General features: G+C 41.0%; 1 protein-coding gene and 1 long non-coding RNA gene across 2 annotated transcripts; one reads left to right on the top strand and one right to left on the bottom strand.

Annotated features, from left to right (window-relative positions):
- Window positions 1-14,480: 14,480 nt before the first annotated feature.
- Window positions 14,481-52,413, bottom strand: LOC112571230. Its single transcript, XM_025250098.1, has 4 exons — window positions 51,750-52,413; window positions 16,232-16,481; window positions 15,728-15,974; window positions 14,481-15,244 (listed from the first exon to the last, which is right to left on the bottom strand). Exons 1-4 carry the CDS (start codon window positions 51,753-51,755, stop codon window positions 14,788-14,790), a joined length of 960 nt encoding a protein of 319 aa, XP_025105883.1. The 5' UTR covers window positions 51,756-52,413; the 3' UTR covers window positions 14,481-14,787.
- Window positions 52,414-56,240: 3,827 nt separating this feature from the next.
- LOC112569863 lies at window positions 56,241-57,360 on the top strand. Its single transcript, XR_003100542.1, has 3 exons — window positions 56,241-56,298; window positions 56,515-56,767; window positions 57,153-57,360. It is a non-coding gene; the product is annotated as an uncharacterized LOC112569863 (long non-coding RNA).
- The last annotated feature ends 4,017 nt before the right edge of the window (window positions 57,361-61,377 follow it).

Here is a 61,377-nt window from a genome sequence, read left to right as displayed (position 1 = left end):
CAAAACACAGATAAGAGATCAGAATGTTAGTAGAAACAGCTCTCAATGATTTCACCAAGACAAAAATAAGAGCTCAGAATTTATTTGTCAGCATAACATACACCAACAACAAGCCTTAATGTCCATCTCTCTTCGTACATGTCGGTAACCGTTACACAGTTACCATAACATCATCAGGATTGTCTGGATTGTCTTTCGAGAGGACAGCACGGCAACAGCAAAGCCTTCTTGAGGTCGTGGGCGTGTTATCAGCTGAAGCTTTACGACCCCAAAAGCAGAAGTTCTAGGAAGTAACCTCATAAACTTTTTATTACAAATGGAGATTAGTTTGAAAGGGCCGACACCACTCGATGTTAACCGCAGGAGTGCTTCTCATCATGGTTGTAGACATGCTTTGGGAGGTCAATCAAAGGTCAGACCGAAAGCATGCATCCCTCGTTCTCTTTTGTCGGTGGCAGGTGCCACTCACCACCGTTCAACAGCTTGATAACTGTTAATTTCCCTTCCAGGACTGACGAGAGGAGTTGGGAGTGGGGGGATAGGGGTCTGGTGTACCCGGGACCGCGGCTGTGAAGTTGCCCTGCTTGGTCAGTGGAGTTTTTCCTTCTTTTCTTTTTCATTTAGAGAAGGTTGACGTAACACTCCTCGCTCTGGAGTTTTTTTTTCCCGTGGAGCGGAGTTCTACAAGTTTGATCTTTATCGTCAATTTTTCTAATTTGCTTACCACTCACGTGTAAACATCTCTATGTTTGAGTACGACGAGTAGTGATGTTCATCCTAGTGCACTTGTCAATGTTTACAGTCAATATTACGTTACTGAATGCAATGTAGACATTGAATATCGAATTGTAAGCATGCTATGGTATGCTGGAAAAATAATTTACGATTACATTTACAAGGGGTCAGGAGAGATCGTCTACCCCGGGGCCCGTGTTTGGTCTCGGCAGCCCTGCATGTACAAGAGATTACCGAGTGGAGAGGCGACACGAAGCTGTCCACCATCTCGAACCCCAACCGCCGCCATTCGCTGCTCCCTGGGGATGATTCGGCGTCAAGAACACGTCCACCCTGCTCTACCAACTCTTGACACATGGGTACAAACTCTTCCGGTTCGCAATAGTTTACAATAACAACAGACACATTGCAATCCGATACAAAAGACAGACTACATCAGATTCAAAAGAAACATATATTAGATAAATGAACAATATACAGCCTGCATCTCAAACCGCCATAGTAGACAAGTTACAATAGAATCAGGTAGATAACTTCCAAGACTTTTAGATAATTGCACGAAAGCTTTATTTTCTCTCTCATTTCCGTGTGCCAGTTTAATAATAATAATAATAAATAAATGCAGCGAGCTATTAACGTGACCGGTGCTTGTCCGTGTCACCTCCCTTACCGAGGTAAAGAAAAGGTCATCACTTGACCTTTTCAGGTCATCACTGACCTTTTCAGGTCGTTGCGGATTAAAGCTGGCCCCGAATAAACTGAGGGCTCTAACACTTTAAGGACTAATTTATTCGCTGGAAGTTTTATATTTAATCGAGGTTTGTTACCTCGTAGCTGACAGGATCTTCATTGTCCTCCTCTTGGTGAAACGGTGTTACCTCCTTTGACTTCTTGATCCATTCCTAATGCTGTAGGATTAAAGTATTAAATCCCCCATGCATTAAAGTATTGCTACAGCAACGTGTATCCAGTCTAGCTTATGAAATGTTACAGAATGTGCACCATGACAGTAAGGGGGACATGGTTTGGAAGGTCAATGGGTTGGAAATTGCAAGGTTTTATTGAAAGCTTCGAAATTAACATATATTTTCAAAAATATTGGCAGAATAAACTCAGTTTGAGCTCCATATCTACACATGCAGCTCCTTGAAACCTACCGTATCACAGACTAACGTTTTCATGCACATAAAACATAGGTTAGACAGACACATTCTTAAAATTCAGGTATGGGATATCTAATCTGAACTTCCACTAGTTTAAGCCATGAAATTAGTGAAAACACTAAGTGTCCACTTTTTTATGGAAGAGAAATTCCGTTTTACAAAAAAAGATAAGTAAGAGTGTAATGTCACATTTAGATTCTGCCTTTTAATGTCAGATAATTGCACCAAAGCTAACCCCCAGTTTACCTTGTAATATTTATAGAGCCTTCAACCTGAGAGAAATATTTTTAAATATTTTATTTCTGTGAGACACTCCTCATCTTCTTTGGAGTGTCATGTATGAACAATTATATGTAAGAGGCACAAAAATATTGAAAGATTTAAAATGCAGATTTTTAAATGGTTGAAATAAATTTATTTGCATGACTTTGTGTGTATAGGAATTTTAATCTTTATTATTTCTTTGTGTGAATTGCTATAGACCTCTGTAACTGCCCTTCTGCAAGTGTAGTTGAGAAGATGGTATATTTGTATAAAAACTAGGTGTATGTACATATGTACACATGATGTAGTCACACAAATTTTACGAGGTATTTCACAGTGTCAGGTGTGTAGCCACTCTCGCATCTTCACTGACAGCTACCTTAGCAACAAAGGTCATGTGATTACTCGTCAGAAGTAAGCTGCTGAATTATGATCAGTGCAGCAAAAACATGCACTGATTCTTTACGTAACATTTCTGTACAGAATTTTGAAAATATTCAGATATTTAACAAAGCATTAATCGTCTGTAGGAAGGAACTAATATGAATTTTTGAAAATATGTAAAATATAACAAGTTAAATAAACAAACAAGAGCCGTGATATTTGATGGTCGTATCGTTGATACCGTTGTTAAAGTACAATGTTTATTTTCTGTTTGTATGTAGTTTTCAGTGTGTAGTCTACATTATCTCTGCCAGACTAGTGGAGACTGAGTTCTTTCCTTTCACATTGCAGTATGCATGACTACTTGTAGAGAGGACAACTGGCTTCCGTGTGCGTTTGTAAATTAATTTATGCAACTTCCTTCCTCTACAGTATATAACAATGTTAATAAAGCAGCAATGATAATAAACTTTTATAATAAACTTTCTGTAGCCAGATCCTCTAAGTAAAAAAATCAGATTATTTGTCAACATGCCATCGTTACTAATTGTTATCCCGGGAGATGTTTTCATGAAGTTAATTATCTTGCGTTTTGCTGTCGCCTGGCAACCACACAAGCGTGAAGATAGTAGGCACGCTCACCAACAGCCTGTTGGATGGACAGCTGTCATCGTGAGAAGCAGCAAGCTTATTGTTTAGTTGGACAGTTGTTACAGTTAGAAGCAAAGTTAGTGTCTGGACGGGCAGCAGCTGTTCTTGTTAGAAGTATCAAGAAGTGCACATCACCCTCCTTAAGACACTAAAAACTTGCTGTTGCATCCTACTGCTACATGTTGTCCTGTTCATTGTCTGAGGACATTATTTGCCATTTTCTTTGCGAACCCTGAGTTATCACGGTCTTTCTCTACACTTTGGTAGTTATTTGACCTTTTTTCATCACAGTTGCTAAACGCTCACACATTTTTGTCCATATTTAACAATCCATGGTGATTAAAAATAAAACATCTGCTCTGTACTTTGGAATATGAATCTGCTTGTAATGCCTCGTCTTTCAACCTACATTTACATAGCAAATACTATGAAGAAGCCGTTTCTAACAAAACACAACCCGAGAAACATAGACATATATCTTTATATAAATCCCTGAATCCATAACAAAGTTACCTCATGTCACATTTGCAGAGACCTTTTTCAGCTTCAAAATTCTGAGATAAAATCATCCTGCGCGTATAATTTAAAAAAAAATTCAACTGACTGCTGACTTTGGTTGGCAAGAGAAGGGTGTGTTTTGCATCATCCCCCATACAACGTCAGCTACAGCCCCACCTTCTGTCTCCTTGTCGACTCTGTCACGTGGTCTTTAGACGAAGGTGTCACTAACGTGAGTACTGGACTGCTGAGTCATGTCACGTGATCCACCACAAGCGTCAAAGACCGTTTTATTTGGCTATGGCCAACCTAAATTTTAGGACAAATTTTAATATGCCCACCTTCTTTCAGATCCATTGTATTTTGTTCAAAACAAGACAAGTAGCTGACTTTTATATTCAGGGGCATTGGCTTAAACAGTTATCCCCCATGAGCACCCGTGATAGTGAGAGTCCGGTACATCTGCGTTCATTCAGCGATAATAGTCCACACAGGACTTCGACATCGACATTTGGAGTAGTTTAGTATCTTCCATTTAATATATTTGCTCCATTAAGATCGTTGAAATCTTATGTAAGTTTTAAACTACTTATATTAATAATAAAAATCACTTAATGTAAAGAATACCTTTTCTTGTCTCAGTGATCTCAATTCACTCAAACAGTTTATGTCAAACCAGTCTACAATTTATATCCAAGACCACATCGTGGCAGGTCTTGGCAAACTTCGAAGAGTAAATATGTAATATAATAAATATATTTGCAGAAATAATCGAGACTGTAGGTAGAGATTGTGAAAACGTGAAAGAATGCTAAAAATAAGATCAGACTACTTGAGGCGTCTCGATGGACATGGAGAGAAGAGTTCTTTCAGACTACTTCTAAAGCGTGACCCCATGATGTAATAAACAACGAAGTTAAACGAGCAGCTAGCCATGCGGAACTGGATGATGATGTCCCAAGACACGGCCACCAGGTTGTGGTAGCGGCCGTCGTAGCTAAAGCCAGGCACCACGAGATAAGTCATCTGGTACAGGACAAGGGCATCAGGCAAACAATGAAGAAAATAGAAGTGGCGACTAGCATCTTCGTTATCCCCATCTCCTTGCTGGACATGTCCGGAGAGGTGGGCGACGAGGTTTTGGTGGACGAGACCACGGACTGGCGCCATTTCACGGTGACATGGATTTTATATATAGTGACGATAGTTGAGAAAACGATGACAATAAACACTGTCAGCGGAAAGGCAGTTGCATAAACGAAGATGTCGATCTGGTCAAAGATATATCGGTATCTGAGATAAAATCTGAAAACAAGAAAATTAATTTATAAAAACCGAGGAACGGGAAATCCAGTTTGGCTTCAGTGGTTATTAGAAGGCTTTCTTGGTGACAGTGTTTGCTATAACAATGGTATAAGAGTGTTTTCTTCTCTCTCTCCTTCTTTCTTTGCTTTTTAAAAAAAACAATTACAACTCTTTTGTTTTACAGATAATACACATTGTTGCAGAAGGCCAGCACATACAGATCGTTACGTAATAGAACTTCTCGGTAGAATGAGAGGACAAAATGGAGCCTTGTGGTCCTGCTGGACCTATTCACATATCTGAAGAGATATCGCACGTAGACCCGTAGTCTTTTACAGAGAACTGTTGACCTTGGTCAGAAATGTGTTAACAGAAGCCACAACACATAGATCGTCCTAAAGGAAATCTCCAGAGAGAAGTACAGAGAAGGAATAGGATTTTTTTTTAATTTTGCAAAGAAAATTACTTACTGTGTGTACCCATGGACCGTGATAAGTTGTGCAGTAAATGGATCAAACTCGCACACCATGGTATGTTTATGCCGGCAATGACACACACCCCGCCTATCAGAATTACACAGGAGACGGTAATGATGGCCGCCATGGTGGACGTCTTGAGGTACTTCTGAGCCTTGAAGGGGCTGACCACACAGAAACACCGCTCACACGCGATCACACAGGACAGGAACTGGGAAGCGAACACGAAGCCTGTTGCACCTGTGACATAGTGACAGTGTCCAGGGTTGACATGACCTTTTCTTGTGCAAGAAATAACGCACACGTGACACGAGATACAAGCATTTAGACATCAACAAATACATGAGTTCATGGAACAAATGTTCACGAATGTCGCTAGGATACAGGATACAGTAAGTGGGAGAGGTGGATGCCTAGATTGTAAGACAAGTGTCTTGTAAACGGACTACTGGCTGAGATATGTAGACACCAGCATCTTAAAATATTTATACGGGTGAGCCTTTGACTTACCAACGAGATAGAAGAACAACAACACTGGAATATATGTAGAAAAATCTACCGAATCCGTATTCCACTGCCATCAAGCCCTGCACTGTAATAAATCCAAGGTCCATTAGTGCAAGGGCAAAGAGGCACATGTTGATTCTCTCCCTTAGCCCCTGTTTGTAGAAAATGGCGGCGTTGAGGACGTTGAAAGGAGCGCCAAACAGGAAGAGGATGGGTGTGAGAATTCCGAGTAAAAATGTTGTACTCCAGTACTGGTCCTGCATGACAAACAGCACGCTGAACATTTATCACATCTTGTAATGGGCTCTTGTGCTGTTCGTTTTATTCTTTTAATCTTTATTCTTTCATCTCTTCACAATCTCTGACTAAAGGATTCCTAGCATCGATACTCAGAAATTTCTGTATCGTGTATATGTTTTTTTTCAACTTTCATCGACTCAGAAACATTTTTCTCCATTGACTGTTTAATCATTGTTTAGAAAGGTTATTGTCTGATAAGGTCAAAATGATGTACCTTTGTTTTTTTAAAGGAAGACACCCATCTTAAACTCATAAATGCAACAATTTTACCGAATAAGTGAGGATATCTTCGGCGTTGTCCCAAGGCTTAAAACTATTTTGAATCGTGCAGCCTTCAGGAACTTTGAAAGTCGAACTCTCCACCGCCGTTTCATTGGTTTGGTTGACCTTTGAACTGAGTGGAATTAATGGTTCCATTTAGGAAGGTCAACCCTGTCAAGCTTGTTGTTTTCCTCTTGTATTATCACAGACGAAAATTATGTGCTTCTGGGAGCGTCCTTGAAGAAAGAGAAACAATCCGCTGATTAGTTTTTCAAAAGTCTGATTTCAATCACCTCAATTACTTCGGAGGACTCCTTATTTTAAGCTCCTGGCCTACTGTCAATATGCGCGATTTAACTTTATAAATCAATGTACAAAAAGACTTATTATTTCTGCATTGTCATTATTCTAAAGATCCTTCAATACTATATTTAAGAAACTATTTACGCTTCTCCGTTGTGGTTTGTCACTATCGCCATTCCTGTTTTATCATTTTCTGTTTTGGTGTTAATGGCCATCTAATGTCATATTCCTGTTTCACCACCTGACTTTCGAATACTTCTAAATTAGTTACAATGTGGTCACAATGTTTATATTGCTCATGACTACTCGTCTCACACGGAAAACTCATGAAACGCGCCAACCAGGAAATCAGAAATTAAAAGTAATGCTATTTATTAAAATGTAAATTGAAAGTTACGAGGAGAAAAATTAGTTAGATGAGCTGATAATTAATGTCTTCTATCCTGCAATGCACTCCAAGTATCCTCACGAAGGTCAGAGCTATGTCGGCACAGTGAGCAAAATATTCCATGTAACTTCCCAGAGAATGGTTTGTGACTATGGGATGTAGCATCACTTATCGTGGAATATAGCAGGATGCTTCGAAAGTCATAGTAACCACGCAGAATGCTTCTGTAAGTGCGATTCAGAACTATTCTGCGTGGTTCGTATTTCTTTATGGTCAACATTTGTCGTTTTTCATATGCCCAAGCAGATTCTTGAGGTTTTTACTGAAAAGGTTGCCCTAATGTCTTATGGTAACAATAGCTGACCGAAATAATGTCGAGCTGGTCACTCCTTTAACCATAGAAACCGTATCCTATCTCCGAAAAAAAGGGCCTCACATGGCAAACACGACAGGTTCTCAGCATCCAGAAGACAGATTACACAAGTATTTTATCTTTGTTCCTCCGTTCTCCTGGCTATCTGTAGGTCGGTCGGTCGGTCGGTCGGTCGGTCTGTATTTCTTTTCTTAATTGTCTATCAACAAGCATAGGGTTAATCACCATAATGCTCACATTACAATGCGGTATACAGTAAAGTGCAGCCAAAGTCTATCAGCTAAACATACTCTCAGGAACGTAGCCATGGTAACTCTCTAACAAGTGAGGCATTAACTGCTTCCACTCATCCTCCGCCAGCGAAGACTGAAGTAGTCAAAGAGTGAACTACCTACAAGAAGGTCCCGCTGGCTAACATCCTTTGTGAAGTATTCTAACTGCAAACATTCAGAGGACACAATAAAACTCTTAAACACACTTGTATACACACACTCTATCAATATGATGAGCAACAAACCCTTTGTCTGGTGAGACAGCAAGATGGTGATCACACAAACTTCTACACTGTTCCATCAAGACGGAGGACAGTGTTCCTGCCCAAAGCCAAGTCAGGGAGTATTTATAAAGACATTTCCTCACAAAAGTCTATAGTGAGTGTTGACATTTCAGTTTGATGAAAATGGATTTTTTGTCACCTAACCTTCAAATGTTTGTTAACAGAAATACTGGTGTTTGCGTCAGAAAACTACAATTTGAAGGAGTGTAGATGAAGTTTGGTGCAAACATGACAGCCTTCTATTTATTTTATATATATATATATCTATTTCATTAAAAGTTTTATAGAAGGTAAAAGTTGTACAAATACACATTGCTTAAGTGCGTATTGTGTATCTTTTATTGTCTATAGTCTTACCGTTTAACAGTTTCTAAGCTCACTTTGCTCCTCAAATGTTCATTACGAGATAAATGTTGAAAAAATAGATATATGTTGAGTGTGTGTGTGTGGTGTGTGTGTTAGAGAGCGCACACTTGCACATTTGCATGTCTGTGTGTGGGCGGGTAGAATGAAGCGGGCGTGGCTGCATTTCACAAGGAAGAAAAAATCAGATAAATGCAGTAGACGACTACAAATATCTTTTTGGTTTGTTTGGTTTTAGTTTGAAGTGTTATTGAAATGATTGTCTTTACTTTAGGATTATTTTACAAGAGCATTATAATTGAGCGCGTGCGATAGTCGAGTAAAAAGTCAACAAAAAGTTTAGTCAGAAAGATTGATTGAGAACAGTTAAATGTCACGGCTATGTGTATGTGTGTGTGTGTCTGTACTTGTGACATCGCTATGCTCCAAGCTTTTAGAACCAGGACAGAGAGGAGAAAGTCGCAACGCCTGGGCTGGAGATGGAGAGCCTTGAGGCAAGGGGACAGTCAGAGGCCGAGGCGGACAGGAGTTGTTCTCAAGGGACAAAGACAGCATCTGTGTATATTCGTCCGTCCTTCACTCCCAGGAGTCGGTGGTGTTCGTTCCTCGGCTGTACGTGGCATTGTTCACCCCGGGCGCGTGCCACTACGTGCTAACGACGTAGTCGGGTGAACACACGGTCGTCGCAGCCACGTATCATCCCTGGATTAGAACAGAGCTCGACAACAATGTCGCCGGGAGATCCGTCGTCGTCACTGGCGTCGTCGGCGGACTGAGTGGAGGGAAGTGACGACAGACAGTTCTAGAATCCTCACTTAGGTTAGCTGAACCTAAAGGTATTCAGGATTGTTGTATTACACACTCCGCATGATTTGCATGCTAATGAATTCTTTCTTGTTGCACCTTAAGTCATCAGACGTCGTTAAGTCTCGTGAGCCGTGTGGTGACTGCAAGTGACTGACGGGTGAGCATGGCGCGTAACGTTCCCCTCAGGTTTATGGTAACGTCGGTGACGTCATAACTGTCACCCACGTGCCAAGTTCCCCGGGATCAAGGTTTGCTTTGATGAGAAAGCAAAGATTGTAAGAGCTTTACGCGTAATAGCTGCTTTTGTCATAAGTATATATTAACAAAGATATTCAGGGTTTCTCGACACCTTAATCATCAGATGTTTGTCGACAGTCACGAGAAACCCTAAGCTTCCGACACAAAGATTTTTCCTAATGTTTAAATTATAAAATTGTTGATTGCAGGAAGCCAGCAGGAGTTTCTGTGAAAATATTTGTGCAATAAGTTTATTTTCTGCTGTCGCTTATTTTTAAACTTTAAACAGAAAACGGAAGATTTGCAAACACACTTTGTTTAACTCCTTCTCGGATAACTTTCTCAGTTTATGGTTCTGTGTTCTGAAGTTTCAACGCTAAGTTTGTTCGTGAAAGTAACGTTTACTTTGTTCAAGATATAAAATAGAGATATAACAACTCAAGCCAAGTTGGTGCTTCTATCATGACTGTGTGTGTGTGCGCACGCGCGCGTACGTGCTTATATATATATATGTGTGTGTGTGAGAGTGAGAGAGTGTATCACATAAATGTAGAAAAGACTTCAACTACTGTCTGCATTTCAGAGGTTTTAACAGTGAAATTTTAAATAGAATAATTTAAGTAGTTGTACACTAGAGAAAAACGACTTTCTAAGCTCTATGAATTGACTTATGTAGGATTAATGAGGTAATTGGTTGATTCATTGTCTGCTGGCAATATTCCCAACACCGAATTAACCAAACCAACTGCAGATCAATATCTGCGAATCAGAGCAATCGGTTCCTTGTGGATTTGGCACCAGTAGTGACGTAAGCACTGTATCATCCTCAGCCCTTGCAGCCATCAAGCATCTGCTGATTTTGAATGAGCTTGACGCAGAGCTGACGGTATGTTAACAGCATGGCTTATGGTAAACCCCAGACAATGCGGGATTCCCCAGATCCAACCAATCATTGTAAGAGTACCCTATAGCCTCCGCATCACCAGTTCTTACCCAGTGTTGGTGAGAAGAATTTCGTACAGCAAAATAGATGGCACAAAGATTATTGCCATCTTAAAGAACAATAGCGCTCGGGGAGACTAACAAGTACAGGGGACATTTTCCTCTTAACAAGAACCACACACGCGCCAGACAAGAAAAAAAAATACTCAACACCTTTCATCTGCAAAACATCTGTCTAGTTTTAGGCATGCTGGCGGGACAGAGATTCCAATACTGAGGCCATGTCTAGTGTCCCCCTCTACATCATGCTTACACTCCTTGGACAGGGCAGTCTACAATCATGGATGTGTATACGTGGACTGCTGTCTGTCTGCCGAGACCAACGAAGTTCTCCGCTGTTAGTCTCTGCGAGCCTTAACAATTAATTTGAATAAGCTTTGTATACACCTGCCTCGTTTTAGTAGTTAACTGGAAAAAATCATCTGCCAGCAGTTCAGTAATGCAAGTTCGTGCTACGATGGCTAGGACATGTCCACCGCATGAAGAATGGCCGCACTCCAAAAGACATTCTGTATGGAGAACTGGTGTCTGAGAATAAAACCACTGGTCGCCGGAAGTTGAGGTATAAAGATGTCGGTGAGAGCGATATACAAGCACTTGATCTTCACTGAGAGCTGGCAGTGTTCAGTCTGCAAGGCTGGATTAGCATCAAGTGCGCCTTGAGCTATCTCTCTGTTTTATCTCTCTGATCTTTGGTTTTGTGTATTCTAGACATACAATAATTACCATAACATCATGGGCTATGCTCTGCAATATTTCTGTCAGACTACACTCCCAAAACTGAAGGCCATTCTTCACTCTTTTGTGAGCTAGAGTCTAGCATTTCCATCTTGTCTCCACTTTCCCCAATTTAATGGAGAGAGAAAGGTGAGTCAGTGAGGTCAGCGTGTCTTGGACAATAACTGATGTTAATTACAATCTTCCTGAACCTGGATTCAGGGACTTAGAAGGAACATCCGTAAGGCTGATACTGGTTAAACTACTGAAAAGGAAAGCTGTAAGTGCTGATGCTAGATTGTAACCAAACAAATAAAGCTTTCGTCACGTTCGCTTTCTCAGATTCTGTTAGAAATCTGGAGGACAGCATGCACATCGTGTTTTAGCAGCATGGCAGCCATATTTGTAGAAGCTTGCTGACAGATGAGATAAAAAGGTCGCCATTACTCTCTCTTTCTCATTGTTTGCAAAACATAATAACTAGCGACCATAATGCAGGATGAGAAGCGCTCATACTCATACTTCAGGTTGAATTTACTTTATTGTTTCAATAATTTTTCTTCTTTCAGTGCAGAATTACAGCCATAACCTATAATGATTATCAGGGACAATGTCCACTACATTAACATTCCCGACACTTCTAAGATGACATTCCAAGTACACACTGCACTGCATGCCCCTTCTCCTTTCTCTCTCTCTCGCAGACACAAAGGAATGCAGAATGAGTCATGAACAGCAAGGTGGTTAGAGGACACGACGATCCTAGTACACTGTGTAGCAGCAAAGGATGTCAAGAAATCTTTATCGTTGGAATAAGTTTTATTTTTTAAATAAAGTAGTCTTTGCTAAACTAACATTTTCTAATGCTTGGTCGCATTTCTTTTAACTTATTGTCTGTGGTCCTGACCGCGATCCTTGTTTCCGCAAGCTGGGTCACTCCTTCATTTTAACATTTTAACTTCAGGTTAATTGAAGAGCTGAGCAGATCACATCTGCTGGAAGAAATTCTTTCCTCGACTTCCTTTCAGCAAGACAACGAAAACATGTGAGAACTCGTTCCAGCAAGCGCAGGTAATCCCATGAGAGCAAATGAGGAGATTTGCGGCGTGTTTACCACCAAACCCTTTGGTGATGGACAACTGCCATTGATTGTAACTGCATAAGGATCAGAGGGACGACAGGAAACAGCACGATCTGGTTGTTGTCATGGAAAAACTAATGGTGGAAACTGCTCATCGATTTATTGATGGAACAGCGGCTTCATTCAAGGACAGATTACGCAGGTGCTCTTTCTCCCAAAATTGTTTTCTGGAAAAAATCATCACGACCACATCGATTTTTGTTTAACGCAGATGAAACGCGAGTTCAAAAATTCGGACACGCACATCATTGTTAGTAACCCTGACACTTCTCTGACCTTTCTTATCCTGCTGCATACAAATAAAGAAGAAATAAGTAAAAGAGGATGTTATTCATTTCCTTTCATTTCCCCCTCTCTCTCTCTTTACAAGTTCTCAGACTTCTAGTTCCCTCCTTCCTCCTTCTTTGTCCTACTTTTTCTCTTTCCCACCCTTATCTTTCATTACCCCCTCCTGTTACGGTTGCTGTGAGATTCAAGTGAACATCATCAGCAGACGACTCTGACGAACACACCTCATCGTGCATCGCTCCCATGGTGTCGTTATCTTGTGATTTGCGCAACATTCTCCCCAAGAGTCGTCAATAGAGAAAACTCGGTGAGTCACCGAAAACTCGCTGAGCCTCCATACGACATGGACTGCTTAGTGGACACCATCCTCCCGGTGCTATGTGACCATCCTTCAAGTGTGCATGATGCACGCTCACAGCTGTGCCCAAGGGTCGCACAAAACTCAAGTTGTTCTTTCTACAGTTGGTCAGTAGTCTGTACAATGACGAGCTTTAGAAACGACTGGGATTGAAATGCTGCCTTCAATTATTTAGTTATGGAAGGAAAAGTCAGCTATAAAGGAATTTACAACATTACTGTTGATTGTGTAATCTCAACATGAGATGAAGTTTCACTTCTGTAACTACTGACAGTTATATCTCCAAGCATTGACCATCGGCAATTTAACCGACAAAATTGTTAAGCTTTCAGAAATTTGTTTTTCAGCTTTGTACTTTGGCTATAATGTGTTAACAGTTGTGAAATATCAGTTAGCATTTGCATGAATCCAGGCCTCAGACCCTGCTTGTTGTAAATAACAAGGGAATACATCTATGTGCGCTCAACACATAAGCACTCACACACACCAACGCACGCACGCGCGTGCACACGTCAGATATCTGCGCCGTCTGCTGTCACGTGTATTCAGTGACCTGTGGTAGTGTCTACATCTCCAATGTGCGATTACTGTCACATCCAAGAACAATCGGATCCTTTGTAAATTTATTTTGCAGAAGGGAAAGTTGTTGAAACCTAGAGTAAAACCAATCTGTAGTTTATTTCTCCGACTATCTTGTTCCAGGAGTTCATGCCTCACACACTGTCTCAGAATTACTTGCACAAACTTTTACAAACATTATAACTCCTGCTAACTCACCCCAAAATTTTAACTAATAGTCTTGATATCTTTCTTACTTTGCAACCCCCTAAAATACTACTGTGTTCAATAAAATATCATTTGCCTTGTCGAAATCGCAGGTTTAGTCGATAAACTGAACAGGGCGAGTGCCCAAACGCAGATCACCTGTACAAAGGTCAGAAGTAAGGTTTATTGACTGCTTTAAATTTTAAACATTTCAACCAAGTACAGTCAGATACAAGTACAAATACAGATAATAGTGACATTACAGGCTCAGGCACACATCACCTGTAGGTGCACCACCACACACCACCACACAGGTGCAGCAGATACAGACAGAAACACAGATACAGACACAATCCAGATGCACAAACACAGAGACAGACATACAGACACAAACATATATTCAGATAGAGACAGACACGGGAAGAAAAATATACATATATACAGATAGTGACACAAATACCGATCCCGACACAGAGACATGGTCAGTCCATTGTCCCTTGACCGGTACCTGTCGTTTGGGCATCACATGGATAGACGGGGCAGCTGGCAGACCGCCATATTGTCTACTGTGGCGACATGGTCAGCAGGTCGTGTACAGGACCTGTGGTGTTCGTAAGTCAGTTCTTACTGTCTTCGATGGCTGAGATCTTGTGCTGATCTGTCTTAGCGAGGGTCTTTAGCAGTTGATAGGCTTTCTTGCTGTCCCTCGTGTCATTCCATCCTCTCTGTCCCGGCATTGGCTCTCCATCCAGTTCTCCCTAGCTGCCTTCATCCCTTTCATAATGGCACAGAGTCAAGGTGCATAGAGAGCGACTCAGAAAGAGAGAGACAAGTATATCACGGTACAGAAAAACAAAAGCAGAGATAGGCACAGTTACAAATGTATACAAAGACAGTTTATTGCAGTTTAACTAGGTTTGTCCTGAACCTCGGCACGGAATCAGCTTATACACTGTCTCCCTGAACCTGGAGCCCATCTTGAGGTACACAAAGAAGTTGAGCGAGGAGTTGATCATGCGCAGGAAGGAAATGGCGGTCCACAGGACGGAGGTCATGTTGGCGTACTTGCCGTCGTAGCTGAGGTCTTTGACGAGGAAGATGGCGATCTGCACCATGACGTTGGGAGTCAGACAGACGATGAAGAGGAGGGAAGTGACGATGAGCATCTTGGTGAGGGCCACTTCCTTGACAGAGTGGCCTGACTTGACCTGCGCCTGTGGGGCCGTGCGGCGGCGTGAGGTTGTTGTTGGCGCTGTGCAGCCGCCACGCCGCTGCATGCCGCACCTTGACCGTCGTCACTGCCGTGGCAATCACGTTGATGACGAGGATGATGATTGGGAAAGCCGTAGCGTAGATGAAGATGTCGATGATATCCAAGATTCTCTTGTTGTCCAGGTAGTATCTGGTTATGAACGGACAGTTGGAGAGAACGCTTTTAAATCCCGGATTCGTTGGGAAAAGAAAGGACAGGTGGACTAGTGTAAAAGCTCGGATAAACAAAATCTTAGTGATAGTTTGCAAGTGTCTTAGTGATTTTTCCAACCTGTCTTAAAGCATCTAACATTAATGAAATGAGCGTACACAACAACAGGATAATCTTGTCAGTCTTTATGACTGAAGCAATGAATGACTTCTAGCAATGTAAACCTTAGCCGGGTGGAACTTGTCTACCTTTCATTATAGCATGTGGATGGATGATCCTACAAGTAAGACCTGATCCTAGTGCATTTCTTAAATCCATTTGTTTAAGTTATTTCTCGCTACTTTTTTTTTCATTTAACCCACGCGACTTTTACAGAAATATCTCTCTCCGGAATGAGTACAAGAGAAAATAGTTCTTATGGTGGCTGGAATCTTATTGTATGCTCATATGATTGTTACTCACTCAGTGAAGTATGTCGACTTCCCGCTGTCACTGATTGCTGGTCCCTTCGTGCAAAGACTGACATACTTGTGACCAGCCACAGCGCACATTCCGCCCACGAGGATGAAGCAGACGACAGCGATGATGGCGGCCATGGTGGAGGTCTTGAGGTATCTTTGTGCCTTGAAGGGGCTGACCACGCAGAAACACCGCTCACACGTGATCACGGTCGACACGAACTGCGAGGCCCATGTGAATCCTGTCAGACCTGTGATGGTGAAAAGGTAGGTGATGTGGAGGAGGAGGTAGATAAATTCTCGATGTGTTACCAGACGATTCGTATGCTGAGCGCGTTTTCTGGGGAGGGGGTGTTTCTAAGATTCTTGTTCTTTTGTTCGAATGGCACATGCTTGTCATGTTTATATTTAGCCAAAGAAAATGTATCAAAGAACATATTTTAATGTGGGCCCTCATTTTGACACTTGATAAGCCATAAGCCTTAGAACAAACAAGTGTGTGTCTTACCCACAAGATATCGAATGATAAAGTTGGTGCAGGCGATGAGTTTTCTGTACCCTTCTTCCACGGACTGGAGAAAGATGATTGTGATGGTGAGGAGGTCGACCAAGGCCAGGGCGAAGAGACAGACGTTGATTCGGTCGCGCAGTCCCAGTCGGTAGAAGACCGCGATGCACAGAATGTTGCAGGGGGCGCCCACGATATACAGCAGAGGAATGAGGCCGACAGAGTTGACAGTCACGATCCAGAACTCCATCTGCATCCAAAATGAGAGAGGACAAGATTGTAACGATTGTACAAAATGTTACACGGTGGTGACATGTTTCAAGTGCCAAGTATCAAATGTTGATCTTAATATAAAACTGTCACATCACATGCATCTTAGTTTTTGGTTTATTGTACAATTTTTTCTGGTTAGAGCTGTTGTCGTCGGCCGTTAATTATGTAAGCAGTATCCTGAGCTATACCAGGGCCTTATTATTTTGTCGTAGAACAAATGTTGATGATATGATTATGTGTTCTCTCAATCAGGTTTGCAAAGTATTAGACATAATTTGGTTTTCTCCGTCTACATACTTGATCATACAGTATACATCGAGTTAAAATCTTTAAACAACTAAGACCTAAACTCCTTCATAATGTTAAATATGAAAAGTATGATAACTGGAATAAATGTGAAAATGCTCTTGGGTCTGCGTTGTGTCATCAGTCTGATGACTCTTTAGAAATGACTGGCAGTTGTGTTCTGATGCTGTGAAGTAAAGACAAAGCTTTTGTGCAAATTTCTAGTACAAACTTCTCCGCTTTTTTTCCTCCTTTGTTATTCTCTTGTTTTTTTCTTTTTTTGTTTTTTTTCTTTTGTTCTTTCCTTTATTTATTTACTTCATCTTTCTGACTGTCGTCTTTCTTCGTCTAATACACACATACATAGAGTTTACCGTGGGACTTATAATGTTATCTGGATTATCCCAAGGATTGAAGTCCTTCGTCTGCAACACTTGACAAGCTCCCTGCACGGTCGTGTCCTCACACAACAGGTTGAGAGAATCGTTCACCACGGAAGTCGTGACGATGACGTCAGCACTTCCTGTGGTGCTCGTCACCAGGTGTGCTCCTGTCTCCATACTCAAGGAGTGATGTAAGTTCACGTTCGTCCATGTATTTCTTTCTAGAATCTGTGCCATGATGACGAACCCTGATGTAGACGTCGTTGTGGTGCAACCTGAGATCACTGGCGACACCTGGCGGCGAAGACAGACCTGCCCATGTCCTGCGCAGGCGTCGTTGTCGGCCTTTTATCTGACGTCTACAGCACTTGTGATTGGCTGTTTTATCCACAGCTAATCAGGGATACACTGATCGATTCACTCCCTTCCTCCCTCCCTCTCTACTGTTTACTCCCTTTGTCCCGCTTGTCCTTGGTTTCTTAAAAACGATTGCTTGACCCCGATACTTTGTACCCTTCTTTGAGTACTTGTTTGATACTCTGTACCCTTATTCTTTGATACTTGGTTTGGATAAACGAGAAAAACATGAATAGAGCAGGTGACTGATTTAAAGATCTACCCGATCTGTGACGCACATCAAGCTCAAGGACTTCTTTCATATCACATTAATGCCTCGAACACGAATCTCGAGAAATTAAACAAAAACGATTTCCTCGCCTGTTCAAATCTCCACTTTGTTCCGACCCCGTGTGTGACGTCAGTAACGGTGGAGTCATGGCTGACCACAGCATGGCTGATTTCAGTTGCCCGCAAAATACCGAAACTCGAAAGTCCGAGCGCAGATATGCAACTAATGAGCCGAGGTTAAATACAGCACAACACAGTGATGGAATAAGTGTTCACATGTTCCTACAGGATTCACAGTTGAGAAGACAATGGATCAAACTGAAAGTGCGTGTGTGTGTGAGAGAGAAAGAGTAGGGGGGGGGAATTTATATGATGTGAAAGACTAAAGGCTAAATATCTCAATATCATGAAAGACTGAAAAATACCGAATCTTGAATCTTTATTGAACCCTTGTTGTTTCTCAGATCATCATCAAGACCATCTTCCGGTTTGTTTCACGCTTTTCAGGTTTTACTTGGAACATAGACACTTGTCTATCGACATCTTCTATTCAGACGCCTTCCCCGTCCTGATTTTGATCGTCGTCATCTGCACAACATCCTTGACCGTGCACCGGATCTTCATCGCCGCCTCTTGGCGCATGACAGCCAGGAAGGCTGCAGGTGCCGAAAGGTCAGCGAGTGCAAAAGCGAGAGTCCGCTGACTTGCCCAGTAGGGAAATCACTGACTAAAATGTTGATAGCAACATCTGTTTACTTTATTGTCTGCCTGCTGCCCAACATCGTGTACCAGTTGGTCGTCTTTGTGGTCCCAGGCTTCAGTTACAGCGGCAAGTACTACTGTACGGCGTCCTGTGGGAGTTCATTGCCCTCTTCCGTATGATGAACTGCTCTTTGAATTTTATAATTTATTATCGCATGGGTTCCAAGTTTACAGCAACTCTTCGTCAGATTTTGTCTGTTTGTAGCACTGAAAAGCCATTCAGTGACAAGGTTCAAAAGTTCAGCCGTAGGATGGTTACATAGCTGGTAGACGGACAACGAACGTCTTTCAAGCTTGTTAGGATGCTAAATCACAATTTTAAAACTAAAGTAATGTAAAGTTAACAAATTGTTGATGACACAGTTACGATAAAACGCGAGAGAGATAGTAATCACGGGGCTAAAGAGACGATAGCGATGTGTCAGAGAAACGATGAAAGCTACCACGATACCCACTACAACCACGACCTACACAACAACAGTGACAACGCAGACCATCACTACGACTTATACAATGACTACAGTGACAACACAATCACCACGATGAGAACCACTAGGGATACATTACTGATCACCACCGGGACACAACGAGAAGAGACCGATGAGCATATAAATCATAAAAACATACACAAGAATATAGAGAGCTTTGTGTGAACACATCTCAGAACATGGAGGAGGAAGCAAAGAAAACTGACCTAAACGTCAACAGAAAGAAGACTATAATTATGAGAATAAACAACAAGCAGAACTCCCAAGAGAACATCCTGGAAACAGACCACTTCACGTATCTGGTGAGCATCGTCAACAAGGATGGTGGAGCAGATGATGACATCAAAAGGCTCATCAACAAGGCCAGACATGCTTTCAACAGCCTACGCTCCATCTGGAACTCCCGAGCATTATCCTTCCGCAGCAAGACCCGCATCTTCAACACCACTGTGAAGGCAGTCCTGCTGTATGGTTCTGAAACCTGGAGAGTAACAAACACCATCAACAACAAGCTCCAGACCTTTACCAACCGATGAGGCACAGAACCGGGTCCGCTAGACAGGTGTTGTTGCGGCTTTATACTCCTCCAGGAGGAGCAAGGAATCAATTAAATTTACTATGAGCTTTTTTGTCGAAGATCAGTCCTTTACTGCCGAAATTCTTTTGTTTCCCATTCTGGTGGGTGTGGTGTGCTGTGATGTGTGTGTGTGTGAGAGAGAGATTCCGACGCCTTATCAGTCTGTCTACAAATAAAAAGGATGAACTGATAAATCTTTATTTAAAAGGTTTTTTTTTTCAACGCTTTTTCCTGTCAACGTGTCATTAAACGAGAAATCCCTATAATAGTGTTCCCATAAACAGTAGGTAAAACGACAGTCTACACCACCTACAAAATAGGAGACACACACACAGACACACACGCAGACACACGCACACACACACACGCACACACACACGCACACACACGCACACGCGCGCGAGCATGTCGAGTAAATATTATTTATTCTGAACAAAAAGAAAACCAAATATAGGCCTTGCTCTTAAAAAAATCTATTAAAGTGAGCAGAAAAGGAATGAAAATGTTAAACACAGAGAGCTTGTTAAAATAAATCCATAGCATCTGTGCAATTTGTTTTTTACCAGAACCTTTTCGCTCTTCACTTTCCTATTTTCAGAAAACTGAAATTCTGTTAATAGCGGACGATCTTGAAATCGTGGTGTATATAAGTGAACACATCCTGTCACAACTGAGCTCAATTTTCATTTTCAGGCGGGTTTTACGAAGTTTCTCACCAGGTAAGACAGGCTTCATACCTATAAACGGTCATCAAGTCTAACTGAGAATTCTAACCATTTTTCTTTACCTTAATTCTCTTTTCGTACGAAAACATCTGGACTCTCTAACATGTGTGTCGACGATGCCTAAGACAGTTTTCTACGTTAACATGGATTACTTAGGGAAAGTAGAATCCTATTTAATGATAGTGTTAGACCGGATTGTCTGTAGTAGCTAAGGCAGACCGACGACATTGTAAAGGCGTTCAATGTATTCAACAAGTATTTGTTTGCTGGCAAGTACTCGCGCGCGAACTTATTTTGAAGATAAAGATTTTGTAGAAAAGCGATAATTTTATGTCTGGTACTTTCGCCACGAAATAAAACTCTCGCTGTAGGCAAACAAACATTACTGGTTTATAATGACAATCATGATTGTGATGGTGATGTCCATGTGCGTGTGTTGGGTGAGAGGTCGTCAGAATCATACATGGATACAATGCTAGATACAATTTACAGTTTAAGTGCTGCAATGTTTAGCGTGAACACGAGAAGATACATTTCACATCCTTTTTTTTTTTTTTTTGACAGAAGGTAACTGAGCCCGAAGACTGATGCATCAAGAATACAGATGACATGTATAGCTTTACCGTAGCAGCCGAAGTAAATGAGGGAAACAAAAGCATGTGGCAAACGACTTTGGAACCGATTGATGCACCCGGAGATTTCTTTAGCGATGAGGTAATTAGTTATGTGCTTTGTTTGTATCATTGAAATGATGTTGGTGAGTTTTAACCTGTCAAGATACACTCCATAGAAAGGGACACAGTTTCACTTTATGTTGCTTCGATCCAACTTCCTGTGCAGTTCAAAATAAGGTGTGAGCTGATTTTAATGTCTTCCTCATGTTGAATGAGCAAATAATTGTTTATGACGAAAACGATTCTATAATTATAGTTTTACAGACGATTACCTGGATTTTAATCATGTTTGTGCAGTTTGTTTGGATTATGGCAGGTGTGTTTGTGCTCATGATGGAACTGTGTGCATGACTACAGACCTTCTTTCTCTACCTTCGTCTGTTTCATCTTTCTTTTGCAAAATGTTATTAATAAACTTGACACTAAGAGAAAAAATTATGGGAGGGATCTATCGTTGTCTGTCTTTAACCCATTTCTGTATTCTTTGCTTCATAGTCCAAAGTCATTGCTGTTCATGTAACAGGGTCTTGTTTCAGGTGCAGTCTTGGGTAAGAACTATAATACCCGGGGTGGTTACACCAACCCTCTTCTTATTCGGCGCTCCGGCAAACATCGTGTGCGCCATGGTGTTCTACAAGCAGAGTCTGAAGGAGAGAATCAATGTTTGTCTGTTTGCTTTAGCTCTGACAGACTTCATCGCCCTCACTGTAGACTTTCTTCTGGCAGCGGAACACATCTACAGAACCTTCATTGCACCTTCTACAATTCTGCTGGAATGCTTAGTAGGTATGTTAAGTATACAGTCTTTTCTTAAATGACCTGAAATTTATATGAGAAATAAAGCTGCACTCATACATTTGTATAGTATTAGCTGTGAAATTACTCGTCAAAACTGATCTGGGGAGGTTATATCGAATTCGTCCGTCGACAATGGCAAAAACCTTGAGTGTATTTCACTCTTTCTTCAACTCTTCCCTTGTTCCCTTGCTTTCAAACACTCCAAATATGTACGTGTATTCAACAAAAGTCTTTATCGTCTGATTAAACTTTCTGCCACCTAAAAACAAAATTCCTGGTCTGCCACCATTGTATTCTCTTGACAGTTGAAGCACCCATACTTAAATCATTATGCCATCATTAATGTTTTATAATTTTCCATTCATAGAGATATTGTTACCTCGAGATATTTCTTGCCACATCTTACCCTTTGCCTGCTCATTTAATGATATAGGTGCAGCTACGCAAAAAAAGACGTTTCTTTGTAGTCATAATATAATTTTTTTAACAGGTCTGACAGGCTTCGTGTTCGCCTCCCAGTTCCTGTCCTGTGTGATCGCGTGTGAGCGGTGTTTCTGTGTGGTCAGCCCCTTCAAGGCGCAGAAATACCTCAAGACGTCCACCATGGCGGCCATTGTTCTGCTCTCGTGCTGTGTAATCGTGGGTGGTCTGTGTGTCATTGCTGGCTACAAACATACAAGTGTGTTAAACTTTGACCCTGTCACCAATCACACCGTCAAGGTTTTCGGCTATACACAGTAGGTAAAGTAAATGATAGTTACAGTAGAGTGAGAATAATGAAGGGGTAATACTTGTAAAACTTTCAACTTCTCAGGTGAGCGTTGAAGAGTTTTTTTAAAAAAATAAATCTTGTCTAAAACGGGCTTAAGACCGCAGGGAAATTTAGATGTTGTAGTGTTGGGAGGCGGGGGATTTTAATGTCCAAAATTTCACTAAAAAAAAAAGCGAATCGTGACACAAAGAACAATCGGAGGCATTGGTTTTGTTACTAAAGTGAACTTCGACTTGACATTGTGTTGAGTTAGATTAATTGACTACTTCAGGACGAACTAACAAGATGGAGTCAGTCTGTAGTAGTAATCTGACATCTGACATCTGTCGTAACTACTTCGACAGACGTTGGTGCTCGTCCAATAAATTACGACTAATGTGTTATCCCACAAAATAATGACATTTTTCTGTCAAGATCAGCCTCAGTGAGTGACTAGATATCAAAATGTTTACACTTATTGACATGCTACCAGATACGACGGATCCCACTGGTTACTGACATTATTTAAATGGCAGACGCACGTGAAGATAAGACACTGGTTCGACAAATACAGATACCTATCTGAGAGCTCCGATATTCAATATGCTCATGCAAACGGCTTTTTATTGACCTGATGAGTACTGACACTAACCGACAGGTAAGCATTACTGGCCTGACAAATCACAGGTTTGTACAATAGAAGTTTACAACCTTGCTGTCGGTCACAAATACTTACACTAAAATTAAAAGACCACCGAACTTTCTCCAATATCACGTGACAAACAACAGTTCTTCACTTTTCAGGTTTTACCTGGACCACAAGAGGTGTTTGATCCCATTGACACCTTCGTGTACGCCACTGCCTTTCCCATCGTCATCCTGGTTGTCATTGTGTTCGTGACATCAGTCACAGTCTGTAAAATTTACATGGCAGTTACCTGGCGACAAAGTCTTGGACCCTCAACCACAGCAACAAAAGCCTCCACTTCAAAGCCAGACCCCTCGAGACTGTCGAGCAAGGAACTAGCTCTGACCAAAATGTTGATAGCAGTCTCTGTGCTCTTCATTGTGTGTCTGATGCCCAACGCTTTGTATCGAATCACTTATTTTCTCGTCTCGGAATTTAATTACGCTGGTCGCTTCAAGAACTTGAGTTCTGTGCTCTGGGAGATAGTGGTGCTTTGCCGGGTGATAAACTGCTCTATGAACTTTCTTGTTTATTACTGCATGGGTTCCAGATTTAGAACAACTCTTCACGATATTTGTACGTGTAAAACTGCTGTAAATGCTTTAACATAATTTCAAAATTTTCCCCAAAAGAGAACCGTTAATTGCTTACCAAAGTGCGGTTTTAAATAATTGACTAAGCTCAGCTCAGTTAGTAACATACAATATGTACATAGAAAAGTAGAAAAATTGTTATGGATAGGTCAAGATATAGTACGGCTGGCGCCAAATGATGAGGGGAAAAAGCAAATGAAAACGTTTACAAATATGAAAGGAATATATTCACAACTTAAATAATTGATAAAAAAAATAGTACTTAACTTTGTGTTATCATTCTCGCATTTTTTTCTTTAAAGCCGTGTATCAATTTGATCTCCAACGCAGCGTCAAGCGGCCTATAATGCACGATTTAATGCCTTTATAAGTTAACGGGAGACAATTCTTACCAATATAATACCTGACCGAAAAGAGGATTTTCTCCCTTGATCCCTTATCTAATCTCCACTGTCCTCGTAAATTCACGCGGTACAGTTATGTAGCGAGCTCTGTGTTTCTGTATTTACAGAAAATTTAGCAAATCAAATAAGGCGTTACTGTGTAAACTATGGGCCATTAGCCTGCTTTTGTTTTCGAGATACATGTCTACAAACATCATTTGACGTTTAATGTCATCATTATAAACAGCCAAGGCTGCAACCAATGGGAGATTGAAGCCATCTGTGACAATTAGAATGTCTTGAGAGGAGGACCGTCCTGCAGTGTAGTGGTGACAACACTCGCGGTGAGAAACTCAGGGATCAGTTCTCATCTCGGGACACTGTATGTGACAACTGTCCGCAGGGTTGGTCGTCACTGGTTTTCTCCATCGCCCTCTTCCCCATAGTGCGAATCACCTCAAGGTGGAAGCACTTCCTTACTTAAGAAACCAACCAAATTAAAAACCTCTCCCCTTTAATGGGAGAGCTGGGACCATGTGTGGCCATGAGAACGTTTTGTGAGGGCGAGAAGCACATTTCATCCATACGACGATCGAACTGGTTTTAATTAAAACCCATAACGGATTCACATTGTTAAATTGTAGACTGAATTGTGTGGAGTCGGGACACTTGTTTGTTCCGTTATTACTAATAGCATTATTTCAGGTGTTCCTTTGTCAACAAACTGACTTAACAGACGCCTCTTGCCCTAAGTCAATCATCAACAGCTGTTGGTGTTTATGCTGAATCACAAACAGCTTCTAACGGTTGTGCTGATGTAGAGCGTTGGCTCTAACGGTTTAACCTGTTGACAGTCTGTCGGACTCACCCTGAATAACTTTTGCGACTGGAGGGTTTCCCTTTTCCCGATATCTCTCTGTTATTCCTCCCCTTATTCTTCCTCCTGTTCCCACTTGCCTTCCATACCTGTTTGATTGTCTTCAATGCTATGTTAGATTTACAATATCTTTTTATTAATTTCCTATCTTTACAGTTCTCTGTGGGCTTGTGTTCATCATGTTTATTTTACTAACAATAATGAAGAAGAAGAAGAAGTACTAGTAGAAGAAGAAGAAGATGATGATGATGACGACGACGATGATGATGGTGACGACGACGACGATGCAATTTCCATGTAGAGTTGATTACTTTTCAGTTGCAGGGAAGACTCGACGAGAGGACAGGGATGAATCCTTCAAAACCTCTCTTTAGAGCAATAATAAAATAAACGCGTGTGACGTGTAGATGGTCATAAGACACCGGAACATGTACATGTGTTGTGCATAACTCAGCTGCATACGGAGATGTGTACATTCAGTAATAGTTCGCTATGACATGACACCTTGGCACCAAGGTTCCGTTGAAGGCGGTCGAAGCCATGGCAAACAGAAGAAATCATGGGTAACTAACGTGAAGGAGTGGACCAGCTATTCTCTAGGGGACCTCAGGCAGACAGAGGACCAGCCCTGCTGTTGTGAGTTCACCACTACTGCCTTCCATCAGACCTCCCCTACGACTGGTCTGTGCATGTAGCATATGTTTAGCCTTGGCATGATCTAGCCTTAATTACTATTCACAGAACTTAGTTTCTGGCGGTGTAAAACACCAATCGAGCCCACCTCCCCTCCGACTGGTGCGCAAAAATGATATGGACCCACTTTTGGGACGAACTGAACTGAGCTAAATCAGTGTGAAGTAAGCTGAAATGCGGAAATAATAATTAAACAAAACGATTAAAAATAAGTAAGCTTTATAGCAACGGGAGAAATAACATCTTTAGTCAAGATATACATGTAATTGGTAGTCATGTACGAAGGTTTATATGACGTGTGTGAAAGACATGAAATGCCATTACCTGTTTCAAGATTTGATGTGTAATGTTTTTGTTTATATAGATCTGTATACAACGCTAACTTCAGAACTGTTTAAAATACAACCTTAACTGTATGTATAGGAAACAATATTTAAACTTGTCGGCCAGACTAAAAGGAGCTAAATGTTGTTTATTATGTCAAAAGATGTTGAAAAGTGAAACTAAAAAACCAAGTTTTCGACGTAAATAAATCCTTGATGGTTATTGACTTCACTGCTACTTATAAATCAGGGTGCCATACGGGTGTTAAGGTGACAATTCAATGACTAATACTCAGGGTCTAAAGCTTGCAGATTGTGTAAGTTAATACTATTTCCAAAACTTGTGAGTAAAGGCTAGCGCTCACCAAAAATCGCTGGAAAGAGGCCTGAGAAATATTCTGTTAATGTTTTTATCTTAATCACACCTGAATTTGTCAAGACACAGTCACAAACACATCGTCAGTCGTATTCTTATCCAGCACAATGCTAACAACTGATAGTGAAGATAGTTCTTCATGCTCGAAATAGCCACCAAAATAAACAAAAAATAAAATAAAATAAAATTGAGGGTTACACGGGAATACGTGTGTATAAATAACTAGTAAATTTTGCATGCAGCTAAGTTTTGACCTCAATAAACATGAATAAATTTGTCTAATGTTATAGCATTATATTTTTAGCTGTAAAAAGTCATTATCAGTTGTAATCATAAAATGAAAAAGCAGTTCTGCAAATTCACTATCTATCAATAAAAAAATTACACTAGTTTGTCTTAGACAAACGCACATAAGAAATCTGTTTATATTTTATCAACAATAATACATAGGGAAAAATTAACTCAAATGCATCCACTTAATAAAAGAATAAATAATAACACAAAGTAGACATCAATGACCCTGACTGTTGCCTATTACATTTTGATCGGGAGAAGATTTACTGACCAGTACTGAATAGTCTGTCAAGTGAATTTAGTTTGAGCCATTTTAATATTTTTTAACTAGCTGAAGCTTCCAAATAAATATCAGCAATTTTGCATGACTGGTCACGCCTGAAGAAATTGTCTCAACGATTTTCAGCTTGCAAGGAAGTATGGAATGTTTTGTAATTCACAGAAGGTATCTTAGTCTATACAGAAAAGTCTTTCTGTGGTATGAGCAATTGGCCAGCACTTGATTCCACACAAACTATTCTTGTCCTCTTGGACTGAAACTAAAACACCTCACTTACTGAATGTAGTAAAGAGTGTGAGATTCTTCTTGTTAAAGAACTCTTTTATATTGTTTTTTTTAAAATGAAAGTTATCCTTGTGACAACATATTTGAAATTAAATAAAATGACAACACACATCTTGTTTGCCTCCACTTGTTCACTATGGAGTGCAACATACTTATGTGATCTGAAGAAAAAGCATGCAGAAGAATGTCCAAGCTCTGTAGACTGTTGTCTTTTTCTCTTTTTCTCGCCTGTAATCTTCATTATATCTAATGATAATCAGAACAGGTACATAAGGGCTGGAAGCATTGCACAATCCTATAGCTTATGTATGAGATGAGAAGATAACCTGTTACCTGTGATCTCTAGCTACTACTTGAGGCCGTTCCCTGTGGCTGGGGAGAACAATGGGCTGTAGCTATGGATTGGAGGTAAGGCAAATCTCAGCTTTAGTCAAATACCTCGGGTTTGTTATGACGAGCTTTGTGCATCGAGTGTCAGGACTAAACCTCTACAGAGATATAGTCTATTGTCCAGTCTTGAGGTTAAAACTGATCTCACCCCTCAGCCATGCGCCCTGATGCCGCCAGGAAGCCAAAAACAGTAAAAAAAAAACCCACAAAAACCAAAAAAAAAAAAAAAAAAAAAAACAACAAAAAAAAGCAAACCAACCCCAAACAAATAAAAAAAAACCAGTCAAACGCAGGGTCATACACAACAAACGCCTTATGAACAACTGCCAAAAGAAAACCCAACAAAGGTGTAAAGAAATCAAGAGGTTTTTTGACTCCTGCCAGAGCTTGGGGCTGTAAACTGAAATATGTAAGATTACAATACATGGCATAGTTTCAACAACATTGCAATAACTTTAATTATTTTCTTCAAACGCCCTCCTCTCCTTACTGGAGAAAAGAATTTCAGACGAGAGAGTGTGGGAGGGAGGGAGGGAGACGGAGCCGAACAAATGTTTCATATCGACATCTGTCTTCAGTGTATTGTTGTACAAACATCGATGCACTTTCTCAAAAAGGAACGAAATTAGTCTAATCAGAAAGTAGAACTGTTACGAGTAGATATGTAAATATCAGCAGCTCCTTATATTGGATTTTAAGAATTTTTTGCTGTGAAAATAAGCATGACTAAGTAAAGTAGTTTTATAGACCAGCGCCAGCATCCGTACACACTTATAAACTTACACAATTATTGACTAACATGTCAACCAAGAAATTCTAGAGCAAGAAGCAGCTACAAGGATTTTATTGTAAATGGACATCAATTTTTCTACAAATTTTTTATTTCCGTATTGGAAAGAGCATCAAATTTTACGCTAAACCACTTTTTTCAACGGACGTGAAGCAGATCATTATTAGAAACAAGCACAGAGACAAAGATCTTAAAAGTAGGATTCCTATTAAAACAAATTAAATGATGGAAGACAAAATTGTAAAAATATATCAAATATATTATCTTACAAATATTTATCTGATCGACATAAGCTAATCTATAAACTACTTAATAATTGCGCTCTGGAATAAATAAATTGGCATCTGATCTCATCTGTCGTTCCTGATGTAGTTCAGGACAGTGTCTCATGGAGTTTAGTTATTCAACATTTATGTTCCACCAAGCATTGACAACGTGTGTCTGTGTGTGTGTTTGTTTGTGTGTTTGAAGGAAGAGTAAGCATAATTCACAGCGCATACTACGGGTCCATACACCGCAGTTTTCTTCATTGTAAGCTGGTAATGATGAGTTTCTCGATCCTCTAAGTGCATCTTATACATACCTTGTTCTGTTGATTCTACAGGACAGCACCCATGTTTAGAGCATGTTGAGGACTGTTTCACTTCAAGAAATAATGTTGAGCAGCGCCCAGCAGACAACGACGTGGGATGAAGGAGACTTTCCAATCGTGTCTCTCTCCTACCATGATCACGTGCCAGCAGGATGCCTTCTCGGGCGGTCAGATGGATACAAACCGTGGGACAACCCAGGTGACCTCATCAGCCACAAGGTAGACCAGCTAGCAAGCTGTGATGTAGACAGGTGTGCAAACTGTGATGTAGACAGGTGTGCAAACGGTAATGTAGACTGGTGGCAAGCTGTGATGTAGACTGGTGTGCAAGATGTGATGTAGACTGGTGGCAAGCTGTGATGTAGACAGGTGTGCAAGCTGTGATGTAGACAGGTGTGCAAACCGCAATGTTGTTCAAATGAAAATAGCCGTTATAGAGGGAGGGGGACACTCATCCCTACATTATTTCTGGCTTGTGGAAAACACATTATGAACGTTCTTTTGACATTTTCTTTCTCACAGACTGAGTTTTGGATCCGAAGTCTCCTCTCCTCCACCCTCACTCCTCTTCTCTTCATCTTCGGGTTCCCAGCTAACATCCTTAACGCCGTCGTCTTCTATCGACAAGGACTAAGGGAGAGAATCAACTTGTGTCTGTTCATACTGTCGTTGGCAGACCTGGTGGCCATCACAGTGCAGTTTCTCCTCAATATAGAGATGGCTTATAGAAATCTGTTTAATGTCGAGTCTAACTTCTTCCTGCAGTATTTAGTGGGTAAGTACAGTAAGTTGTTATTGGTAAGCTTTTCATAAATTACTTTTTTTCCCTAAAGGAACGCGTGCCTTTTCCTGCATGAAAACGGACACTATGTTAGTGGTAGTTGAAATATCTCGACATCGGAAGAACTGTGATAATATATCCTGTGGTACGAGCCTGAAGTCCATGCTGGCAAAGTCTATCATTTTCACAGTCACATAAGTTGCCTTTGACAGTCGCGTTTAAAGTCACTCGACGATTTGCAAGAAGGCGTCCTCAAGTGTACTGACTATGAGCTGCTTTCTACACGTGATTTTAATAAACCATTCTTCTGTAACTCTAACTTTATGAGCGAAAGGAATAACGCATTTTATAAGGAACGACGATATTTGTTACTATGTAATATTTTGAAACTAATTATCTTATACCGAACCATTTTTGTGGAAATGCAGTTAGTATTTAGCGAGGTCGGAAGAACCTTACAATTATCACTAACCTACAGGTGTTTTTTTTAATCGTTTTAACAGGGTTAACCGGGTTCAATTGGGTCTCTCAGTTCCTGACCTGCGTGATCTCGTGTGAGCGGTGTTTCTGTGTGTTCAGTCCCTTGAAGGCGCAGAAATATCTCAAGACGTCCACCATGGCCTGGGTCATCTTGGTTACAAGTGTATTTCTAGTGGGCGGTATAACTCTTACTGCTGGCTTCGCCTTTACATTCACCTGTGTGTTTGATCCGGTGACTAACCAGACGAGTAAAGTACAAACATTCACAAAGTGAGTATAATTGAACCCAACATCTGTCTGTCTTTCTGTCTGCCTGTCTGTCTGTCTGTCTGCCTGCCTGCCTGCCTGCCTACCTGTCTGTGGGAACTAGAGGCGTGATCGATGCCAGTAGCAGCATCAACCGTAGCTGTAGCATTACAGACTGTACAGCATTTCAATTCAACAATACTCTAGGACTCTATTACTCTAGAAATCTAGTTCACAGAAACCGAAAGTGCTGTCATTCGATGTGTGTGTGTGTACACTCTGTTTGCAGTTTCTACCTGGACAACAAATTCGCATTCCAGATCATCGACGTCATTATTTACTCAGTTCTCTTTACTATCGTCCTTCTGTTCGTCATGATCATCACCACTGTTCTCACTATCATCAAGCTCTACCAAGCCGCTCGCTGGCGTCAACAGAACGCAGCAGTGTCCGTTAAGACATCATCGGAGACGACGAAAACAACGAAAGATCCTTCTCAACTTTCAAGTAAAGAAGAGGCAATAACTAAAATGCTTGTTGTCGCATCCATCTTATTTATCGTTTGTCTGTCGCCAGTGGTGATGGTTCAAATCTCTGTGTTCGCTGTCAGCGAGCTGAGTTATTCTGGACGTTACTATAACACTATATCCGTCCTGTGGGAAACTATTAACCAACTTCGCATGGTGAACTGCTCCCTCAACTTCATCATTTACTACCGCATGGGGTCTCGCTTTCGCAGCACACTCAGAGAAATACTGCGGTGTAAATATGACTAGTTAATTAAATGGTTAGGGAGCAAGAGGATATTTTATTTGTTTTCTTCTTATGGGCATAGTATTGTCTGTATATCTAACTGTTCATCATGAACTGAATCAACAGATGGCTTACAGTGGGAATAATTACTTAATTTGCATGTATGGAAAAGCCATACCCTACTTGCAAATACGAGCTGAGGTTGATAAGAAGGAGCCCGCCTATCTCCTACCAATTTCTGGTTTGTGAAAATGAGCAGCGAAAATGACTAAAAGAATTTTTCTTTCAAATAATCGAAAAAGGAACAAGAACCCGAAGGATCACTAACCTACCTTGTTTCTCAAAATGATCATGAGTTATGTCGGCCACCTTTTTAATTAAACTAACTCGACCTTAGTTTCAACTAAGCAGTTTTCGTTGGCTATAGGATGCTGATTGTAAAAATAGTTTCGTAAACACTGCCTCCAGAATCTCACATCGCAGTTGTGACTGAGGTCTTAGAATTCGGTTACAAGTTAATCATTGTGCGGTGTTCTGCTAGCTTCCCAGCAACTTTGAACAGTCTCATGATTGACTTGGGTGATTCTTTACATAGCAATTACATTCCAGTTAAACACTTGAAAATACTCTTTCGCTTCATGCTACATTATAGGTTACTCAGGGTGTGTGTGATGATGATGATGATGATGATGATGATGATGATGATGATGATGATAATAATAATAATAATAATATAAAAAAGTGATTTATAGAGTAAAATCTCGCTCATGAAGGAGCATGTTCTCCTTGGCACGGTCATTAGACGAAGAATACTGTAGTCTGGCTGGGATGTAGGTAAAGAGAAGTTCAGAGAAGTAGTCAGAGCAGGCGCCTGCAAAGAAATTAAAACAAGACACACACAGTGTTTACCAAATAAAGTTACGGGCAGCAAGTACAGAAAATAAAGGAGAGGAGTGGCTTGGTCGTGTTTCTAGTCCCTAAGTAAGACATGGCTTTGTTAATGCCGGTGTTTAGATGTTGATTCTGCACTGCACACGCGTTTGAGAAAAATGAAGTAATTATCCATGAAAGATATATTTATGATATGCATTTCATTGCTATTTATACCTGTGCTTTTGGGGGCTAAGCAAAAACACCCTTTTTATACAAAACAAGCGTAGGTAAAGCGTCGTCCCCAGATAGATTAGAAGGGACAGACAGACAGACAGACAGACAGACAGACAGACAGACAGACAGACAGACAGACAGACAGACAGACAGACAGACAGACAGACAGACAGACAGATTGAAGAGCTATGCTGGCTGCCTTCCATTCCTCCTTAGTTTCCCCACTTCATCCAAAGCACAGGATGGGCAAAGTCCACTAACTCCACCCACCCACTAATCCCTCCATCACCTCCCCTGTCCGCCCATCTGCCCGCGAGCATGCACGATCATCTTCAGAGATGAAGCAGAGATGAAACAAACCGAATATTCTGCTTATTTTGGTAGTGAATCTGTTGGGTTTCTTTTCATACTGATTTGATTGCATTCGCTATTGCGTGAGCTAACCAAAGCATCTTACAGTTGATGTGAGTAGAGCAGTTAGATAGCGGTCTCTGCTGTTTGCTACAGTTGTCCAGTTTAACTGGAAGAAAGTTCTTGATGTCAGACATGTCCAGCATACCAATTAGGAGCATGGAACAGAAGTTTCTCATTGTTTTTGAAAAAATGTTGAGCACGAATCATGTCGCCGTTAGTTCACATGCTTTTCTGTATGTAAGGAAAAAAAAATCGTACACTAAAATCTTCATCCAGTTGTCACTGTTCAACTTTTGCCTCAATAAACAGTTTTGGGTCATTAGGTAGAGGAGAGATCGAAACAAAACGTCTTTTCACAACTTTTTTTTAATTTTTAAAAGATGATCAGCATCTGTCCAAGTCAGCTTTAATAACAACGATTGTGTTTACAAACTGACCGGTCAGTGGGTGGCACGTAGATGTAATCTGCTGATCTTTGATAAAAGCAAATGTCTGGAGACAATGAGCTAACAAGCTTTACCCTAGAAAAGACCCAGAATAATTCTCTCTTAAATCATAGAAGTTCTTATTTTACATTTTCTCTCTTAGCCAGTATGTTTGAAGCCTCCTAAGAACCGTTGCCTCTGGAAACACTCTCAGTCAAAAAAGAAATTTTAAGCCTGAACCTGCGCGGTGTCCATCCTGTTGCTCGACATCTTTGCCATCCACCCAGCAGCTGTGAGAAACAACTTGACCAACACCAACTTCGTTAAGTCTTTACTGGTAATAAAGACGAATAAAATACTAATATTCCTGCATTACTAAGTCTAGAAGTGATAATGGAGAAATGATGGCCTTTTTATAACTGTCAATAAAATAAAGAAACTCATGTACTAATTTGTCTCTGGCGAATAAATACACTTCTTAAGCATCTGTCATCAGCCGCCTTAATGATAGTTTGAGCGATGCTCTGTAGTTTCTTAGTTGAACAAAGAAGCTGTAGTGTCAACGAGTTGTCTGAATGTCTGTTTATTGGAGAAGCCCCAGTACCTGGACTGTTTGTCGCTTGCTCATCGTCTCCAGCATTCATTTCACGCTTACAATTTTCACAATCTACTACCTAGTCTGAGTTAAATTTCGAGGCGTTCATGGCAGCAAGAATGGGAGGATCGAAACACCCAGAACTACATGCTGAGGAAGGCCAGCGAGGAAACTGATGGAGAGCAGCGAGAGAGAGAGAAGTTCCGTCCTTTCTACATACGCTCAGAGACTACTATACGAGTAGAATACATCTACATCCAGGCAAACACTGAAAACTATAAATAACATTTGTAATCTTTGACATAATTACCAACCACAGTCAATTAGCTTGAACTCGTCTGGCGAAACGATTTTTACGAAATTTAACACGGGTTACCAATGTAGGGAGAGAGAAAGAGGGTTATGTATATATACAAAGAAATAACAATAAAAGTATGAAAGAAACAGTGAAGAAGACTTTTAATTTAGCAAACATATACGAGATAAACATGATAGAATGCCTGCACAAATTTTCGATTGGTACAAAAACAAACATCTTCAATACTGAGGGAAATTATTTAGGAACAAAACAAAAAGTAGAAAAATGTGCTTCGGGTGCTTCATATCGACGAATTTCTCCAGTATCTGCTGCTCAAAGATGGTCCTTATTTCTCAAAGCCTAAAAAACTCTCCGAAATGTGTCTCACGGGTACAAAATAATGAGTAAAATATATTATAGCCAGGAAACCTCGGGAAAAAAAACCAAGAAAACTACAGATATATATTTTTTTAATTAATAAACGTCGAAACGCATTTTTAGTTCTTGTAATGTGGGAAAGACATTATCACAATTAAAACCTATTATATTTGTCCTTCAGAAACTCGTCTTTTTATTTTCTTTTCACAATCACATACGTGCAGCCTTGCAAAAGAATTTCAAGCGGCAAATGTCATTAAAATTTTTAAAAAGTATTAGATATTTCTGTAAATAAGACATCATTATAACATCTTTTAAACAAATTTTGGTTCGTGAGAAAATTGCTGCTAGAAAATGTCAAATCTGATTGAAAATATAAAACATAAATATGAACGGACGACTGATATACGTAGGACAACACGAGACTTTAATTATACATCGTATGGACTACATTGGAATATTTCAGTGGACCATCAGATAAATACAGCCTTCTTGGTTTTCTTAAAAAAAAAAAAAGAAAAAAAAAGAGTTTTCTTTAAAGACTTTGCAAAAGTGCTTCGTTTGATAAGTATGGGGGAAGGGGTAGATGAATTAGTGTTTTACATCGATCCAGCAACTAAGAATATATCACGACAAAGCAGCCAGCTCTATAAACAGATAACACATAAGACATAAAGAACAGTGTGCCCGAGACGCGGTCTGAACCCAGGACAGTCAACCTTTCAGACTAATTAATGTTTTGGTGACAGGCGCTGATCGCTGCACCGCCGGACCTCGAACTTTATATGACAAGAGAGATTGAAAATAAGTTTTTAGAATAATTTAATTCAAGGAGAACACATGTGTTTCAACTTTTAGAGATTGCATCGCCTCCCTACATGCCGGCTTGAAGAAAGAATAAATTGTAACTGCATGCGTATCAGCCATATGTCAGGTGTACAGGTAGACTGTATGTTTGCACGGTTCTTACTCCGAATTTTTACTAAAGAAACGTTCTCTCAAGTAGCTCCTCCATCTTGTTTATTTCAGTCTGTGGCATCTCTTGTTCACGCTCGTTGACCACAAATCTTATTCTTCAAGTGTGTCGTGAGTTGTTATGTGGATCTGTTCAATGGTTTTTAGTGTCAGGCAAGTATACTGCTTTGTGTGTTACACCATTGTGACTAGCTTTTAGTGCGTTAGTCCTCCGACTATCATCATCATCAAACTCTTCGTGCATCAGGTTGCACATAAGGCCTCAACCAGAGTCCGCCACTGATGTCGATCGGCTGAAACCCGCTCCAGGTGACCCCATGTCCAGCCCTTTCCCTTCATCTCCCTTTCCACTGTTCCTCTCCAAGTTTCCTTTGGGCGGCCTCGTTTTCTTCGGCCGTCTGGAGTCCATCGTAGGGCGACTCTGGAAAGGTCTGCTGTCTGCTGGCGGAGCACATGTCCAATCCGCCTTTGTTGAACCTGCGTGGTGATGGACTCGGTTTCAGTTCTTCTTCCAACTAAGGACACGCAAATGTGTGTGTGCGTGTGTATGCATGTTTTTGTGCGTGTGTGTGGTGTGGCTATAGGATATCCACATTATTTTTATTCCAGCTTAATCAATCAGGGTTATTAAAGCTCTTACGGTAGTCAACCCAGATTGCTTTAATGTCAGTTGTGAAACATACAGGTATACATGATAACTTTCTACACCAGCGTCTCATCGCATCGTACAGTGTAAATACTTTGCATGACACAAGCGAAAGTAAGAATGCTGAGCAGTTCTCATCCAACTACATTGTCTGAAGAAGTAGACAGACCAGTTATGACTCTTTCCTATGAACATCACGTGCCAGCAGGATGCGTTCTCGGGAGGTCAGATGGATACAAACCGTGGGACAACCCAGACGACCTCATCAGCCACAAGGTAGACCAGCTAGCAAGCTGTGATGTAGACTGGTGTGCAAGCTGTGATGTAGAGGAAAATAAAAAGGGATAAAGTTATCACAGAACTGATCATGCGTTGCTTTTGTTATTTATGATAACGAAGTATTGCTTGTAGCTGCTAACAGGAGAAAAAACTCGTCTGAAGGTTCTTGTGATTGTTCTTCTCTACAGACTGAGTTCTGGATCCGAAGCCTCCTCTCCTCCACCCTCACTCCACTTCTCTTCATCTTCGGGTTCCCAGCTAACATCCTTAACGCCGTCGTCTTCTATCGACAAGGACTAAGGGAGAGAATCAACTTGTGTCTGTTTACACTGTCGTTGGCAGACCTGGTGGCCATCACCGTGCAGTTTCTCATTAATATAGAGGTGGCTTATAGAAATCTGTTTAACATCGAGTCTAACTTCTTTATGCAGTATTTAGTGGGTAAGTACAGGATTCTTAATAATCCTTATGTAGAAAATAGGTTTTCTACTTTTGAGCTATTTTATGTATTTAGTATAGTTTGGTATGTTAGTCGGGTGGGGGTAAGGTTGTTTGAAATGTTTAAAGCAATGAACTGGTCAAGCTGGCGCATATCGGCCCGACTGGCGCGCCTTAAATGTTAGCCGCAACATTTATTACAGCGGACAGTCGAAGCTACGACAACAATCGACGAAAGCGGCCGCAAGTAGAGACCATGGCAGAGGGAGACAACCGGTAAAAGCCGACCTCGTCTTTGGCCGCTGAAGGTCGGGGACCGCCTGAGGCGAGCAACGCCCTTACAACCTGCGTCCAGACCCTTGCTACACCTCCAAGGAACCAACGGGAGGAAGTTACGCAGCGAAGAAAAGGAAGTCTGGCGAGGGGCAGAGCACGGCACTTCTCCAAGGAGCGAGCTGATGAGCGCCCGCAAGAGGGTCGTCTGAGGGATTCATAGCCAGACGTAAAAGTGTACCATGGGACGTGAGAACTTCCAATTAATTGCCTAGAGAACAGAGTAACCGGCGTATTCGGTGTATATGAACCAGGGACTGAGACTGTGAATTGTGATCTGTAATGAGTGAATCGTGAACTGGAATTGTGAATTTTAACCATGACACGTGAACAGCGACAATGGAATTATCATTGTGCGAACGCTAACGGATAGACAGCGACGAGATAAGTTTCTTAGATTATGCCAGTATCTTGTAAACTATTCTTTTTTTTTATATAAGGTATATGTACTCCTTTTGTTTTAATATACTCTTTCAATTTGTTCTGAAGTTCTTTATTAAGATCGGCGCACTGAATGCGTTGCTAACAGATGTGTGTGGGCGCATCGCGAGATGATGGTACGAATGCCCAAGCTAGCCATTGCCCACAGAGCCCATGTCAGTCCATTACAGACTGGCGAGCCTGCAGGATCATGTGACTGATTTGTACTAACGATGAATTTTTTTCTTTATGATGATGTTTATAACCAGTCCGTGCGTATAGCTGTTCCGGATCTGCAGTATTGCATTTCGCCTTTTATGAACATGCTATCAACATGTTAGCACTGGAAGGGTTTTTTTTTTTTTTTTTTTTTTGTGGATGTTGTGCAAGTGTATTGTACAATTGATATATTGGGGTGTAATGTGTTTTGAGCCCAGGGCCAGCTATGTTCATTTAAAATGTTCTAGTGGCGTGGGTAGGCTAGTCCCGAGAGGAAAGTCTGTGGTAGCATCGTAGGGTGGGTACCTGTGTTGTTGAGGGTGATCGCCGGCTAGGCTCCATTCAGGGACTAGAGGGATACCTAGGGCGGCAAAGAGTAAGTCTGCGCCAAAGCAGAACCTGCGGGGGTTTCCTGCATATTTTTTATAGGTTGAGGGTGATGCGCGCTAGCTCATCAAGTGGATAGAGGGATACCCTAGGGCGGCAGATAAAGTCTGCGCGCAAGCAGAACTGCGGGGTTGCTGCATATTTTTATAGGTTGAGGGTGATCGCCGGCTAGCTCCATTCAAGTGGTCTAGAGGGATACCCTAGGGCGGCAGAGTAAGTCTGCGCGCAAGCAGAACCTGCGGGGTTGCTGCATAATTTTTATAGGTTGAGGTGATCGCCGGCTAGCTCCATTCAATGTGGTCTAGAGGGATCCCTAGGGCGGCAGAGAAGCGTCTGCGCGCCAGCAAACCAGAGGGTTCTATGTAGAGTAGGCTTTGCATATTGCAACTTTGAAGGTGAATTGGCTTATGTGCTAAGAGTAATTTTTTTTTTTTTTTTTTCTTTTTTCTCTCATGAAGGTTCTGTTGTAATTGATTACTTGTGCTTTATTCATTTGACAGATGCATATGTGGTAATAATTTTAGCAACGGTTTGAATTTGATTGAATTATGCTTACTCATTTCATATGTAACTATGTCTGGATTTGTATTTTTGAAAAATTGTGCCTTAGCAGTCACAATTTTTTCCCCCGGAGGAGGGGGTGATGTAGAAAATAGGTTTTCTACTTTTGAGCTATTTTATGTATTTAGTATAGTTTGGTATGTTAGTCGGGTGGGGGTAAGGTTGTTTGAAATGTTAAAGCAATGAACTGGTCAAGCTGGCGGCATATCGGCCCGACTGCGCGCGCCAAATGTCTAGCCGCACCAATTTTATTTTACCAGCGGACAGGTTCGTAAAAGCTACGACAACAATCGACGTAAGCGGCCGCAAGTAGACCATGGCCAGAGGGAGGACAACCGGGTAAAAGCCCCGACCTTCTCTTTGGCCGGTCTGAGGTGGGGATTCCGCCTGAGGCGAGCAACGACCCCTTACACTGCGTCCAGACCCTTGTTTGCTACACCTCCAAGGCCAAACGGGAGGAAGTTTTACGTCACCTGGAAGAAAGGAAGTCTGGCGAGGGGCAGAGCACTGGCACTTCTCCAAGGAGCGAGCTGGGGCGCGCAAGAGGTTCGTCTGAGGGATTCATAGGCAGATGTAAAAGTGTCCATGGGACGTGAGAACTTCCAATTAATTGCCTAGAGAACAGAGTAACCGGCGTATTCGGTGTATATGAACCAGGGACTGAGACTGTGAATTGTGATCTGTAATGAGTGAATCGTGAACTGGAATTGTGAATTTTAACCAGTGACAGGTGAACAGCGACAAATGGAATTATCATTGTGCGAACGCTAACGGATGAGACAGCCGAGAGATAAGTTTCTTAGATTATGTCAGTACTTGTAAACTATTCTTTTTTTATATATATATGTACTCCTTTTGTTTAATTATACTCTTTCAATTTGTTCTGAAGTCTCTTTATTAAGATCGGCACTGAATGCGTTGTAACTAGATGTGTGTGGGCGCATGCGAGATGATTGTACGAATGCCCCAAGCTAGCCATTGCCCACAGAGCCCCATTCAGTCCATTACACCTTACAACTCTGACAATAGTGTCATGCTAGCTGTCATGTAACGACTCCATCTAATACTGTTTATAGTATCTTCATCTTATCATGCTCATCCTCCTCTTCTTCTTCCTCCTCCTCCTCATCATCATCATGGCTTATCATTTTTATTATTATTACAGCTGTGTAAAACTTGTGTAAGAATGACTAAGGACATTTCAATGTTCCTGATGTGTGACGAAAACAACAAAACAAGTAGATAAATACTTTAATTTTTGTCAACCATTTAAACAGGTTTCACAGGGTTCCTGTGGGTCTCTCAGTTCCTGACCTGCGTGATCGCGTGTGAGCGGTGTTTCTGTGTGTTCATCTTAAAGGCGCAGAAATACTCAAGACGTCCACCATGGCCTGGGTCATCTTGGTTACAAGTGTATTTTCTAGTGGGTGGGATAATCTCACTGCTGGTTTAACACATTCTTCGCTGTGTGTTTGATCCTGTCACTAACCAGACCAGCCAAGTGCAAGGCTTTACAAAGTGAGTAAAATTTTCTGCATTTACTCTTCTTTTCTAAGGCATAAGACAGATAATGCAGGAGACGGGAGTTGGTGGTGCGGTGTTTGGGTTGCGGGAGAAAGGAGGGTAGGAAAAGGGAGGAAGCTACTGTCACCACAAAGAGGATTAGAAAATGAGGCTCCTGGAGAATTGGATACTAGGTAGTAGTTACTTTTAATTGTTTCTAGCTTTGTTTTCTTTGTAAAGCTCTGTGTCCCGAGTGAGGCGCTGAAGACGACCTCCTCCTCCTTCGTTTATCATAAATTTATTGTAAAGGCAGTATGTTTAAATACGCAGATTTATAAAGTGTTGACATTCTTGTGTGTCTGTTTGCAGTTTCTACCTGGACAACAAATTCGCCTTCCAAATTATCGACGTCTTGATTTACTCAGTTCTCTTTACTATCGTCCTTCTGTTCGTCATGATCATCACCACTGTTCTCACTATCATCAAGCTCTACCAAGCTGCTCGCTGGCGTCAACAGAACGGAGCAGTGTCCATCAAGACATCATTGGAGACGACGGAAGCGACGAAAGGTCATTCTCAACTTTCAAGTAAAGAAGAGGCAATAACTAAAATGCTTGTTGTCGCATCCATCTTATTTATTGTTTGTCTGTCACCAGTGGTGATGGTTCAAATCTCTGTGTTCGCTGTCAGCGAGCTGAGTTATTCTGGACGGTACTATAACACTATATCCGTCCTGTGGGAAATTATTAACCAGCTTCGCATGGTGAGCTGCTCCCTGAACTTCATCATTTACTACCTCATGGGGTCTCGCTTTCGTACAACTCTTAGGGACATACTAGTTTGCAAGTATGGATAATTTCTATAATCAAGTTGCTAAGTGTGGGCAGGGAGTTAAGAGTGTTTGTGCCAAGCATCCTGTGATGGTCTTTATTGTTTTTTAATTGCAAGATCCGGTAAAACCATAGAAATGGGGCTAAATGACAAAGCAATGCAATCCTAGTTACCGTATGGAGATAACTAATCTTAATCAAATCCGCACTGTATACATGTCAAAAAATAAAAGGAAATAAAATAAATAAAATAAAATAAAAATTTAAGAAAAATACACTTCATAATCTAAAGCACGTATCTCAACTATGCTAATTAGTTTGTATATAATCGGTGTGGAGAAATGTTGATGTGTCCACATCCAGTACAATATTTACACTGTGCGCATTATATCCTTCGGAAACTTCTCTTTGGCTTATTGGATGGCTGTTTGTTTTGTTATTTTAACCTTTTAATGGAGCTATGTTCATTATGTTGTCTGAATTGCGAGAGGATGTCAGATCACCGACTCTTCTCATTAGCCATGCACTCTTTCGGAAGGGTCTCAGGAATATCGGGGTTCTTAGCTTCTCTTTACCTGAGATCTTTCAAAATGGCACATAAATAATACATAACAAGTCGTCTTTAATTATCTAGTTACATAAATAAACAGATGTACAGACGAAAGGACGGGATACAGACATAGAGACAGATGGCTGGCTGGCTGGAGGGATTGACGGATGGACCTAGCCATGTTATTACTCATTGTCAGTATTTTTCAGGTTATCACTTTGTTTTCACTAAAAGCAAATGTCACAAACACACAGACACAAATGACATGAGAGAAGAAAACGAATAAATTTCCCAGTAGTCGCTTTCCATGCCATTCACCCCTACGTAAGCTAGAACAAAGCTTGACAGGTGATATGAATATGTCAGTTTGTTTAACGACCTCATAGTTGAATTTAATTGAAATAAAGCGGAGATCACCAGCCTAGAACGTTCTAAACGCTGTTGTAAACCAGTAAACTGTCAAACGTTTGACCAGACAGCAGACTTGTATGTCAAGCTCACAGGAGTCAATCATTTGTGGCGAATGATCAGGCACTTAGTCAAGCATGCTAATTATTGCCAATACATAATAAATAAGTCAATACAAGTGGATGATCAGCAAACGATGAAGATAACTCAACGGCAGCCGACGACAACAAGAACACAACAATTTAATAATAAACATTTATATACCGCATTTTTTTACTGTATAGTATACACTCTAAATGAGCTTTAAAATATTTTCCGAATGCAGCTTCAAAACGCTTATAACACACATTCAAAAAGACAAACCATAACCGTTCTGTATTATCTTGTAAAGTCTATGTCCTGACTGGTATTTTCTTCCTGGAAACTACAATCATAAAATTGTTACGTGCTCCGTAAGATGAGCGCCATCTGCCACGAAGTCTCTTGAAAAACCGCCAACACTCTTGTCTGTGCCTTTGTCTATCAAGACGATTGCTGTTGTAGCGGGATTGCTTGTTGACGACTGTAGTGATCGCTGGCACTGCTTTGTTTCCTTCACTTTGCACTTTGCCCTTTGAACTTTGCCCTTTGTATTCCGTCCACACGGGCAGTGAGCGCGCGAGTGTGGCAGTTGAACAAGCGACTAACTTCCTATAAATCATATATATATAACTAGCGGCAAAACTCAGTCGGCACCTTGTTTACGGGTAGAAATCAGGTTTCGCTTAGAGTCTATAGTCTATACCCATGGTTTCGGAAAGGAAGCCAGGTACCTAATGCAGATCCAAACGGTTAGTTCTTCTGGATGACACTTCTCACACATTATCATACACACCTACATCTGTGTATACCTGTAGGTACCAGACAGCTCGCTGTCGTAAAGACTCCATCTACTGGATCCGTGGGTGACAGTTCTGGTTTAACTCCCACTGTCCATAATCATGCAGGGGAACAATAATTTTATGTCCTATAATCATGTCAGTCGCTCACAATGTCCACTATACTATATACTATAGCCTGCAGGCTGCCTGCTCTTCCCCGCACACAGCACATAGCAACGTGTGACTTCAACAATAAAGATTTATTTAACATACAAAACACGGATATACATAAATACAGTAATGTGACTCATCAAGAATTATCCGTGCTATTCGTACTGCCAATAGTACAGTGCTGTTAATTGCCGTTAAAACTACCATTCGCTCTCACATGTGACGCACTGACAGCAGACGACGTCTGACGTCATAGTCCAGGCTATTTTTATCCGGATCGTGGGGGGAAGGTCGAGACCTCAATCCTCCTAAGACGCTGAGAGGAGCGGGTTGTTGTGACTGATTGTTGTCGTCGTTTGTTGCTCTTCTACATCGTCACCTTATTCTTCCGCTTCTTCTGATCTCTTATTTGGGTTTGGTGTACTTCTCTGTTTTCTGTGTGTGTGTGTGCTTGCTTGTTATGTATTTTGCCATCTTAAAATTTCATCTGATTTATTACATGTGATTAAAGTTATTATTTGTACTGCGCATTTCGTCTTTGCTGTGTGTCGCGTGTCATGATTTCGTCTAGGTCTGCATGTCTCTCAGCGCGTGGGGACGCTCCTGTATTGGAGAGGTAGCTGACAGCAGACGACAGTTAACGTGTGTTTTCAGGCTATTTTTGTCCGGTTCGCGTGAAAAAGTCAAGGCCTTCGCCCGTTGTCTGTATCAGCACCTGACGTCACAGGCTTGCTACGTCACGTGAGGTCTGCTTGAGGGCGGGCTGTTGCTGGGGAGAGATTTGTTACCAAGGCGCTGAGTGGAGCGGAGAGTGTTTGTTTTTTTTTTAGAAGACGGCTGGAGTCTGTGCTGTGAGGCAAGGTGCCGGTTGTATGCTCTGCCACGACTGACCCAAGTTTGTGGGCACTGAGAGGCTGGTTGTACTAGCGAGTTGATGCCAGCAGTGACCACCGGGACTTGTGGAAAGTGCGGAGGGTGTCGGAATGACAGCATTGGGCTGTGACATCCAGTGTCTACGGGAGTGTGCTTCCGTTTCTTCTCGGGGTGACCGTCGGTCATTAACATAAGCTAAGGTGACCAGACGTTTCGGGGGCGAAAGCGGGACAAGTGCCGATGATGGTGTCGTCACCGTCAAAGAACGCCGAAAAAAGTGATTTTTAAAGACAACCGGGACATTTGATGGACTTGCCAGAAAGACAGAAAGAGGGACATTGGGCGTTCCGCCCGATATTCAGGCGGGACACGAGGTCAAAAGCGGGACTGTCCCGCCTAAAGCGGGACGTCTGGTCACCTTACATAAGCCGTGTGGTCTACCCTCATTAGTAGTTCGATAGGTACGTCGTGTCCCGCCTCAGTCTGAGCGACTGTGTGTGTGTTCGTGTCGGTTGTGTCACCGGTTGTGAGCGGTTACCATGCGACACTTTGTGTAAACATATTGATCTACTGTTTCTGTCAAGCTAAGCGCATGCTTCTTAATGAGTGATATTCTGCTAAAATTTGCACATTTTAAATAATAATATTATTATTGTTACACGAGACCATACGGCATCTGCAAGGGGATTCAGCTAAAGAGATGATACACGAATGAAATACTTTTTGTTGTCAGTAATCATTGTCACATCTTTGTATACTCATCCTGGAAGGAACGTTAGACAATTAACATGCCTGCAGTATAACCTGTACTTCTACTAAAGCGAAGGTGGTGACTGTTATATATATATATCATTTCACTCGGTAGCATGAGTGAAATGACGAGGTAAGTGTCGCTTTACAGCCATGAATAGTAGATAAGAATGGGAGGATCGAAACACCTAGATATACATACTGAGGAAGGATACAAGGAGACTTGTGGAGAGCAGCGAGAGAGAGAATGAAGTTCCGTCCTTTCGACATACACTCAAAGACTACTCTACGAGGTGGCACAACATCTACATGCAGGCAAACATTGGACTGCCGAAGACTACAAATAACATTAATAATCTTTTGACATAATTACCAACCACAGTCAATTTGCTGAACTCGTTTGGCCAAGCGCATTGCACGAAATTTAATGTCAGCAAACATTTTCGATTGCAGCAAAAACAAAAAAGCATTTTCAATGCTGAGTGAAATTATTTACGAGCAAAATGAAAAGTAGAAAAATGTGCTTCGGGTGCTTCATATCGACAAATATCTCCAGTATCTGCTGCTATTTCTCAATCAAAAAAAAAAAAAACCTCACCAAAATATGTCTCACAGGTACAAAATGATGAGTAAAATATCGGAAACAGAAGAATAACAGAAAACTACAGGTATATATTGTTTTTAGTAAATAAATGTTGTAAACGCCTTTTTAGTTCTTATAATGTGGGAAAGACATCATAATTAACACTGAACTATTATATTTATCCTTCAGAAACTCGTCTTTTTTATTTTATTTTCACAATGACATACATGCAGCCTTGCAAAAGAATTTCAAGCGGCAAATGTCATTATAAGTTTTAAAAAGTATTAGATATTTCTGTAAATAAGACATCATTATAACACCCTTTAAACAAATTATGCTCGTGAGAAAATTGCTGCTAGAAAATGTGAAATCTGATTGAAAATATAAAACATAAAAATGAACAGACGACTGATATACGTAGGACAACACGGGACTTTAATTATACATCGTTTGGACTACATCGGAATATTCCAGAAGACTTTCAGATAAATACTGCTTCCGACGTAAAAAAAGAGTTTTCTAACGATTTTGAAAAAGTGCTTCTTTTGATAAGTATGGGGGAAGGGGGAGATGAATTAGTGTTTTACATCGATACAGCAACTAAGGCTATATAGCGACAAAGCAACCAGCTCTGTAAACAGATGACACATGAACAGCATGCCCGAGACGAGATCTGAACCCAGGACAGACAACCTTTCCGACTAAATGTATTGGTGACAGGCGCTAATCACTGCACCGCCGGACCTCTTCATATGTCAAGAGAGATTGAAAAGAAGTTCTTAAAATAACAATATTTAAGGAAAACACATAAAAGCGTAAGCATTAAAGCTCTTATGGCAGTCAACTCAGATTGCTTTAATGTCAGTTGAGAAACATAAGTATACATGATGACTTTCTACACCAGCGTCTCATCGCATCGTACAGTATAAATACTTTGCATGACACAAACGAAAGTAAGAATGCTGAGCAGTTCTCATGCAACTACCTTGGCTGAAGAAGTAGACAGACCAGCTATAACTCTTTCCTATGAACATCACGTGCCAGCAGGATGCGTTCTCGGGCGGTCAGATGGGTACAAACCGTGGGACAACCCAGACGACCTCATCAGCCACAAGGTATAGCAAACTGTGATGTAGACAGGTGTGCAAACTGTGATGTAGACAGGTGTGCAAGCTGTGATGTGGAGAAAAATAAAATGGGATAAAGTTATTACAGAGCTGATCATGCGCTGCTTTTGTTATTTATGATAACGAAGCTTGTAGCTGCTAACAGGAGAAAAAACGCGTCTGAAGGTTCTTGCGATTGTTCTTCTCTTACAGACTGAGTTCTGGATCCGAAGTCTCCTCTCCTCCACCCTCACTCCACTTCTATTCATCTTCGGGTTCCCAGCTAACATCCTTAACGCCGTCGTCTTCTATCGACAAGGACTAAGGGAGAGAATCAACTTGTGTCTGTTCATATTGTCGTTGGCAGACCTGGTGGCCATTACTGTGCAGTTTCTCCTCAATATAGAGGTGGCTTATAGAAATCTGTTTAATGTCGAGTCTAACTTCTTCCTGCAGTATTTAGTGGGTAAGTACAGTGAGGTTTTTTGGTAAGCTTTTTAACAAGTACTGGACACGTTCAAATAACGCTTTTGTAGCACAGAAATTTTTGTCAAAATAACTGAAAAGTTTTGAATATCGCCGATGTGTAACGAAAACATTCTTTTCTTAATGTTATAATTTCTGTCAACAATTTAAACAGGTTTCACAGGGTTCATGTGGGTCTCTCAGTTCCTGACCTGCGTGATCGCGTGTGAGCGGTGTTCTGTGTGTTCAGTCCCTTAAAGGCGCAGAAATACCTCAAGACGTCCACCATGGCCTGGGTCATCTTGGTTACAAGTGTATTTCTAGTGGGCGCTATAGCTCTCACTGCTGGTTACAAACACATCTTCATCTGTGTGTTTGATGTTCTAACTAACCAGACCAGCCAAGTGCAAGGCTTTACAAAGTGAGTAAAATGTTCACCCTCAACTCTTATTTCTAAAGGCATCAGACAAATAATGCAGGAGACGGTAGGTGGTGGTAGTGGTGGTTGAAGGAAAGCGATAGAGCGAGAAAAGGAGGGTAGAGTGCTGATAGGAATAAAAGTAACTCTACTATCACTACAAGTTTAGTTTATTTCTTGTTACTCCTGGAGGAGAGCAGGGCCACAACAACACCTCGCCAGGCGGTTTGGGCAGCTCCCTTCAGTTGGACCCATGGGCTTCCGTCGTCCTTTGCCTCGCTCTCTATTGTTTTTTTTTTCTCCAACTCTCCTCTTCCCATGAGGGTCCCAGCCTGCTTGGCTATGGTGTCAGCTGGTTTGTGCTGGGTGTGTCCTATTCCGACCCACTTGCGCCTTTTGATGTCTTGGTTAGTGGCATTCTGGTTGGTTCTTCTTCACAGGCTGCTGTTGGAGATCTTTAAGGCGATCTTATACCCAGAATATGGCGTAGGCTTCGGTTTGTAAAGGTCTGGAGCTTGTTGTTGATGATATTTGTCACTCTCCAGGTTTTAGAACCATACAATAGGACAGCTTTCACTTTTATGTTAAAAATGCGGATCTTCTTCGGAAGGATAAAGCTCGGGAGCCCCAGATGGGCCGTAAGCTGTTGAAAGCTTGTCTGGTCTTCTTAATGCGGCTTTTGATGTCATAGTCCGCTCCACTGTCCTTGTTGACACTGCTCCCCAGATACGTGAAGCGGTCTGTTTCTAGGATGTTCTCTCCTTGAAGTTGGATTGGGAGTTCCTGCTTGTTGTTGATTCTCATCACTTCGGTCTTCTTTCTGTTGGCCTTTAAGCCAGTCTTCTCCGACCGCTTTCCTTGCTAGCTTGCTCAGTTTGCTTTGTGCATTGTCGATAAGGTGTCGATAAGGTAGGAGACTACAGTCACTGCAAAGAGGATTAGAAAATGAGGCTTTCAAAGATTCGATCTAGTTTCTTATCCTACTGAAGTTCAGCGAGTTACAGAAGGGCGAAGCTAAAACAAAAAACAGTAACAACTCTGCTACTTGTGGAGATAAGATGCCAAGGGCAGAATAACGATTAGTTTTGTACCGACAGTGTACTGCTGACGTATGTTTGTGTGTGTTTGTGTGTATGAGAGAGAGAGAGACCTATCTCAAGGGGGTAAGTGAGCAACAACAGCAAACATCCTCATTATAAACTAAAATGTACAAGTAGGTAAAATATACCCAACAGCATTATCGTTATAAACTATATAGACCATCGAGAGAGAGAGAGAGAGTGCTTGCACATGTTTATGTGGTTTATATACATATCTCTATGTGTATTTTGGTCGGAATTACTTTATGTACATATAGTGAGTGTGATTTGGCAGGCTTTGTCTTCTGAACAGTTCTGACTGTGTGTGTGTGTGCATTGTATACTAGGTCGCAGTTACTTTTAATTGTTTCTACATTTGTTGTCTTTGTAAAGCGCTGTGTACCGGGTATGGTGCTGAAGAAGCCCTCCTCCTCCTTCTTTAATTGTAAAGTTATTGTAAAGGCAGTATTTTTAAGTACACAGATTTATAAGGTGTTGACATTCTTGTTTTTTCTCTTTGCAGTTTCTTCCTGGACAACAAATTTGCTTTCGAAATCATAGGCATTTTCAACTCAATTCTCTTTACTATCGTCCTTCTGTTCGTCATGATCATCACCACTGTTCTCACTATCATCAAGCTCTACCAAGCTGCTCGCTGGCGTCAACAGAACGGAGCTGTGTCCGTTAAGACATCATCAGAGACGACGGAAGCAAGGAAAGGTCCTTCTCAACTTTCAAGTAAAGAAGAGGCAATAACTAAAATGCTTGTTGTCGCATCCATCTTATTTATCGTTTGTCTGTCGCCAGTGGTGATGGTTCAAATCTCTGTGTTCACTGTCAGCGAGCTGAGTTATTCTGGACGTTACTATAACACTATATCCGTCCTGTGGGAAATCATAGTCCAACTTCGCATGGTGAGCTGCTCCCTCAACTTCATCATTTACTGCCGCATGGGCTCTCGCTTTCGCAGCACACTCAGAGAAATACTGCGGTGCAAATATGACTAGTTAATAAAATGGTTAGGGAGCAAGAGGATATTTTATTTGTTTTCTTCTTACAGGCACAGTCCTGTCTGTATATCTAACTGTTCATCATGAACTGATAGTCAGGACGGATCAACTTATGGCTTACAGTGGGAATAATTACTTAATTTGCATGTATGGCAAAGCTATACCCTACTTGCAAATACGAACTTAGGTTGAGGAGAAAGAGCCCGCCTATCTCCTACCAATTTCTCTTTCGTAAAAATGAGCAGCGAAAATGGCATTAAAGAAAAAACAGTAAAAGTAAGAAAAAAACGAAGGAACACTAACACATCTTGTTTTTCAAAATGATAATGAGTTATGTCGGCAATGACGGTATTTAGATGTTGATTCTGCAGTAGTAAGAATTTTAGTCGTCAGTGTTTAACTTTGGACTTAATAAACAGTACTGCGTCATTGAGTAGAGATCGAAACCCAAAGCGATTTCACAATTTTTTTTTTTAAAGGTGACCAGCATATGTCCAAGTCAGCTTTAACAGGAAACGACTATTATTATGTATTCACAAATTGACAAGTCAGTGGGTGCAATGTAGATGTAATCTGGTGATCTTTGATAACAGAAAATGTCTGACTTTGCTTATCTTGGAAAAGACCTAGAATTATTCTCTCTTAAATCTTAGAAGCAGGGCCGACGCAAAGATGTGCTGTACTCTAGGCGAGAGACAAATGCTGCTCCCTCCCACCATCGCCTCTCAGAACAGAACCTTTTATCAACAAAAATATTGGAATAATTATGCATTTAGGTTTAACTCAAAATTTAAACAATAAACATAGGCTTACATATTACTATTCATGATTGTCGAGGCCTGTCTCGGGAGATTTGCATTCGTGAGCACACATGCAGTCAAAACATTTATCACTCATTCGACAAGTCCAGAGACAATGTCAACCGTAAAGAACAACTTTTGTTGACAAATGAGCATTATAACCTAGCTGAATGTGCATCACGTGTAACATTCCTTCCTTCCACACAATAGCAGAAGAAAACTTCTCCCCTCAGGTTTTTTCCCCGTTGCATTCCCGCCTACAGACCTCACCAAGCATGACAGTACAATGACATCATAAACACTACAGATGGAACTGTAACGGGCCCGTTTGCGCAATGGAATGTTTTGTTAAGCTTTACAACACCACTAACTCAATCACGTGCATTAATACAGGCAATAAGTAATAATGAAATATAATCAAGGTAGAGACAAATCGTGTTAAAAGGCCAGCTATACAGTCATATGACAGTGTATAAAAGCACACAAACTTGTCTCTACGAACTCTCATGGCGTTTAGGTTGTAGGACCATGGAGGCATAATTTACCCATTAAATCTACCCGACCAGTCTTTTCAATATTTTTCTTGTTTCTCTTTCTCATTTTACAGACAACTATCAAGTGTCATCGTACCGAGGCCTTTGCGGCGTTAAAGTAGAAAACTGGTTTTCTACATCTTTGTTCAGTCCTGATGATCTGATCCGACTGGTCATTAACTGTGATACATTTATATCTACCCTTTCCATCTAGCACCTCGGCAAGTGCTTTCAATCGTTCTCTCCTCTTTTTCCTATCTCACAGATGAACCAACAAGTAAAACCGCACTGACTACATGTTTGTTTTTAAAATAGTAGAAAAATTGTTTTCTACAAGGACTCAATACGACCAGAAGTGATACAACGCAGAAGTGTCAAAGAACGGTTTATTAACATTAAACCTTTTGAGAGAATTTGCTCTCCGCCACATCGATTGCACACTAATGTGCAGCACCTTTCTCTAGTCGTAGTTTGCTGTTTGGTCTAAAACTCAATCTATCACAACTCCTACCATCTAGAGTAGACCACCCTAATCGCAGCCCCTTCCCGTCCCAAAGAGTTACGTGGACAGGTGAGCGGAAGGCAGGAGGGAGACTTTTCTCAACGGTAACAATACAGAGTCGTAAAACTGTCAGTCATGGTGCTGCCCAAACACATTCCAATAGAATGATAGAGTTTGTTGAAAACTAGACAAGTAGAGGTCTATAGGTCTTAATACCCATTATCTGTTAATAACCAATTAAAAATATTCTGTCAATAGAGCAAAACAACAAGTTATCCATTAACACTGCAAACAGACGCAGTCTTAGATAATAAACATAAATGAAAATAAACAAACATTACAATTTTACAAATAAAGCATCAATTATTATTAATAAACTAATTGAGCCGAAAATAATGATAATTTAATGATGAATTGAGAAAGTGAAATACTCACAACCATACCACACAACAGAATGTACGAAACTCGAGGTCGTGAAATCAATCTCTGCACAACACTAAGGTCAGTGTTGTTGTCCTTGAACTCAGCAGCAGTCTTTCCTATGAGTAAGTGACGAACTTTTTCCGACTTAAGATAGAAGCGAGAAAGGTGAGATGGTATTGAGTCCCATCCATCTTAGGGATCCGCCCTGACTATCGCGTGTCAGCCATGTTTCTGTGTTTTCTCTCAGCGCTGGGCACGCACCGGCATTAGACAGGCTGACAGCAGACGACTTCTGACGTCATATTCCAGGCTATTTTTATCTGGTTCACGGGGTAAAGGTCGAGGTCTTTTTCACTGACTGTAGCACCGCCTGACGTCATGCCTATGCTGCGTAACACGTCGTCTGCTTGATGCTGAGTTTGCTGTTTCTTCTACCAATGTAAGTGCACTGTTCATTGCTCCTCCCAACCCTGTCCGCGTTTCGTCCTCCCTTCGTTCTTTGTTTCGTCTGCGATCCAGCGTCGTGTGGACAACGAAGCAGCTCGGACTATGGACCAACAGAGGCTTCCTGTGTACGGACAGTGAAGTGATGGTCAGCGCAAGGCCACAGAAACTGAAGAGGCAGTGTAAACACAGTGTTCTACATCTAAGGGCCTCAGGGGCAAGAACTCTAACAGTTCCGTGCCGCAGTGTGTGCGGGTGTTTTTTTTTTAATTATCTCCCATACTAAAGTCGTTTTGCTTGGGCGTGATGCAGTCCTGAGTGGGTTTGTTCGTGCGGCTATGTGAGTGGTTGCGTGCCTCCATCTGGCGACGCCGGGGGCGATATGCAACACCGATCATCCCCTCCCCCATCCACTAACGCTGCCCCTCTAACTCTCAGTCCTCTACTTACCTTACAATTTTCTCTTCATATAACTACAAATCTAAATTAAATTTCTGTTACAAAAGTTGTAATACTTTAAAGTCTGGACATTTCTTGGCCTACTAAGAACAGCGTCAACACGGGGTGTGGGTAGGGCGAGGCCGACATCCACCTTGAGGGACATTTAAAGTAAGAATTAAACAGATCTCATAAGAAACATAGCATACAGACCTGACTTTCCAAATAATGTGGAGAAATCGGACATAGTGAGATCTCTGGCACAAATAAACAAAAATCAATGACAATGAGCAACTTTATTTGTTCCAGTGGGCAATTTGAGCATGGGAGGTGCTCTAGTTACAAAATAAAAGTTAAAAATAAAAGTAAGAATAAAGTTCGTTGCAAGGTGCAGCGTTAAAAGATGTCAACATGAGAAATATTGACAATACAAATAGAAGGCAAGCTTGTCACTGCGTCTACCACCTTCAACACACCCTTGAAAGACGTCTTCGGCAAGGTGTCAAGTCGGATGACAGAGTCTGTCGCTTGGTGGTAGCGAGTAGAGGGTCCTGGGGACCCACCAAGCAGGTGACGAGGCTCCGGACGATGTCGCTCGTCGTCTGCTGTAGGAGACCTGAATGAGTCTCGTGAACCACTCCTGAATCCGTCTTGCAGAGACTTGTAAAGCCTCAATTGGAAACAGCTTACCCACTTGTTTGTTGAAGAATACTGAGCTGAAGCCGTCGTACAGATCCTTGATGGTACACACAAGACTTTCCTCTATAATTGAATATCTGCAGTACATTCTATAACCACTCTTGCCATTCTCTACAGAAGGCCTTTTTTAAAATTATAGAGATTTTTGCCGTGCGAAGACTCGAATGTCGAAGATTCGATTAACAGTCCTCCTGGCATCCGGGAATCCAGCCTGCTTCTCTGCTTGAAACTCCTCCGATCTGTGTTCGTTTCCCGGTTTTCCTGGAGGATGTTGGGGTCCATCATTAGCGAGAAGTTGTAAAACTCGATATGGTTCTCCATTCAACGGTGTAACATAGCTTTTTCATCTACCCTCTCGCTGTCTTTGATCATGGACATTTCCTGCTGGCCCTTAGTAGTAGTTCGTCTCACCAAGCACGAGGTGGTCGTATGGTCTTCTTCAACCGTCTTACGAACAGTTCCACTTCCTTTCGGGTTCAGCTCATACACTTTACTGGTGGAGCGTGAACGTTAAGGTACCAATCGTAACTTTAGTGTTGTGTCCGACAACATCTCTGGTGGCTGCAGGTACTTGGGTGGTGGCAGGCTCAGCTACGAGGTGGGAACCACAGCTCGAGTAGAATACTGTTTGCTATCCTTTCCCTGTAGAGATGCAGATCGCATGACCAAGACTTCTCTCACATCCTGACACATACTTTGGCTCAGATAGGAAATGGACGTTTGTCATGCGCAGATGCCGACTTTTGTATGCCGGAAGCAAGCAGACATCTTGGCACAACTCAAGGGGCAAATGTAAGCGCAGCACCTTATGGCCAGCTAAACAAATCTTTACTTGATTGAAATTTCGTGGCGCTCATGGAAGCAAGAATGGGAGGATCGAAACATCTAGAACGACATGCTGAGGAAGGCCAGCGAGGAAACTGGTGGAGAGCAGCGAGAGAGAGAGTGAAATTCCGTCCTTTCGACATACACTCAAAGACTACTCTACGAGGTGGCACAACATCTACATCCAGGCCAACTCTGAAAACTATAAATAACATTAATAATCGTTGACATAATTACCAACCACAGTCAATTAGCTTGAACTCGTCTGGCGAAACGCTTTTTACGAAATTTAACACGGGTTACCAATGTAGGGAGAGAGAAAGAGGGATATGTATATATACACAAAGAAATAACAATAGAAGTACGCAAGAAACAGCGAAGAACGCTTTTCTTTGGCAAACATTTTACGAGATTAAAATAATAGAATGCCAGCACACATTTTTGATTGATGCCAGAACAAACATCTTTAATGCTGAGGGAAATCATTTACGAACAAAACAAAAAGTAGAAAAATGTGCTTCGAGTGCTTCATATCGACGAACATCTCCAGTATCTGCTGCTATTTCTCAAAACTTAAACAAACTCACCAAAATTTGTCTCTCAGGTGCAAAATGATGAGTAAAATATATTAGCCAGGAAACCTTGGAAATAGAAAAAGACTGAAAATTACAGGTATATATTTTTTTTAGAAAATAAACGTCGTAAACGCATTTTGTTCTTGTAATGTGGGGAAGACATTATCACAATTAACACCTATTATATTTATTCTTTAGAAACTCGTCTTTTTATTTTATTTTCACAATCACATACGTGCAGCCTTGCAAAACAATTTCAAGCGGCAAATGTCATTATAATTTGTAAAAAGTATTAGATATTTCTGTAAATAAGACATCATTATAATACCCTTTAAACAAATTATGCTTCGTGAGAAAATTGCTGCTAGAAAATGTCAAATCTGATTGAAAATATAAAACATAAATATGAACGGACGACTGATATACGTAGGACAACACGAGACTATAATTATGCATTGTTTGGACTAAATCGGAATATTCCAGTGGACCATCAGATAAATACTGCTTTCTAGGTAAAAAAAAATAAAAATAAAAAAAAAAAAAAAAGTTTTCTATAAAGACTTTGCAAAAGGGCTTCGTTTGATAAGTTCGGTGGAAGGGGGAGATGAATTAGTGTTTTACATCGATCCAGCAACTAAGAATATATCACGACAAAGCAACCAGCTCCATGCCACACGAAAAACAGCGTGCCCGAGACAAGATCTGAACCCAGGACAGTCAACCTTTCAGACTAATTAATGTTTTGGTGACAGGCGCTGATCGCTGCACCGCCTGACCTCGAGCTTTATATGACAAGATAAATTGAAAAGAAGTTTTTAGAATAATTGTATTCAAGGAGAACACATGTGTTTCAGCTTTTAGAGATTACATCGCCTCCCTACATGCCGGCTTGAAGAAAGAATAAATTGTAACTGCATGCGTATCAGCCATATGTCAGGTGTACAGGTAGACTGTATGTCTACGTTTTCGCTGCTCTTACTCCGAATTTTTAGTAAACAAACGTTCTCTCAAGCAACTCCTCCATCTTGTTTATCTCAGTCTGTGGCATCTCTGATTCTTCAGGTATGTCGTCAGTTGTTATGTGGATCTGTTCAATGGTTTTGAGTGTCAGGCAAGTATCCTGCTTGGTGTGTTGCGCCATTGTAACTAGATGTTAGTGAGTTAGTCCTCCAACAAAAATGTGTGTGTGCGTTCGTGCGTGCGTGTGTGTGTTTGTGTGTGTGTGTGTGTGTGTGGCTACAAGATATCCACATTATTATTTTTATTCCCTGTTAATGAATAAGGATTAAAGCTCTTATGGCAGTCAAGACAGATTGCTTTAATGTCAGTTGTGAAACATACAGGTATACATGATGACTTTCTACACCAGCGTCTCATCGCATCGTACAGTGTAAATACTTTGCATGACACAAGCGAAAGTAAGAATGCTGAGCAGTTCTCATCCAACTACATTGGCTGAAGAAGTAAACACACCAGCTATAACTCTTTCTTATGAACATCACGTGCCAGCAGGATGCGTTCTCGGGCGGTCAGATGGATACAAACCGTGGGACAACCCAGACGACCTCATCAGCCACAAGGTAGACCACCTAGCAAGCTGTAATGTAGACAGGTGTAAAAACTGTGATGTAGACTGGTGTCAAGCTGTGATGTAGAGGAAAATAGAATGGGATAAAGTTATCCCAGAGCTGATCATGCGTTGCTTTTGTTATTTATGATAACGAAGTATTGCTTGTAGCTGCTAACAGGAGAAAAAAACTCGTCTGAAGGTTCTTGTGATTGTTCTTCTCTTACAGACTGAGTTCTGGATCCGAAGTCTCCTCTCCTCCACCCTCACTCCACTTCTCTTCATCTTCGGGTTCCCAGCTAACATCCTTAACGCCGTCGTCTTCTATCGACAAGGACTAAGGGAGAGAATCAACTTGTGTCTGTTCATACTGTCGTTGGCAGACCTGGTGGCCCTCACCGTGCAGTTTCTCCTCAATACAGAGATGGCTTATAGAAATCTATTGAAAGTGGAGTCTAACTTCTTTCTGGAGTATTTCGTGAGTAAGTACAGGATTGGTAACTATCCTTAACTCCCTGACAATACTGTCTATCATGCTAACCGACATGTAACGACTCCATCTTACACTGTTTCTAGTATCTATCATTTGATACCCTCATCCATTGCTTTACATTCTACTCATATACCTTATCTTTATGTTGTTAAGTGTATCTATAGTACCTTACTATCCACTGGATGTTATCTTTCATTTATCATTAGTGATTTACACATAGAATAGTTTCTATCCTTTTGGTGATCATCGTCATCATCATTTTTATTATAGCTGTGTAAAACGTGGGTAAGAATAACTAAGGACTTTTAAATGTTCCTGATGTGTGATGAAAACGACAAAACAAGGAGAAAAGTACTTTAATTTTTGTCAACCAGGTTTCACAGGGTTCCTGTGGGTCTCCCAGTTCCTGACCTGCGTGATCGCGTGTGAGCGGTGTTTCTGTGTGTTCAGTCCCTTAAAGGCGCAGAAATACCTCAAGACGTCCACCATGGCATGGGTCATCTTGGTTACAAGTGTATTTCTAGTGGGCGGGATAACTCTCACTGCTGGCTACAAACACATCTTCATCTGTGTGTTTGATCCTCTAACTAACCAGACCAGCCAGGTGCAAAGCTTTACAAAGTGAGTACAATTTTCACCCTACACTCTTATTTCTAAAGGCATAAGACAAATAATGCAGGAGACGGGAGTTGGTGGTGCGGTGAGAGGGTTGCGGGAGGAAGGAGGGTAGAATGCTGGTAGGGAAAGGGAGGAAAGCTACTGTTATTACAAAGAGGATTAGAAAATGAGGCTCCCAGAGATTCGATTTATTGTATACTAGGGCGTAGTTACTTTTAATTGTTTCTAGCTTTGTTTTCTTTGCAAAGCGCTGTGTCCCGGGTGTGGCGCTGAAGACGACCTCCTCCTTTTTTATTGTAAATTTATTGTAACGGCAGTATGTTTAAGTACGCAGATTTATAAAGTGTTGACATTCTTGTGTGTCCTGTTTGCAGCTTCTACCTGGACAACAAATTTGCCTTCCAAATTATCGACGTCTTGATTTACTCAGTTCTCTTTACTATCGTCCTTCTGTTCGTCATGATCATCACCACTGTTCTCACTATCATCAAGCTCTACCAAGCCGCTCGCTGGCGTCAACAGAACGGAGCAGTGTCCGTCAAGACATCATCAGAGACGACGAATGCGACGAAAGATCCTTCTCAACTTTCAAGTAAAGAAGAGGCAATAACTAAAATGCTTGTCGTCGCATCCATCTTATTTATCGTTTGTCTGTCGCCAGTGGTGATGGTTCAAATCTCTGTGTTCGCTGTCAGCGAGCTGAGTTATTCTGGACGTTACTATAACACTATATCCGTCCTGTGGGAAATAATTAACGAACTTCGCATGGTGAGCTGCTCCCTGAACTTCATCATTTACTACCTCATGGGGTCTCGCTTTCGTACAACTCTTAGGGACATACTAGTTTGCAAGTATGGATAATTTCTACAATCACTTCGCTAAGTGTGGGCAGAGAGCTAAGATTGTTGGTGCCAAAAACCAGTGATAGCCATTATTATTTTTTAATTGCAAGATCCGGTAAAACCCGGCAAAGTAATGCAATCCTAGTTACTGTATGGAAATAACTAATCTTAATCAAATCCGCAGTGTATACATGTCACTGTATACAGCTATTTTCATTATATTATCTGTATTGCGAGAGGATGTCAGATCACCGACTCTCCTCATTAGTCAAGCACTCTTTCGGAAGGGTCTCAGGAATATCGGGTTCTTAGCTTCTCTTTACCTGAGATTTTTTTTTAAATGGCGCATACATAATACATAAGAGGTCGTCTTTAATTATCTAGCTACATAAATATATGTACAGACGAAAGGACGGGATACAGACATAGAGACAGATACTTGTCTGGCTGGCTGGCTGGCTGGAGGGATTGACTGATGGAACTAGCCCTGTTATTACTCATCGTCAGTAGTTTTCAGATTGTTACTTTTTCGTCACAAAAAAAGCAATTGTCACACACACACACACAAATGACATGATAGAAGAAAAAGAATAAATGTCCCAGCAGTCTCTTTCCACGCCATTGACCCACAAGTAAGCTAGAACAAAGCTTGACAGGTGATATGAATATGTCAGTTTGTTTAACGACCTCATAGTGGAATTTAATTTAAATAAAGCGGAGATCACCAACCCAGAACGTTCTAAACGTTGTAAATCAGGAAACTGTCAAACGTTTGACCAGACAGCAGACTTGTATGTCAAGCTCACAGGAATCAATCATTTGTGGCGAATGATCGGGAAATCTTCACTGTGGCCAGCATGCTAATTATTGCCAATACATAATAAATCAGTCAATACAAGTGGATGTTAGGGCACTTGATGTTTTTGAAGATTTGACACATTGCCATGTTCGGAAAACCGACTTTTACGGGCTGATCAGACTAACGAAGGCAACTGTCTTTGTCATTGCGACCTCTGCTAATTAGTCTACTTACACGTGTCATGTCATGTGATATCGGGGCTTATTGCTTGAGTTGTCTTCGATTAAATAAAAACTTTTCTTCTAATCATAGCTGCTTAACTTTTGCATCGTTTAAGTTGAAGAAGTTAGGGGGTGGCTGTGGTGATTGAAAACTTACGGCATTTAATTTTATCTCATTAACTGTTTTGATGATCAGCAAACGATGAACAACAACAACAACAACAACAACATAATAATAATAATAATAATAATAATAATAATAATAATAATAATAAACATTTATATAATTCATTTATTTAGTATACATTCTAAATGTGTTTAACAATATTTCCTGAATCCAACTTCAAAACGCTTATAACAAATATTCAAACAGATAAAGCATAACAGCAGATATCAAATAAAAAAGGGAAATAGGCCAGAGAAAAGAATCACATAATAATAATAATAGTGTTGATTTATGTGTTGCTTGAATCCACTATCAAAGGCAGGAATAATAATAATAATAATAATAATAATGATAATAATAATAATAATGATGATGTTGATTTATATGTTGCATGGATCCACTATCAAAGGCAGGAATAATAATAATAATAATAATAAGAAGAAGAAGAAGAAGAAGAAGAAGAAGAAGAAGAAGAAGAAGAAGAAGAAGAAGAATAGTAGTAGTGTTGATTTATTTGTTGCTTGAATCCGCTATCAAAGGCAGGAATAATAGTAGTAGTAGTAGTAGTAGTAGTAGTAGTAGTAGTAGTAGTAGTAGTAGTAGAAGAAGTAGTAGTAGTGTTGATTTATATGTTGCTTGAATCCGCTATCAAAGGCAGGAATAATAGTAGTAGTAGTAGTAGTAGTAGTAGTAGAAGAAGTAGTAGTAGTGTTGATTTATATGTTGCTTGAATCCGCTATCAAAGGCAGGAGTAGTAGTAGTAGTAGTAGTAGTAGTAGTAGTAGTAGTAGTAGTAGTAGTAGTAGTAGTAGTAGTAGTAGTAGAAGAAGTAGTAGTAGTGTTGATTTATATGTTGCTTGAATCCGCTATCAAAGGCAGGCTCAAAGCGCTTTAAAAGAAAACGCACACAGGTAGTCACTAGCGATTTTTGTGCACATAACTTTTTCAATTAGATGTCGAAATGAAAGTAATAATTAAACTCTTGAATAAACTGTTTTGCATTATCTGTTAAATTTGTAAAGCCCATGTCCTGATTGGTAATTTCTTACCGCAAACTACAATAATAAAAATTGTTACGTGCTCCGTTAGATGAGCGCCATCTGCCACGAAGTCTCTTGAAAAACCGCCAACACTCTTGTCTGTGCCTTTGTTGATTACTGTTGTATCGGGATTGCTTGTTGACGACTGTAATGTTGACGATTGTAATGATCGCTGGCACCATTTTGTTTCCTTCACTTCGCACTTTGCATTCCGTCCACACGGCAGTGAGCGCGCGAGTGTCGCAGTTGAACAAGCGACTAACTTCCTATAAATTATAGATATCTATATATATATCTAACTAGCGGGCAAAAAACTCAGTTGACACCTAGTTTACGGGTAGAAATCAGGTCTTGCTTAGAGTTTATACCCACGATTTCGGAAAGGAATGTGTCTCATCAAGATGGTGTTTTAGAATTATCCGTGCTATTCCTACTTGCAATAGTACAGCGCTGTTAGCTCCCGTTACAACTACCATTCTCTCTCACATACATAAGCTCACCGACTGAGTTCTCAGTTGTTACAGTTGTTTTCGTACTGCCAGTCTCTCCTGCGTCCCTGCAGGTCACCGCTTGTGGTCGGGTGAGGAGCGATTCCTCAGTCAACAATCACAGCACACCGATCCTCCTCCTTGAAATACTCGTCTGACTTTCCGTCGTCAACTCATCTTGAGAGAGAGAGCGTGTCGTCACTGTAGTGGTTAATTTATTGGTGTGTTTGTGTGTGTGTGTGCTCGTGGGGAGCTTTCTATCTTGTGTTATTAAATGTAAACTTTGACAGGGTCCGCAAAGGTACAATTTGTCATTTATTTTGTGGAGTGAACAGAGCACGTAGTCAGCGCATGCGTGAGAATGGTGGTGGTGTGCGCATAACACGCACGAGGATGAGCAGCGCCACCTTGATGCGACGTCACTC

This window comes from Pomacea canaliculata, linkage group LG8 (assembly GCF_003073045.1).
Source record: "Pomacea canaliculata isolate SZHN2017 linkage group LG8, ASM307304v1, whole genome shotgun sequence".
Taxonomy (NCBI): Eukaryota; Metazoa; Mollusca; class Gastropoda; order Architaenioglossa; family Ampullariidae; genus Pomacea; species Pomacea canaliculata.
This window is presented reverse-complemented; position numbering and strand designations above follow the sequence as displayed.

Excerpts from the sequence above, each read along its gene's own strand:
- LOC112571230 (XM_025250098.1), bottom strand. Across the intron at positions 15,975-16,231 it reads TATCATTCGATATCTTGTGG|GTCTGACAGGATTCACATGG; the intron begins GTAAGACACACA and ends TCACCATCACAG. Across the intron at positions 15,245-15,727 it reads AAGTCGACATACTTCACTGA|ATACTACCTGGACAACAAGA; the intron begins GTGAGTAACAAT and ends GTTCATAACCAG.